At 23.9% G+C, this 52,572-nt stretch overlaps 2 protein-coding genes across 5 annotated transcripts; one reads left to right on the top strand and one right to left on the bottom strand.

Annotated features, from left to right (window-relative positions):
* Positions 1–22,024: 22,024 nt before the first annotated feature.
* Positions 22,025–36,466, bottom strand: LOC129615580 (protein 5NUC-like). 4 transcript variants are annotated; one of them, XM_055530839.1, is made up of 9 exons: positions 35,988–36,466; positions 35,860–35,898; positions 24,765–24,838; positions 24,506–24,671; positions 24,277–24,427; positions 23,967–24,220; positions 23,634–23,910; positions 23,239–23,548; positions 22,026–23,160 (listed from the first exon to the last, which is right to left on the bottom strand). In XM_055530839.1, exons 3-9 carry the CDS (start codon positions 24,820–24,822, stop codon positions 22,616–22,618), a joined length of 1,761 nt encoding a protein of 586 aa, XP_055386814.1. In that variant the 5' UTR covers positions 24,823–24,838; positions 35,860–35,898; positions 35,988–36,466; the 3' UTR covers positions 22,026–22,615. The 4 variants fall into 4 exon arrangements, with proteins under 4 accessions (XP_055386815.1, XP_055386816.1, XP_055386814.1 ...); XM_055530840.1 differs by lacking the exons at positions 35,860–35,898; positions 35,988–36,466 and adding an exon at positions 26,988–27,081 and having other exon boundaries at positions 22,025–23,160; XM_055530841.1 differs by lacking the exons at positions 35,860–35,898; positions 35,988–36,466 and adding an exon at positions 24,988–25,007 and having other exon boundaries at positions 22,025–23,160.
* A 3,861-nt stretch (positions 36,467–40,327) lies between these two features.
* LOC129615629 (protein PALS1-like) lies at positions 40,328–51,981 on the top strand. Its single transcript, XM_055530943.1, has 2 exons — positions 40,328–40,708; positions 48,092–51,981. Exon 2 carries the CDS (start codon positions 48,487–48,489, stop codon positions 51,172–51,174), a length of 2,688 nt encoding a protein of 895 aa, XP_055386918.1. The 5' UTR covers positions 40,328–40,708; positions 48,092–48,486; the 3' UTR covers positions 51,175–51,981.
* The last annotated feature ends 591 nt before the right edge of the window (positions 51,982–52,572 follow it).

Genomic DNA, 52,572 nt, shown 5'->3' with positions numbered 1-52,572 from the left:
TTTTATTTTATTATTATTATTGTTTTCTTTTTTGCTTTTTATTGTTTTTATGTTTATATTTCTTGTAATTGCACCTGGAAATTGGCCTTGACTTTGATGATTGAACTTTTTTTTTATATTTTTATTTCTGTTTTTTATTTTTCTTTTTGTACATTTAATATAAGTATGATGTATGTATATGTGACTATATAAAATGGTGTAGAAAAAGAGGTGGATTACCTGATTTTGAAAATTCCTATGTTTACAAGATGTTATATTTTTTTTATTGTAGGTATATAGGTATATATATATATACATATGTATATATATATAATTTTTGTTTAATGTAACATATATGTGCGTGGATACTTACATCAATACTTTTTTATAACACAACATTTGTATACGTAACGTAAATAGGAGCATATGAAGTATTTAATTATAAGTACATATTATATATATGTATATATGTGTATAAATACCTATTTAGTTAGCTTGTGGCAACAAAATAATGTTATATACTTATTATTATCATGCTATATATGTGTATGTATGTATGTATTATGTGAAAAAGTTCAATTCAAAAAGTGTGGCTATGATTATTTTAAAATTATATAAATTAAGTGTGTATGTCGGATTTTTGACCTTTATGATAATAGATTATTATGAAAAATAATGACATTGATGAAAAATAAACTTGACGCGCACCGTAGGATATAATGTTGATGTTTGAAATTTTTTTTTTTCTTTTTCAGAATTATTTCTAAAAAAACTAATATTCATTAATTAATTTTTAATATAAAAAGTAAAAAATGGAATCGGTATATAATTTACGAATTTTTAACATACATATAGCAAGTTAACTCTTACAGAAAAAATGTAGTTTTTCTAATAAGTATACAAAAATTGAAATTGAAATGAAAGTTTCAAAGGATGTGAAACTAAGCTAATGAATTGAAATTTCAACATTGATTTTAAATTTTTAATTTTAAAGAATTTTATTTAAATTTTTTATGCTTACGTGAAATGTAATACTTTGAACAGCAATACTATCCAGAACAAGCAGTACACAGTCACCAATAGTATTCAGAGAATGTGTCTGAACCCGCCAAGCAAAAGGAATAAAATAGATGCAATACATAGAATTAAAAACCAGCAAGGCAGAAGGTGCTAATGGCATCCCAGCAGAGGTGCTAAAAATATGTTAAGCCCCGATATAATTACAGACATAATGTACCTAATAATCAATAGAATATAGCAAACAAAATAATTATTATCGTGCTGCTGGAAAAATGACGTAATAATAAAGGTACCAAAAAGGGGAGACTTAGCAAAATGCAAGAACTGAGGAAATACAATAAAACTAAACGCAGCTATAAAGACACCCGCGCTTATAATACAATAAGTATATATAAAACAGTCCAGAATCGAAAGTAAAATAGAAGGAGAGGAATGGGCGTAATTCAAGAGGGGTCGCAGCTGCATCGTCTAGTCTAACTAGTCTAACACACTTAAAATAATCGCAGAACAGTTAGGCGAATAGAATTCACCACTGTATATCACTTTCGTGGATTTCAAAAGGTCTTTGATACAATCAACAGAGAGGTTCCTTAGCAAATAAAGGCATTCCAAACGAAATAATCAACAAAACACGTCGGAGGTAAAGGGGTTTCAAAAGGGCCAATTAAGCAATTCAATAAAATTGGAATTCGAAATTAGACAAAGATGTCCTTTCTCGCCTGTTGAATGTGGTGTCAGGTAATGTCAGAAGAGGAGTAAAAACTACTGTCGAGCCTGGAATATGTAAACGATATAGCCCATCTTAGCCACCCACACAAAGACATTCAGGTCTAACTACACGATCTGGAGTAAATTGCCCTTCTCTACACAGAAATAAAAGATGCCACTGATTTTGCTACTTAGGCAGTATAATAACTACGGGTGGAGGTGCTAAAAAGACTTGGAGAACCGTATAAAACCCGCCAGAAATATGTTTAAAAGATTCTGGCAGGTCTAGAGACAATGCCATTTGGCACAAAAGTACGGATATTCAACATATGCGTAAAAACGGTTCTCTTATATAAATATTCTTTATAATAGTTCTTGTGCCGTAATGTGTATAGATATATTTAGATTAAAGACTCCTCATGCAATTTCAGACTTATACTTTTCAAATTAAGTAATATATTCTGACACATTTTAGTTAATCTTAATATATCAGGTTTTAAATAATACGAGTATAATATTTGTATACAAACAGTGTATCAATATGCAAAATATGTTAAACATCACAATATGCATGCTCATATAAAATTGATCTCGAGGAATTCGGATATATTCTTCAGAATGTTAGCATATGATATCAATATATATTATTTCAATTCAGGTTAAATTCAATTTAAGAGCAAAGCCACAATTTTCTTTTGACTTTTTGGCTAAAAGATCAGTTTGAAATTTGATATTGAATTTTTGTTTCTCTTTTTAAAATTTTGTGTGCACACAAAATATTCGGGCTTACAATATTTTTGTTGTTTAATTTTTTTTTTGTTTTAATTAAAAATGCCATGATCCTGTTGATCCCAAAATCCTTGAAATATTATTTTTTTAATATTCCCGTCTTCTTTTTCTTTTTTGTTTTAAATTTCTGAATTTCTAATTTACGGCATTTGAACAAAAATGTAGATAGTGTGTGAAAACTTTTTTTTTTTCTTTTTTGTAATAATATGAAAAATGTGAAAAGTTTTAATTTAAAAATTTTTTTATTTAAATTGGATTATTATGAATTTGAAAATTCGTTTTTAGCGAAAGCGTATTGCACAAGATTATTAGAATGTAATGTCAAATTTTTAAGACGCTTTATACTTTAAATTAACATGTCTAGAAAAATATAAATTTTATTCTTATAATAGAATTCAATTTAAAGCACACTCAAACTGATATCCCACTAAAAATAGTTGATTAAAGCTGCATACTCATGGAGAAGTGCATTTCCGTCCAAAATTCGACATGCAAAATATGGGCCCTCATACAGTGCAAAATGGTCGAAAACAGAAAAAGTGTGTACTATTTTGTCCATATTCTGGCCTACCGTCGAACTGTTCGTTCCACTGTAGACAGACCAACTAACGATAAACATAAATATTTTATTTAACCTTTTGTGTATTGCAAGTTCATATATTGTTGTTTTGGTGTTTTCTTTTTTTTTTTTTACTTCTTGTGTGTAATTTTTGTTAATTTTTGTCCGACCTAGTGATATTGATCCTAAATTTATAAATATTTCCAAGAAATTTAAGTTATTTTTTGTTATTTCAGTTTGTTTTTTTTCTTTTTATAATTTTTGTATTTTTTTTTGTTTAGTTTTTTGTAACTTTATTGTTTGAAAAGTGATCCTCCAAGATGTTCCTCAAGTGTTGAAGCAGATTAAAGATTTTTGTATCTATATAAAATATATGGAAATCTAAATACGAACACAAAAATAAAAACGAGAATAGAAATTAAAATAAGGCTAAGTTGAAAACTAAGAACTAAAAAAAAAATTAAAAAAAAAGAATTTGCAAACGCCGCGTTTCAAATAACCAATATAAGAGAATAAAAATGAAAACCAAAAATATAAAAACAAATTTAAACTGGTTTGAAATAAAAGGAATTTCATTTTTGTTTATAGCTCTAATCCTGGAACTTTTATTATACCTTAGCAGGACTTTGATGTTTTTTTTTTTTTGTAATTCTTTATTTTATTTGCTGTTCTCTTTTACATTTTCATTTTGATGATCCATGATTGTACCACCAACAGTTAATCAGATTCTTATTTGTAGACAGAACCAGATGGATACTTTGTAAAACATCACGTATTAAGAAAAAAAAAAATTTTTTTTTTTTGTATTCTAAAAACCTTAAAAAAGAAAAAGAGTAAAGAAAAAGTTCTAAAGGAATTGTGGAGGTCGACATCAACTGAATCGAACAAGAAAAATAAAAAAAATAAAATGAAATGATTTAAAATTTTTTTTTCTAAAGTTAAAAAATCTTCAGACTGATTTGTTGATTTTATTTTGGTATGTTGATGCTTGTTATTATTTCGTGTATATACGAGTATGTTTATGTTTTCGGCGTTTTTCTAAATTCATTTTATTGAAATTTTGTAATTCTTTTAAATTTTTTTTTAAGATTTTAATATTTTCGTTGATTTTTTCTTATTTTTTAACTTTGAATTTATAAATCTTTAAAATACCTATTGTTCAAAACTATATATAAGAATCAACTGTAGCAGACTGCGAAATCAATAATTTAGAAATTGATTTTGAATTATGTCATCAAGTATATTAGACTTTATTATTTGAAGTTCGTCATTTTGAAAAAAATATTAAAAAGTTTCAGTTTATTATAGTTATGCACATTATAATGAAATTTATTTCTAGAAAAGGAAAAAGGAGATTATAAAGATGCGCAAGTTAATTCTTTTATATATGGTTAAAAAATTTTCCAATTCATAAGATAAGCAGGCATTTTTAATTCAACTTATGCAAAAACTTAAGAAGTTATAATCAGAGATCAAGTATAAGTTACTCGTTTTTTTTTTTTTGGAAAATGGTTATAGACCGTTTTTCATAATACAAGGGATGACGATACTTTTATATTTGAAAAAGGTCATGTCGGAAGTCATTTTATCATAATGCAATTTGATTTACTGAATTTTTCGGTCCCAAAACAGCTCTATTTATATTTGATTTAGGAAAATCAATAAAATTCACTGTCGGATTCCTACAAGGAATACTTTAATAATTGCAACGTTCAAATGTACAACTTAATAGGTCTATAACACTCTTAACTACATAAGCATCATTTGAAAAAAGCACCAAATTGTAAAGTTCAAATTGCAAACTTTTGATTATTTTATGAAAAATTTTTATAAAAAAATTAATTTTAATTAAAAGTTTAATTGAACCTTTTTAACATGTTATGCATTTAAATTTCTATTACAATTTTTTTAAAATTCTCTTTTGGGTTTCTTTTTATTTTAAATACGATAGCCATTGATTGAATAAATTTCTTTTACAAATCACACAATCGAATATATTCCGCTAGTTTACCTGTCTATATATTCACTTAATTATTAATAAAATTTTGATCTGATAAGTATCCCATTAAAAAAAACATAGAAGCATTAGAAATAATTTCTTCTTTTTTTTTTAATAATATTTAAAAATAGAATTAATTTTATGTTAAATTCTAAATTGTATAGAATTTCATTGGGTTTTTCATTAGTCATAATTGATACATACATACATAATATAAGAATATTTCAGAAGAAATTTATATCAACACACAAACAAATGTGCATTAAACTTTATCTATTTTTATAAAATAGTAAGAATTTTCTCTTACATTGTGTTAAGACCCAGTCACAAACTTATAACAATGTTAGGGAGTGTGGAGTCTTTAAAATCACTTTAATACCTTTTAGAATATATTAACTATTTTTAAATTGTACATATATAAAATATAAAAATATCCGCAAAATATATTAATAAATTTTGTAATTTAAAATTAATAAAACAAAAAAAAAATAATAATAAATAATTAAATTAAAAACTAATAACTCTGGAATATTGCCATTAAATTATGTTCTTCCGAAGCGGAAACACCTTTCTTTTTCTAGATATTTTATTATTATTATTTTTTTCATTCATAATAATTTTATAAAAATACTCGTATTCATTCATTCTATTCCATCTCTAATATTATAAGATAAGTACTTAAGAACGCATAATGCAAGGTAACATTTTTTTTTTTTTTTTTGTAATTCTTACGAGAAATGATTAGAATTTTAATTTGAATTTATGATTCGTTACTATTCTAAACTGCGCGATTAAAGTTAAAAATTATTATTGAAGAATATTGTAAAAAAAAAATATTGAATTAGAAATTCAGAGAAGAATGAAGAATTTAAATTATGACAAAAAAAAATAAGCACTTTAAGATTCAATGAAATTGAAGTATGGAATGAAATTGGATACGCGCACTTGTAATCAAAAAAATTTCTTATTAAAAATTAAAGCATGTGCATATTAATTTTATACATACATATGTATACTCGTATACTATTTTTGAACAAAAAATTATTATGAAATTCATGATCAGATCGTATGCATGCAGTGTATACATGCTGTTTAAATAATATAGCTATCTAGAATTAATTATGCTCATAAATATGACAATATTACTAAGTATATACATTTATAAAATGATTAAAATTCAAAATTCAAAGAATTTAACTTCAATCAATCAAATTTGGAAAAACTTGAAATTTATATACGTACATACATATATATATAGATAGATTTATTATAAAAATGATTCTTACAGGAATTAATTAAGTTTATTAATAATATTATTAATTTTATATAAAATATTTTTATGGCAAATTACATTATAGAGTTTTGCGGTAGACTGAATTAATAATGAGATAAATAAAAAATTTTATATTTAAAGTATATATGCACTTACAGATGTGAAAATGTATATGTATATGTATGTAGATTTATCATACACAAAACGCTGAAAGATTATAGGCTTGCCATCATAATTTTAAGGATATTTTAAGATTTTCATCTAATACAGAAGTGGAAATTTTACTATAACAAACTATGTAACCTAAACAATTATAATAAAGCTAATGCATATAATAAATAATGATTCAACCATATGAAACATTACTTTTACTGGCAATAATACAGCGGTAATACATTTTCAATAAAATGAAATTGGTGTGTTGATTGAAAATATGTAGATGTGTATGCGCGAAATTTTCCCCATCAATATTTTAAGCCAACAATATATGGTATTAAACTGTGCGTGCTAATTAATATAAACCCTTCAGTACACTTAGAAATTAAAAAGCGGTTAGTCGGGCTGGTAGATGTTTCTTTAGCGATCAGGGTCCTGTTTCAGTTTGGCGAAGACAATGATCGACTTTCAATAACTTTGTACGGAAAGAGACAAAGGTGATTGATAAAACTCAAAAAATATTTATTATTCGCTCCAAATTAGTGTGATGAGAATTGGACGTTCGGAATTGGTACGCTCACAAAATAAATTTTTTTTTCATGGGGTCTAGCTGAAAAAGTTGCTCTCGAAGACGGAAGGCACAGTTTGCAGGCTTTGCCTGAAAGAGGACAATGGAGCACTGTGTGAGTGTAAGGCGTTTGCTCACTTCAGACTTAGACGTTTTAGTAAAGTTTTTTACTTCCGTGATCGATGATCCAGCACCTTAAAATGACTATTTAATACTGTTTGACAGATTATGTTTACTTTAGTAAAGGTATTGCTCTAAATTTATTATGGGTTTTAATACGACTTCCCATATAATATGGTGAACAACATAAAATTCTATTATCAAGGGGAAATATGTATGTACATTATATCTATAAACATTTTCTTTTTTAAATTATTAACCTGCATTAGATTTTCGAATAAAATTTTTAAAAAAAAACTACTAAATATGATTTTATTTTAGTACCTTCAACTCAAGAAGAAATTCTGAGGGTTTATTATATAATATGTTTTAAATGAAAATAAAAATATAACAATTTTCCTTAGCGCAATTAATTTTATTATTAATTTGTTGTCTATCTTTTTGATATCATTAGGCTTCAGGTTGTATAGACATGAAATTATTTTATGTTTTTTATTGGCAATGGTGAGTAGTTAAAAATTTTAAACAGAAAATTTTATAAACGTGATTTGTTTTTTATTTATTTTGTTATTTTTTTTATTTTTGCTCCTCATCTGTTTAGAAATCAATAGTGGCAAGAAATAAATAAAAAAAATAATTTTATTAGAACATAATTTAAAAATTATTTTTGTAAATTTTTTGTGCATTTTTTTTTTTTTTTTTAGAGAAAAATTGCGTCTTTTTACCTGCATACTTACCTATCAGAAATTTTCGAAAAAAAAAAGTGCTAAAAAAATAATTTTCTTCATGCCAGAAAATATGAGAAGACAAGAACGAAAAAAAAAACGAGAAGAAATGAAAATATTTTTATTTTTTTCATTTTGGTGTAAAAAAAAAGGCAGTCAAAGAAACCACTTAAATTGAAAATTTTCGCAATGTTGATTCGATAGGTTGCTGTTTTCTTCCTTGGTTCTTCTTTATTTTTTTCGTTTAACTTTTTTTTTTTTATAATAACTTGATAAATGCCTCGAAGATGATAATGTCTTCTCAAAAAAATAAGAAAAAAAACTTAAAAACGAAGAAAAATTAAAGAATTTTCAAGCATCACGAAATTTCATTTTTATTTGAAAAACTTCATTTTATTTATTTTTAGTTTTCAGTTTTTTTTTTCTTCAGTTTCATTTTTTATTCGTGAATGCAGTCAGTTTTGCTTGAGGGCAGCTGCCTTCAAATGAAAATAAAAGACGATTTTTTCTTCTCATTTTTCCTTTATTTTGTTTATTGTTTTGGTTTTGTGTTTGATGGAACATAAGAGATTATTATTAATATAAAATATAAAACACCTTAAAAACGTCAGAAAAAAGATTTTTTTTTAGTAGATCTTGTCATCTCTAAGTAATCTGGTCACCTCTAATAAAATGCTGTTAAGTGTTTGATTTTTCATTTATGCGACGCATAAAATCTTTTGTGATCCTCATCCCCGTCTACATCAGCCCTATACTTAGGCTTTTGACAATGTGCAACACTGCAACCACATTAAGATGCGAAACTTTGGACGAGATCACGAAAACCCTCCCAAAATATCTCAACTGCAGTCGATCCACAACAGAAACCCCACTATTTTATAAGCAAAGACTCTTTTAAGCAAAGATTTTAGATCTCGACAAATGAACCATCGTGAGACAATGTTCAGCGAGTACACCTACTATTAAATTCAATACTTGATGGTCCAACGTAGCCAGTTTGTGCCCCCCACGATTTTGAAGGAAGCATATTTTGTTTGAAGTAATTTCTTCTGACTTTGCAAGATTTAATTTCACTACTGCGTATTATGGGAATGGTGTTGTATATGTATATTGCAAATGAAATATGAAGTTCATAATGTTCCTTAAAAATTATTTTTCTTTTATAATTTCACATAAACAAATTAAACTTTATATACTTAAAATTATAAATTTACGTTTACTGTGAAAATAAAATGAAAAATTTCTTTCCAATGTAAAAATTATAAACACACATAGTATATTAGTAGTTGTACATATACATGTAGTATATATACGCGCTTGTATAATTATATAAGGTTCTTTTGAAACATGCATTAAAAAAATAACAAAAAACATAATATAGCTAGTTATGTTTTATTGACATGAAGAAGGTAATGGATACGAACCACTTTCTGTTTCTTTATTTGGATAATGCTTTATTTCTCATATATATCATCATACGTCTCAATAACTTGTTAGAATAGAATAGTCAATTTTCGTTTTTCTGAAAATGCGGTTATCTATATAAAGTCGTTTATTATCGTCTGAATCCTTAGAATATATTATATGTACACGAAATTTAGAATATATTGTATTAAATTTCACAGCCAAGCTCTAATATATTCATCTATGTTTGTATATAGACCAAGAATAGATGAAAGATTTTTTAATTCGTGTGTCTAATAAAAAATAGAGATTATGAATATAATAATGATATATATATAGGAATGCATGGCATGAAATGAATTCTAAAGCCTGTGAAAATATAGAAATAATATTTGCAACGTCCAAATTTATATACAAATATAAATATGTGTAAATACATAGAAAAAAGAAGATGATAAATTGGAAATTAAAATAACACATTTCATATAAACCAAGATTAGAGGCACAAAATGAACAAAAACAAAGCTAAACTTGAAGAATAACTAATTAATTAAGTGACATTGCAATTCGTATATGTTGATTAAAAGGACATGCAAGGCGTTTTGAAGGTGAGAATTTTTTTTTTTTATTTGAGAAAGAAAATAAAAAAATTCAATGAATTCTTTGTGTTTTAGAAAAAAGGAAAATTAAATTGAAATTTTTGTGAATTTGTTTTTCAATTCAGAAGAAGCAAGTTTCCATAATGTAGAGAAATTTTTTGTATTTAAATATTTGATTTAGATAAATATTTTCTAGACGGTAAGTTGTAGAAATTTGGATTTTTAACGGATTTTAAATATAATAAGTAATTTATTTCTGTTAGAAGAGAATTTTTTCCACCTCTATCCCCTCTATTTGAATTTATATTTCCGAAACTATTATCTTCTTTACTATCTTAAACCTTAAACTTCCAAAACTGCAAGCTTTTCCGAATTTTTATAAAATTCTCTGTGCGTGCTTAATAAATAAAATAAAAAAAGCGGAAACCTAACCGTATATTTCATGTATAAAAAGTATACCTTTTTATTTTTAATTAATTTTTAAATTTTATTTGTTCGTCATCCTAAACGTATGCAATAACTTAAAATAATTTGGTACTTTTAAGAAAACTAAAAAAATTATTTTCACTTGTTCCAGTAAAAAGTGCTGCTTTACAAGCCATTAGTTTGATCGAAATTTATTTAATTTAATTTTTTTTTTTAGATTCTTATAGATGAAGAACATTACTCTAATATTTTTCATGAATATTTCAAAAGTAAGGAATAAAAACAGTTCAATTTGTTTAAGAGATAAAAATCAAAGCAATGTAATGCAAACCAATTTCTTCTTCCTCTACAAGAAAACGTTTTATACTTTATAAATTTTTCCAGCCCTCATTCAAATTAGCTTTAGTATACATATTTGTTTTGTTTTTCGTTGTTTCTTTAATCTATGTCCCTTTCTTCATCTCCTTTGAATGATTTATTGAATTCTTAAATGAGAAAAAAAAAATACACACAAAAAAGAGAAAAAACTAAACTAATTTTGTTGTTGTTTTCAGTGTTCTCAATGCATTTTCAATTCTTTTAATGATTACCTTAATAATCGTCTCATAACTGAGAGTCATGAAATTAAAAGGCGAATTAAAGAACCAAAAACAAAAATACATACTTACTTATTACATTATTATTATATTTGTATGTTTATTTTACTTTTAATTGAAAACGTGCAAAAGAATTCTGCTCGCACTACACTTTACCATTAAATTATTACCTTATGATGAATAATATTATATGTGTGTATACTCATATAAGAGTGTCATGAAGAGCCCATAGGGGATGTAAAAAAAATAGCGTGTTGTATGTTTTTTTTTTATTTTATTCTCCTCTGTTTTTTACTATGTTTTGGCTATTTTAGGCTCTTTAATATCTTTCATATACATATATGATGATAATGTAAGATAGTGTGTTTGTATATATTGGATAAAAGAAGAGAAATGTTGGTGCGAGGAAGTCAATTGTCAACTTCATATCACCACCACGCAATGACTCATGACATGAAAAAAAAAATAAATAATTTTTGTATTACGGAAAGCAACAAAATATGAAACTGCAAAATTCAACACGCTTGGATCAGTACAACTCTTTTATACACAGTATGGATGAATGAATAGAATAGTGTTGTGTAGATGAAGAAATGATGAATTTATTTTCATCGTTAAACGTCTTGAAGTTTTAAATTCTTCTTTATTTGTTTTTTTTTTAGTTTTATTTTATTTTAATTTGGAAGGCATATTCGAAAACGTTTTTCGATTTTTAAACGCTTAATATTTTTTTTTTAATTTTACTTTATTTTTTAGTTTTTTTTTTTACTATTTAATATTTAATAATAAATCATAATTGGATGATGATTATGATCATGTTCATTAAAATATGAGCGAATATTTTTAAGTTACAGTAGAGAATTGAAAAAAGGAAATCGGTATGAAGTCAGAAAAAATTTGAAAATTAAAGACTAGTGCACGTGGATTTCTACAACCACGCACATGAGTATCTCATACATATATGTACATATATAAATTATGAGAAGCTTTGACATAATTAATAGTTGTTGACTTTGAAATATAACCGTAGGTCAGAAGGGAAAAAAAAATTTAAAAAACAATAATATTTTAAAATCTTATGTTATCAATAATAAATTTTTAATTAAATTTTCGACTTAACTCTTTAATACCATTAGAACTAAATATATTTTTAAGAGACTTTTTTTTTACTCATTTTCGTGAAGTTACTCACATTCTTATATTGTCCTCTTGATTCTTGCAACACAATTAATAGAAATTATTGAATTTATTGTCAAAAACAAATTATATGTGATATATTGAAGGTGTATTGCTTTTTTAAGGAACAACAACTCCAGTATCCCATATTCCTATAAAATATTCCTTACATACATATATGTACCTATGTATATAAAACATTTCAATTTTATGTTTCTTTTAGCTGAGAAAACTCTGATTATCTATATACGGAAGCAAAATCAGGGTATTGGGACACCCTATAATTTGGCGGAACACAGTTTGTGCGGATTCTTAATTCAACAATATACCATGATCATATATAAAATGTAAGTAACGAATTTTGAATTATTTTATAACTATACACTCATATAACAGTTTATTTTACTATGACACAACAATTTAAATGTAAAGTAAAATTTTTATGCCATGAGACATAATCAATTTTTTTTTATTTTTTTTTCTTTATTGCTGTTGTATTCGGCGCGTTCAATTTACGTGCGTTGTTTAAAATTATTTTCTGTTTTTTTTTTTTTTTTTGTTAATTTTCTATTTTTGATTTTTTAAATGCACAATTTCAATTTTAATTACAAATTTTCTCCTTCTATGGTTATTTTTTATTTCCATTTTTAAAAAACAAAATTTCATATATGAGAAAAAAAAAAAAGAACAAAATCCAATTTATAAAAGGTACAACGAAAACAGAAATTGGTAACGGATATTTCAAATTGAATAAATAAATTCAATTATTTTAAAAATGTATAAATATGTATGTATCTATGTATATATTAATGTATGCAATTGTAAATATATTATGTACTTGTACATAATTATATTTATGCTACTTTAATAAATTCTCTTTAGAATATTATTGAAAATTTTCAATAAATACAAAGTATAATAGAGGAAATAAATTAGCCTATGGGATTAAATCTCTTTTATATTTTCATTATAAAATAAAACTCTTTTAATATTAAATAATAATATTAAATAAAAAAAAATACAATAAAATAAAAAATAAATTGGTTTATAAACTGTTATACATAGTTGCAAAATATTCTAAATGCACACTTTAAAACAAAAATCCACAAAGCCAGTAAAAAGATGATCCTTAAAGAAATGTAGTCGATCAAACATAGTGATTTTTAAAATAGCACATTTCCCTTTCTAAAATTTAAAAAATAATGAAAATATTTAATTGATATATGTATTTTTAAATTTTGCATAAATTTCGGAGACGTCTCTGAATAATAATTTAAAAAATTCGTACATCGGTTTCAAGTGTTGATAATGAGACAATTACTGTTACGTACATTTGTTGATTATGAGACAATTACTGTGACGTACATTTGTTTGAAGAGCTACATACATTGCAGTTGGCTTATGACGTAAAAAGTTTGTTTTAGAGAAATTGTTTACTTTCCCTGCAATCTATTCACTTACAAAATTATGGTTTTCTATTTTCAAAAATAAATTTTTGAAACAAATCAAGGGACAGACAAACAAACAGGAATTTTTTCAATAATTTTTTATAAATGTTCTAAAAATACAACAAATCAATAAAATGTACTTATCTATCTCTTTAAGTGAAATGAAATGCAATGATGGTACCCCCAATGTAATAAGTTTTGAGTTTTTATTTATTTCATCAAATTTAATGATGCAATTTAGTATAATTTTATAATAAGAGTTTTTTTTTTCATAGACTGCAATAATCATCCATTATGTTTTAATATTTTAAATAAATTTAAGAAAAAATGAACGCTCAATCGAATCCAATGCCTGCTCTTTAGATTTCCTTAACATAAAAATACTTAGTATTAACAAAATAGTTGTGTCTTTAAAATTGAAAATTATATAAGTAGTTTAGGTTTTTGTTTTATTAAAAGTTTTTATGGTCAATTTAATTTGATTTATAAAAGAAGTTCTTTATATTACGCATTGAAAGAAATATTGAAATTTTGTATATTTACTATTATATTTAATATTAATGCTTAATAAATTTAAAATGAACAATTTATGAATTTTATGAATGGCAATATTGCACTTGTATACGGGCAGTCGGTAAATTTGTAAAAGAGAAATTTTAAGAAAAACTAATTTGTAATAAATAACATTCTAAATTAATTTTTTTTTTTCATACTCCATTTTCTCCATACTGAAGATGTTGAATATAATTTTGTCCGATTTTTTTTTTTCGCGAATATATCTAAAAAGGCAAAACTCCATTTTCCTATATTTTTGTTTAACAAATTTCATGTTTCTATATAAGTTATCCACTATTGTGAAAACGTCGTCAACATATCTCATAACTCTAGGCTTCAGAAATTCTCCGTTCATCTTGTTTTCCAATTTCGACATAAATAATTCGGCAATAAATAGTGAAAGTGAGTTGCCAATCGATACTGCCCACATTTCTCTGTACATCTGGTTGCTAAATTCAAACTTATTCTCTTCCATGCAAAGCTTTACTAATTTGTGGCATTCTTTTACTTTATTCTTCCAATTAACTTTTCCTGACCGTGTGTATAACCACACCTTTATATATGTTAATGCCTCATTTAGTGGAACATAGGAAAAAGCTCGAACTAAATATTTAACATAATTAATCAGATCCCGTTTTTAAATTTTTTGTTCTTTTTATAAATTTCTCTCGTATTTTTGATAAAACTCAAGCTAAAATCCATTTCTTCAAATTTTTTGAAAAGCCATTTAGCGATTTTGTATGTTGGGGTCCTATTAGCTGAACTGTTCTTCTTTCTTGTGAATTATTGGCAAACATACCTATTTCTGGACCGAAGGGTTCGGCATCTTTTTCGGCTTCTCTCCAAATTAATAGTTAATATTTTTGTGTAAATCTAATTTTTTTCAAAAATTTTGTTTACTTATGTAAATCCCCGTTGTAGGCAACTATAAGACGAACTAAACGTATAATCAAAAACAAGAATGTTAGAGCATTATTGTTAAGAATGAATATGCATAATGTGGTAATTCGAAACCAACAATAAATGTTTTGAATTATGAGATTGTATAACCTGTAACTTTCATATGTTAAATCAATTTAATTTAATCCTTATAAAAATATAGAAAACAAAATTAAAATAAATGCAATTTTTAGCCTTTAAAAAAAACTTAGATTTTTTTAAAAAAGCATTTTGTTTATTTTTTCTTTTCTATTTTTATAAATCATAAGAAACGCGACTTCCCATTGATTTTTTTTTTGCATTATTTTGTTCACATAAATTTTTTAATATTCTATGAATATTTTATGAATCGCTTTTCTCGAATAGAAAATTATAAATTAGATGGCAATGTACTGGAATTTTCATTTACTTCTCTTAAAGAATGTTCAATATACAGGAATCTATATAAGAATACATAACCAAATGTAATAAATATGTAAGGGATATTATAATATATAAAAAACTAACATTTTTATTGCAAACAAGACGCCATATAACAAAGTAATATAAGAATTTATTAAAAGAAGATTATGCAATTGATCTAAAGAATTATGTTCTATCGAATGTACCATATACACAAAGGTTATCATAATATATGAATGTAAAATGCACAAGCCAAGGAAGGTATCATATGATTTTGATCGCAATGACAGTGAGATTCAAATCCGGTAAAATATTTGTAATTTTTATTGTAAATTAAAATCTGTATACAATAAAAATTCTTAACGTAAAGGGCAAGTCAAATACCTATAGGTAACTATACATATTACGTCGATGCAAATAATGATGGTCCCTATAAATCATTTGATTACACTTGGTGCGCATATGAATTAGAAGAAAAAAAAAATTAATAACTTCATTTTTAATATTTAAATAACAATGAAATAAATTTATTTTATTTATTATATTAAGTTGGGATTTTAAAGAAATTTTAATTTATTTATTAAGTAAAATTTATTAGAAAATTTTATTAAAGAAATTAATGGAAGACTATTAGATTATTGCAATATTAAAAACATGACAGTATTGTAGTAAAAATTAGAAACGATGAGTTATAGACCTCGACCTATGCGGCATTCTAATTTATTATTTAATATTGAAAGGGTATAAACATTATTTTGTTAAACATCTAAATATAATTTTGTTACAGGTGGTGGATAATAGGTTTAAGTAAAATCTTGAAAACGTACCAGGGAAATTAATTTCTAATAAATTGTTTGTAAAGTAGCACATTTTCTACAAAACCAGTAATGTCTGCGTAAATCTTTTATTTTCCGAAATTCTGTACGTTTTCCATTCATTTAAGAGGAAAATTATGTTAAAAATAAAAAGCTAATCGAAATAACGGTTCATTGTAACGGTCATTTGGTCTAAGTGAATTTCATCTACGACATTTTTTCTATTCAAATTCAAAATTTGTTTTCATTTTTCATACAATATAGTGATTTGAATAAAGAAATTTTCGGAAATTTCATTTTATTACTTTTTTCAGTAATAATTTTGTGGTTGAAAAACAAAAACTGCTCAAGTCAATTTTTATAGCTTTCAATTTTATTTTGAATTCGAATTCTCAAAACTTAAATTTAATTCGTTGATCTTGTTCTACTTTACCAAATATAATTTATATATTTAAGAATTTTATTTTCCTTAACACCACAGAATTCTCGAAAAAAGGTAGCTAAAGAATAATGAACTTAAAATTTTTTAAAAGCTATTTTTGAAGTTTCTATATCATATAAAGTCATAATTAATTAAAAATGTTTGAGAATAACAAAAAAAGGCGAAAACTCGAAATGAATGAACGAGAACAATTCCACAATGAAAATTCAATAAATTATAAATTGTAATTTTTATATTGAATTTGAATTGATCTAGATAAAAAGTTATTGTGAACGAAATTCACAATGATTTTAATAAAATTAATGATTGCCAATAAAACACTTCTATTATTTTTTAAATCTATATAGACCCAAGTTATATATTTTGAAAATTTTCTATTCCTTCTATATATAAATTATTTTAATTCTTTGATCTCTGCATAATCTTATTTTAGTTAAAAAAATGTCGTTCCCATTTTATTATCATGATTCTTTTTTGTTTTATTTTAAGAAAAATTTTACTTACTTACAGGTCAATTTATTGTCAAAATGGTCAAGAAAACTTTTTCATCATCATTTCTAAATAAAACTCATTGACAAGTTCATTAAACTTGTAGTAAACTTGCGTTAGTCAAAAAAAAAAAATAACAAATTTTATATAGCGCGATTGTCCGAAATTGAATGTTAAAAAAAAAAATCTTGTATAACAAAAAATTTGCGTTTTTTTTAAGAACTTTTTTTTTCTGTAATTTTTTAATTGCTTTAAGCAAATTATATTTTTTTTTTCTTTCATTTTCATTTTAAAAGATTTATTAATGATGACTTTAAATTTCGATGGTTTGCTTAAAAAAATTTTTAGATAAAATGAAAATAAAAAAAAAATTTTTAAATTATGAGTTCCTTGTCTCTTTTATTTTATTTCTATGTAAGTATGTACAATTTTTAGTAGAATGAATGACAGATCAAAAGTTAATAGTTCCCGCCGTCTTGGCAAACTAAAATCTAAACGAAACTGAATTAAAAATATTTTTTTTTTGTTAATATATTTTGACTGACTGCTTTTAATTTCTAATTTTATTTTTTAAATTTTCGTTATTACGGTTCCTGTATCACATTGTTTTCATTAAATAATCCGATTTAAATGTCTAGGTTAAAGAGGGATAATTATAAAAAGTTACAAATGTTCACACAATTTTCTTTATAGAGAATGTGATGTTTTTTAAGTAGATAAATTAAACCTTTGAATAGATGTTGGGATGTGGTCATGTTTTTTGTATAAGATAATAATTTTAGCTTAAGTTAAGAATTTGATAAAAATTGCCATTTTATTTATAAAAGAGCGTCGTGTTTAGTTTGAAATGTTTTTTGCTTTGTTTTGAAGTTTAATTTGTCAAATATTATCAGTTTTATTGTTTTAAATATCAGAATATTTTTTGTTTTGGTTTAAAATTTTTTACTTATAATTTTTTACTTTTTGTTTTGGTTTAAAAATTGTTTTACTTGTATTGTTCGTCTACTGGAATTTTTATTCAAAAATTTTCATAAGATTTTAATTCAAATAAGTATTTTTTTTCGCAGAAGAATTTATTTTAATTAATTTTTGTAAAAATAAACAAAGTTTTTGAATGAACAGTTTTAAAACTTAAAATGCTTACTTCAATTTGATGGTAATTTTGTTCATATATTTTTAATTTTTAATTTGTACTCACTTATAATTTTTGTTTTTGAGTTTAAATTTTAAACCTGTTTTAACATAAAGCTTTATTGAAGCTATTTTAATTATTTTGAGAATAAGGTGTAGTTTTATGGTACAGATACATAAGTTTGTTATTAAATTCACCAATTTATGAAAAGAACCTTTTAAACTCTGTTAAAATTGGCATTTATATAGTCGTTCCTTAATAAAACATATGTACTCGTATATATTCTTATTTCTGCAAAATGCTCTGTTTAGAGAACATTTTATTTATAAGGTTATGATTGCATATATATGTAAGTATAAACTCCGAATTAATAAGGGTTTCCAAAAAGTATTAAAAGAATAGTGTGTAAGATATTTAGTTCATTAATTCACATTATTTAAATTATGAACCAAAAATTAACTTTTTCAGCAAAATAAATTCTTGGTGGGAGACAAATGTTTCTAAAATTTAAAAAAAAAAAAATAACAAAATGATAAAACAATTAAAAAATTTTTTGATATGTTGTTTATAATAAAACTAGTTTCGAATTGAAATAATTATTTTTAAAATTGTTTCTTCGAATACAATTAGAAATAAATTATTTTATGTACATGTAATAAAATTGTATGACTCATTGTAATTAAATTAAAAAAAATTCTAATCATAATATTTCTGTCGTCACCGTTTTTATGTTTGAGTCTTATAAATTTAATAAACAAAAAAATTCTCTATTATAGTTAATCTGATTGTTCCCTTTTATTTTTTCAATTTTTATTAAATTTTATTAAAACTTAATCACTTAGATTTTTTACTGGCTTTTTTCCTAATGGTTTAAGACTCTACATGAAATAGACATTATTTTTATTATCGATGATATACAGTCTAATTACGAAGGGCCTCATCATGTAATTAAATAAATTGATGATGTTGTTTTTCTTCTGTTCCTGACCACATCGTCCATTTTTCATTCTTTCAGTATCAAAAAAAAAATAGCATTAATAATAATAATGTGTAATAATAAATTAAATAAGTAATATTTCCTAAATTAAGTGTAAAAACTTACATTTTTACATTTTCTATTTATGTATTTTATTATATATGTACATAGTAAGAAATATTTCAGGAAAATAGGTAAAATATCGGAATTTATGATATACAGTTCTCCCCGGTTAATTGAACCGAGAAAAGTTGCACACTTTTTGTATCAATTAAGCGGGTAAATCAATTAAAAAAATCCCGTTTAATTGAACAATTGGTGCAATAAAACGAATTTTTTTAACTGAATCGTTTACGCATGAAAACGAATACTCGCTATTGAAGATCAGGCGCAAAAACGAATTTGATCCTGCTACTGCATAAAATTAATAAAAACAATAGGAAGCATATCCTATTACATATACTTATCAAAATATCCTAGGTAAAAAGCTATATTTAAAATAGGGGATACACTAATGAAATACTAAAACTCAAATTTTTCTTTATTTCAAAATTTAAAAACTTAAATTTTTCATCATTTTAAATCCATCTAAGTAATGTAACTGTGAATTCAAATTCAAAATATGTAAACCATAATATTTTTATATCACATAACATAACAAAAATTAAAAATAAATATTTCATATCAAAAATAAAAACAAATTATTCCATATGTTAATTTTATAATTTTTCAATAAATTTAAAAACTTAAATGTTTCTTTACTTCAAAATTTTAAAACTTAAATTTTTCTTTATTTTAAATCCATCTAAGTAATGTAACTATGAATTCAAATTCAAAATATTTAAATCATAATATTTTTATATCACATAACATAACAAAAATTCAGGTCAATAAACAGGGGGATTTTTCACAGTTTTTATAAGGTAATACCAAAAAAAGAGATTCATTTAAGCGAGTTGTTCAATTAAACGGGACTCAATTAAACGATGTTATTCATGTGTATTTTAATAGGGATTTAAAGTTGCCTTAGTTTTTCGTTCAATAAAAGGGGAAAATCAATTAAGCGTGGTGCATTTAACCGGGGAGAACTGTATCTAATTGTGGATCAGGAATGTTTAATAATGCGTTTAATAATTAAATTTTAATTTTGCAAGTTGTAAAATATTAATGAAATAGAATAGAATTTATTAAATTTTACAATTAAAATTAGTTTAAATCTATATTTTGAAGGTTTTTTTTAAGTAATTTAACAATTTTTTCAAAATTGTTTTTAAAATCACAAAAAAAAAAATTTGTGGTGAAAATTAAAATTAATATTCACCATTCAAAATGAACATTCACATCTAACTCCTAAATAAAATTTTAACAATGTATGAAATGAAGTGAGAAATGAAAAAAGACATATTCATAAATTCTATATTTCATTATTTTTTTTTAAATTAACTATTGAAAATATAGTTATTATTATGTAAAAACTTAATTCAATAGATCCTCGGTGAATAAATCTATTCTATTAAGAATTTAATTTGATGTTGAATAAAATAAAATTCTAGTTTAAATTTCAAAATCACTTTCGCGACATCTGTCGTCAAATACTTCGTTCAAACGAAAATCAAGGCTTAAAGAAAAAAATTAAATTTCTACCACTGTCAACTCTTATATACAACATTCAAGTTTGACAATCAGCTGTCATATAAATTTTGTTTACAAGTGCTTTTCTTTCAGCAAATAAAGAAATAAAACTTTGATATGTAAAATTATAAGGCATAAAGACAAAAATAATTAAATTTATTTTAAATTGATAACAAATACAAGTAGTGACAACAAAATTTGTCTACTCTATAAAATACAAAATGGATAAACTAAATGAATTTTTGAAATAAATCTATAAATGATGAAAAAGGAAATATATGGCTGTGAGAAAAAACATCAATTCTAAATTAAGAATGAAAATACATAATAATAAATTCCTTACAATTCTTATAAGAAGATTTTTCAAAATGTCTAAAAAAATATCAAAAAAAAATATCACTTTACCAGATATTCTAGTCAATTCAAAATACGCTTGAAAAAAGAAAAAAATAAAACAAATCAATTATGAAAGAGGCCTTGAAAAAAATAAGATAAGTATGCAATAAAGGAATTAATAAACACAACAGTAATTAGGATAATCCACCTATACCTATACCCCACTTCCGAATCAGTAAAACCAGTTTAAATAATTTACAGGTAAAAATTTACATAATTCATATAAAACATTCTATGTAACATTAGTTTAAATATTTCATAATTTTAGGAAGAATTATATTTTTTGACACAATAGGTATGTATGTAAAAAATAGCATGTGGGATTAAAATAGAAAATATTTGTGTTAATAAAATAAAAATTAAATAAAATATTAAATTGATGTCTGTTTCAATCTTTTCTATAAATCTATCCTTTTCTTCTATTATGTGTTTTATTTTTTGAAATATAAAAATTTTAAAAATAAATTCTCCATTGAAATATTGATTTTTGTTATTTTGAGTAGGTAATTTATTTTAGTGTATGTATGTACTAAAATTTCCTAAATTACTTGATTATATTATTGTAGTTGCTTTTATTTTCAGCTCCTAGATTTTAATGTACTTTCAGTTTTAAGTTAAGCTTATTTGGTGTAAAATAAAATACCTACTTTCGGGTAAGTTTCGATTAAATGGCTCATGTTTTATTGAAATTGATGTAATTTTCGTCTTGATTTGGATAGTCTTACTAATTGCGATATTTTACTATTATATTATTAATTTTCAAACTCTCTGTGTATTTCATATCATATAAATTACATTCACCTTTTATAATTTTTTATCATAACGAGTTCAGCGGTTGTTTCGTATTAATTAAAACTATAGGAATAATATAACGAAAGAATAATATTATTAAGTTCGAATGAAAATAAATTTCTTTAATATTAGGTACCAATTGTTGCATTTCTTGTTTTAGGACAAAAGGACTTCATTTAAGACCTGATTGTTAAATTTGCTGAGTTAAATAAACTTCATCAACGCTGCTTTTTTTCAATTCCTTATAATTTTAAATTGGCAATTTTGATGCATGTTACAAATTTTAATTAAAAAGTGCGCAATATTTTAATTTATTAAGTACCAAAAAGCTTTAATCATACTATACAAATATTTATTAAAATTTTACAAAAAAAGTAACTTTTAATTTTCTACTTATTTTAGATATATTTTTAGTTTTGTAGTCTTTTTATTTTGGAAAATATTTAAAATTTATAAAAAAAAAACAAAATTCTAAAATAAAATGTTACTATTACTATAATTTAAAAAAATAATTTAGAACATAAACTAATAACTAATAAAATTATTGACACACATATGCTGGAGCCAGCTCCCGTTGCTTGAATAACAATTCTATCTTCTATACCAGGATATACTGGTGTTTTATCTTTAATATATTCAACTAAAAATTCGTAATCGGTTAATGGTAACAATTCTCTAGTTGCATCTGTAAAATCAAATCCATCACCACCACCAGCCAAAAATTCAGACATTATCACACCATAATATGCATCATCATTTAAATCAAAATAAGTTGGAACTGAACAATCAGCACATAAAACTTGAACATCCTTTAAACGTTCACCTTCTTTTTTTCTCATATCATATACAACTTTAAGGCCAGACATTTGAAGGAAACCACCATTTGAATCTTTATCCCATACATCGGCGGAATGTTGAAGAGCTCTTCTTAAAGTTGAACCTTTCATTGTTACTTTTTCCATGCTAGTTCTAAATGGCATTGTCGTAAGAATATCACTTAAAGTAATACTACCGTCAGGTCGTTTTTCAATTGGAGCCCGAATCCCTAAAAAATATAAAAGTTTTTTTTAATTTACATGATTAAAAAACCAAGAAAAAAAATCAATATTTAATTTTTTAATACCTCCGCCTTGTATCAAACCGATAGCGGCATCGGTCCATGTGGAATTAAGTGATGTTTGATTTAATTCTCTGACTCTTATAAAAACCAAGGAATCTGCTATTAAATTTCCTAAATTACATTCTTCTTTACGACAAACATCTCCACCACCTTCGAGTGGTACTTTTGTATATCCAACTATTTGTGTTTCTAAAGCAGTTATAAGTGGTCTGTAAACTTCCAACAATTCTAAAACATCTGAGTCTTCTGGAATAGTGGCATTCAATAATATTGGCTTACCATTCCAGTTTACTAAGTTTCCAGTCTTATCAAACTATTAACAAAATAAATATCAATATGTACATAATTTATATAAGTATGTATATTGTAATTTTAAATGTTGTTTTTTTATTACTTACTTCAACTTCGATTTTGCCTAAATATTTGGTATATGCATAAGCTTGTACAACAGGAACTTCTTTTCCTCTACTATTTTTAACTAGTGTTGGATACATTCCTTCAGGAATCTCATTACTTGGTGGTCTCCCTGTATAAAGAAAAGTATGACTATGACCCCCAATCACTATATCAACATCAGGGCATTTTTTTGCGATTTCTTGATCTTTTTGATATCCAGAATGTCCAAGAGCGATAATTATATTAATACCACTTTCTCTAAGTGATCTTGCTTCTTCACTAAAAATGTGTGTAAATCTGTGTAAAACTTTTATTTAAAATAAAATTTATTTTACTTTATTGCTTCAATCTCATCAGTCAATTCAACACTACAATCTTTTGTTATGTTTTTAGTATCTGGAGTAAGATAACCTATAACACCAACTCTTGTTCCTGCTATATCAAATACAGTTGAATTTTTAAGCCATTCTGAATTCTCTAATGATGTGTTTTCTACTTTAATATTTGCTGTTAGAACTGGGAATTCAACTTCATTTAAAAATTCTGCTAGATTTTCAGTACCTTCATCAAATTCATGATTTCCTAATGACTAAAAATATAGAATATTTAAGTTTTATCTAAATATAGAAATATATATGTACATACAATGGCATCCGGTGACAAAATGTTTAGAAATGCAGCTGTAATATTGTCCCGATATATTGTAAACCATGGCGTTCCTGTATAAGTATCACCTGCATTCAAATATAAAACGGGGAGACCACCATTTTCACTTTCATTGCGATACTTGCGAACTCTTAATAGTAAAAAAAAAATTTTTTTTTATTTTTAAATAGTTTTTAGTAATATAAGGAAATATAGGAATTTAACTTACTCATGTGCTACTCTTGCAAATCCGCCGTAACATTCGTTGCTATTTGCGTCTTCTGGCGAACATCTTGTCGCATATTTACTAACTTGTTCAAATCGAGCATGCATATCGTTATTGTGTAAAATTATAAACTTAAAAGTATTTTCATTTTCTAGTTCTTTAACAGTAGCTAAAAATAAAAGAAAGAGAATAATTTTAAAAACAGTACAAAATGCAGATGGTAGTTTATTAAATATGAAGTAAGTTATAGTTAATTACAAACCCGCTATTATATTTGTGATAAAAATTCCGAGGATGATTAGTACTTTTGAAGAAATCATATTTTTAAAATTTAATCTGAAAAGAAAAATTTAAGTCAATAAAATTTTAATTGGAACTGTAGATGTACATATACAAATACAATAATTTTGTAAATGGCAAAGTAATAATTATCTTTAAGTAATTAAAGTTAAATTAGAATAAATCAAGCAGGTAAATATTATTACAAAATGATTTTATAGTAATTGTCAGGGGATCTCACTTCAAACTATTGAAAATTTTATTTAAAACTATTCAAAAACTTTAACTATGTAAATGAAATACATACTTATTATTCATTAGGGAAAAATTAAATAAATATTGCATTAAATCATTAATTCCATGTTAAAAACTAAACGGCATGATTTGAATTCTAATTAATATGAAAATTAATCAGTGGCAAGACGGGAAAACTTCTTAAGTTAATTTTATATTTATATGTTGCAGATAAATTTAAAATTTCCCGAATTTTCAACAAATTATTTTTCAGAAAATCATATGGTAATTAAAAATATTCACCATAACTGTAGTTTTATTAGAAGGTTCGAGAGTTATAGTTAGAGAACATACTGTCCACTCATTTCAAAATTTTCGAGAACCGAGGAAAAAAAATTTTGTTGTTTTAAAATTTAATTAAATTTTAACTCTTGTTTTTTAATCATTAACTTTTGCGGAAATTTCTTTCAAATGAAAAATAAATTGAATTTAAATATTAATTTGATTTTCAACTATAAAAGGTGAAATGATAAACATCGCGCATAAAATTTTTATTTCTCAAATTTGATTTACGTAGACGTAGAGTATATATGCTAATATGCCAATCTATTTGTCTAACAGACACCTCGTGCATTAATGAACACTTTAAAAAAATTGGTACGTAGGCGTGTAAAAAATTAACTGTGTATACAACAATGTAGGTTTTATTGTTCTATTTCTTTCACGTTTCATATAGTATGCTCATATAAATAAAATGTTTTATGACAACTATATGAACTTTTTATTATTTTAAATTAAATTTTCAATGTGATTATACTTAAATGTTTATAACATGCAATTTAGTGCGTTTATTCATTAATATGTGATTGTTGTATGTAAAATGTATGTATATCTACTTTAAGTATTAGAATGGCTTAGTACTTAAAATTCTTATCAATTATGCAAACATTTACATTAATTAGCATTTAATCTTACATTTTATTTTATCTTTTTTTTTCATTGTTTTAAAATTCTTAACATGTAGTTCAAATACCTACTACAATGTGTTGCTCAATGCAAGACTATTTTGGTTATATATATATACATATAATACTTGAATTGATTTTGCAAAATAAATTTTTATGCAACATTTGATCTCAACATATAAAAAATATTAAGGAAAAATAGCATGACATACATGTTTCATTTCTACAGAAACCTTATTTAAAGTAAATTAAAAAATAAAATAGAACTCCAATAGTTAAAAAAAATAGCCTTAAATTGTTCTCATTCCCTATGTGAAAATTGTTTTATGGAATAAAAAGGTTTTTCGCTGTTGTTTTTGGAGAAAGGACGATTGAATATAATAACTATTCTGACTTCAAGATTGTAGCAAAACAGTGTTAAAAGACAATACAGTTTACCAGTTATAATTATTAGTTGTATAATATTGCAGTATTACTGGAGTAGAGTAATACTACAATTTTGAAATCACTAATATTTGTTTCGACTGCAAGAACATTGAAACTAATCTATATTATTCTTTACTCAACAAATGCAATTATATTAATTTAAATCTCAGTTACTTATTGTTATATTATAAGTTTTTTGTTTTAAAAACAGATGAGAAATTTTTAAAAAACTACAATTCTAAATAACTTGTAAAATAAAGTAGGAGTACACAAAGGCCCAATAGCAATAAATTTAAAACTAAAATTTCCTCATATGTAAAATTAATAAAAATATATTGTAAATTATTACAATTTAAATTAAAGCTAAGTAAAGAAACTAAAACATTTATAGCTATAGAGTAAAGAATTTAATTTCCAAACTAGAATCCAAAATTAATTTACACCTCTTGATTTTACGCCACCAAATTTTTAACAAAATTTCCAAATCTTATAATTTTTATTGTCAGATTTATGTTTGTCCAAAATCTGCACGATTTTAATTTTTTTTTTTTTTTAAATTAAAAAATAAAATTTCAACTTACATTTACATAAAATAATAAAAATTATTTAATTAACTGCAAAACTTAAATAATTAATTTTTTTTTTTCAAAATTAATGAAACAATTTAATTTTCTATATTGTAAAAAATGGCAATAAAAAATTAACACGTTATGATAAATGAGTTGTAAAAATAAAAAAAACAAGAATAATTTAAAATAAAAAATTTAAAATAAAAAATTTTTTAAGCGAAAACGTTTCGTATGGAATGAAATTTCAAAACTGCTGGGCTTTTAAGCTTTATTTATTTTATATTATCTGTTTGTTACCTTTATATATATTTGTTTAAATATTTTTTTTTAATTCTTTTTATAACAAAAAATAAAACATTTTAATTCTATAAATAATAAAAGTAAAATAAAAAAATTATCTTTACTGAGGTGTTTTTTTTTTCATATTTGACATTAAAATAATTTTTTTTTTCTTTTGTTTAAAAATTTTTAATAAACTCATATTTTTTTTTTTAATTTTAATAATCAATTCAACTAATATTTTAGTAAAATAAAAATTATTTTTTTTTATGTATAAATATTTTAAGTATTTAATATTAATTGAGCGTGCAAAGTGTATTGAGCTGAACAAATATTTTTTAAAATTGTAAAATTAAAGAACTGCCAGATAAGATTGAAATAAAATCGATAAAGTTAAAATAACTAGTGTTAAATATGAGAACTTCGGTTCCAGATTCATCATTAAATAGATATTTGAAAAAATTTAAAATAAAAAAAAATAAGTCATAAATTACATATACTTTGGCATAGCAATTACAAATAGAGAGAATTTAAAACAATATACCTACATACGTAAAAATATAAAGGTTCGAAATACGAGTATAGCATAAAAATAGAAAATTATAGAATTAGTTTTGCATAAATTGCAAATAAGCATTTTTTACATTAATAATTTATACATTTATAATTTTATATGCAAATAAATTTAAGAATTTGAAAAATTGACAATAATTGATTCACAATTAGCGAATAAATAAACTGCTAATTTAGCATTAAACCATAACATCTGGCAATCATTAAAAATATTATAGCACATTAGCAAAAACAACAGTAATTATATGTGTATAATGTATTTTCAGCAACAATTATTATGTGTATGGATGTATTTTCAATAAAGCAATCAGGTACCTGAAACTGAAAATTAATGTGAGTTTTTACAATTTTTAATATAAAATGTGACGTTTTTTAGCACTTTTCCAAAAAATTTTTTGAAAAAAGTGCTTATTAGTTTCACTCTGTCCGTCCGTCCGTCCGTCCGTCCGTCCGTGGACACTTTTTTTGTTTACAAAACTTCTACACCCTTTAAGATAGAAAGCTGAAATTTCATACGTACATAGATCTTCACTAGAAACTTATCTCCGTAGAACAAAATTTTTACCTATCTCCCCCCCTCTAGAAGTTATACCCCCCCAAAACCCTAAAAATGGCCTTTTTTAAATATTTGTTGCAATGAAACCATAAGCATTTTTGAAATTTTGCGAACGCAGAAAGGCAGTGAGTTGCTTCCCCTAGCGCGATATACTATAGATAAACTTTAGAAAAACAAAATGGCCGTTCAAATTTACCGTTATCTAAAGTCCTTTTTTTCCAAATTTTTGATGTCATTTTTCTTCTAGACCCCAGACTGTAGAAGCTTGAAATTTTAGGAGCTTTTAGACATTAACAAATAGTTCATTTTGTTAGAAGAAAATTTTTTTCCATCTCCCCCCCTCTCAAGTTATCACCTCTTGAAATTCGTAAAATTTGAATTTTTGACACCTTATATTTCCGAAACCGCAAGCTTTTCCAAATTTTTATAAACGCAAAAAGCTAACGGTAAATTCCATGAAATTAAAAAATATAATTATTTTTCTTAACTCACACAATTAACCCTTAAAATCGAGCATTATGTTAACCCCTTTTTATATTAATTTTTGCTTTATTTCAAAGACTGCATATATGCGTCATCCTAAATATATGCAATTCTAGAAATAGTTTTGTATATGAATGAAAATAATTTTAATAGTTTCATAGGTATACATAGACTGTATTTAAAAGCAGAATTTTCACTTGTTGAAGGGAAAAGTGCTACAATACAAACCATTGGTTTGACCCAACTTTATTTTTTTTGGATCTACAATTCTCGAAAGGAATTATACATAAATTGGTATAGGCATCCTGTAATATCATAATGAATTAAGTTTGTCATTAACGAATTAAGAGAAATAGTCAATCGGTTTCGCTTTCAAAGATTTTCTAAATAGAGAAATAAAAAAATATTGTAAATTCAATTGTCATGTTGATACGCTATACAGGTAGATTTATATGTATGTATGTATATAATATTATAAAATATCAAATTGTTATGTGAGTTATGATTTTTTTTTTTGATAAACAAAATTTAATTCAAATAAATAACTTCAATATATACATGTAGAAAAATTAAATAATGATCGTAATAGAAAATTTATAACACAATTTTCTTTTAAGTGAAAAATAAATTGCGCTAAAAATAAATCATTGTTTCTAACTTGAACACGTTGTGCTTTCTATTTTTTTTCTTAGATTGCTTTCGTCTTATTATTTTCATGTAGGGTTGGTAATTTTGTCAATTTGAATATAATTAATATATAAAAACAAACATGAAATAAATTGCGGACAATATTTTATTTGTTTAAGATCAAATAGACTTTATATATTTTTTTTTGTATAAAAGGTCTAGCTATTTATAGAAATTTACCTTCAATATTTGATTAAGATTTAGATAAGAAGAAGAAGAAAGAAACTTGATATTTTATTAATTAAAATTTGTATTCATTATATTGAAATTAAAATTTATAGTTCATTAAAAAACTAAATTCAAGTTCAAGTAAAATCATAGTGTTTTCACACGTCCTTAAAATTTGTTTGACAACATTAAAAAAAACCAAGGCTAAAAAGGACTAAAAATTTACCCTAATGCAATATTATTTTTATAATTGAAATAAAAAAAAAATTATGATTAATGGGAAATTATTTTTTTCACAATTGCTCGAAGTCTCTCATTGAATTTTGTAACTATCGCTTTCTCTCTTTTGCTGAAATAATTATTGTCATGTTTGTATATTATGCTGTTTTCTAAAAGGTATTCGTGATTAAGAACTTTTCATACAATTTCTTTGTTATGCTTTGTTTTCTTGGTACTAACAAATATCATGCCGGATTATATACATACATACTCCCACATACATAATCAGTGATAGTAGCATATAAGTAATTATTATTATTATTATTATTAGTAGCATATAAGTAATAGTATATATTATTATTATTAAAGCGCGCTTTTATTTCAATTTTATTTTTCTGCCTCATTTTATGTTTTGCTATGTATATTCTTCAGTTTTTTTTTACAATTATAATACATTATTATTGCTCAAACAAATCAGGTAATAGCATTCACTTCAATTAACATTATAATAGCACTATATAAACGCGTTTATATTATATATAGAGATTAATATTATTGAAGACTCAATGAGAGCGATTTTGGCATAACAGTAATTATAAAAGAACACAATACGTTAATAGTTTGTTATGTGCAGTATTATAGCTATTATTTTCAAATTTTTCGGACTACCTACATATACGATAATAATATTAATTGATAACACAAGATCAATTGAGTTCTTTATTCTATTAGATTTTCAGAAATATTATAAATATTTGTCAACACTATATAGAATATCTACATAATATAGTTTCTCACCTACATACGTGTTGATTCATGAATGAATGTGGTAATGAATTTAATAAATATTATTGCGGCGATCATGCGGTCTCTGTAATATTAGTTCATTAATTTGCTGACAAAAGTCTAATTAAATTCAATAAAAATATTTTTTTATATTTGAAAATTTTTACAGTAAACTGTGAAGAAATTTGTTTTTTATTGAAGTGTTTAAAAGTTTATTTGAAATATAAAAGGTAATTGTTATGCATTGGGGAAATGAAATTTTTTTTTATTAATTTTTACTTGCTGTTTTTTCTTTCATGTGTTTCGTTTTTTTTTTTTCTTGTTGCCCTATGAGAAAATTTTTTAAATTGATTTAAAGATTTATTTTGAAAAGTTCATTGAAATTTTCGAATGAATCGTTTATATTTAGTATTCGCATTATTGATGTTAAGACGGGCGATAAAAATAAATCTACAAAAAAAAACACAAAATTTAGAGTAAAGAAAAAAATTTAGAAATATTTGGAAGCTTTCTTAATTTATAAATTTTCGCATTTAATCAAATTTAAAACAATAATATAAATAATAATGAAATTTTTGATTTGTTACAAACGAAATTTATTTAATCAAAATTTTAACACGTTTAAAAGGGGGGCTCGTCCGTTTATTTATGTATATGAAATTATTCGAATCGCGTGATTATCCAATTTTTTTTTTTATTTAATAAAATTATACACGCGTATATGCATATACTCATATATATACGTATATATTTTATGCTTGTATAATATAGATGAGTAGAGCATATTATGTAGAATTATATTATAAGTGTAGTATGTATGTATGTATACACATACATGTAGTATGCATACACCTAAATATGACATATAAAATAAATGGCCGCATGGTAATAAGGTGGCAAATAAATCTTATGTCTCTGAAATAAATAAAATAATTTATTTTTATTATACATACATATTTCTATGACATGTAGATATTTAAATTTTACGATTTCATAAAAATTTTGTTAAACATAAATTAAAAATTAAAACTTTGAATATGATTGACCGTTTTTCAAAATTTTATCGGAACAGCACCTTGATTTACTTGTAATGAAACATATAAGTGCATAATTTTGTTTAATATTTTTAGCATTAAATAATCCTTTGACAGTATGAAGAACTTTGATCAGAGGGGTTTTTTTTCACTAACTTGTTGAGATTTGTAACGGATTCTAATTCCATATAGTTTAAGTTTTTGTGTAAAGATGTTCACTGAGTATTCACCATGTAGTTAATTTCTCTCTACTTATAATAAGATCCATATCATTAATAAAAAATTACTAGATACTTTCCTAAATTATAATCACGAAAAATTGTAAACTGATTGGATTGGGTAAACTTTTTTGCTAAAAATTGTCAATGACGCAAATGAATTTTCTCGATTTAATTAATCTAACATGTTGTGTCAAACATATTTTTTGTACTGTTGTATAATAATATTTATCTTTCGACATTAAGTGTTTTTGAATTGTTCTAAAACAATTTTTGTACTCTCTCTAAAATAAAATAATTTTTAGATCTCGTAAAACTTTTGAAGTAAATAAATATATTTAATTGTATAAATACTTTCAAAAACTGTTATGCATAGGTTCTATGCATGTAAGTAATTTTGACTTCTGATATTGCATGCTTTATATTTTTATGGAATTTTTTGATTTCTAAATCAAAATAAAGCTTTATTCTATTTGGCATTGATTGATTGAATTTTTGTTTTTCAAATAAAATTGATCGGATTCATTATTATTTTATTTCATTTTAATAAAGCACCAATTAAATTTTGCTTAAATTGCAAATAAGTTTTAATAATGTGTAAATAATTTATATTTACTCCTTACACAGAAAATTTTTGCTGATTATAAAATTAAGAATTGTTTACGATATTTTATTTATTTTGATATTTTCTAAATTGCAAAAAGTGTGTCAAGTTTTTTTTTTCGCTAAAAAAACTAATTAATACCAAAAATTATGCATACATATCATTATTTAAGTGCATTTTATAAGGTGCAGGGTAAAACAATTATGGCCCGCAGTGTTTATTTTTTTATTTAAAATTTAATAAATTATAAATTTTAAATACAATGTTGATTCATTCAACTTTTTTTGTATCTATTACAAATTTTATTTTGTATTAATATTTCAAATTTATTAAAATATTCACGTGATATATAATATCGGAAACAAAAAAAATTATTCATGCCTGCCTGTTCCGAAAATTACTTGTACTATTAAAAAAGAATTTTTAATGCAAATTATTATTTATTTAAATTTCATCAACTTAAATAATATTATGTTATGAAATAAACTTTATTCTTGTTGACAACAATATTATGAAAAGATTGCAATTATACAATTTTTAAACTTTGAATTTAACAGATTAACAATTTAATTAAAAATATGAGGGAAAATCCAATTTATTAATTATATATACACATATATTCATACATGTATATAATATTAACTTAATATACACATAAAAATTTTATGTTTACTTGTTTATTCAGCTGTTTTAACATTTTTTCTATTGCATACTAAAATCGTAGTGAATACCTATAATTATAATGTTTTTATAAACAGTCATAATTATTTTAAAATATTTAAAAAATTTGATAAACAACTAAAAAAAAAAATTGAACTATTTTCAGTATAAGTAAAATTACTTTTAATTTTTCATGTTAAATTATAGGTAACTATCGATTTAATTATTTAATTTGATTTTGTGAAATTGTATGTCGTAAATTTAAAACTATTACGCTATTATGGTGTAATTTGGAAAATTTTGAAAACTAACTTGGTTATCATTTTCGATTAACTATTATCAATTTTTTTTTACAAAGGTATTGATGTTGCGAATTAAAATGAAAAAATAACCGGTACAAGATGACGTACTTGTATTTCATTTACTAAAAATCCTATACGTTTACCTTAATATACCAAAATTATTATTTCTCATAAAGAAATAGCTCAGTTCAATCTCTTTTAAGATTCTAGATTTAATTTTAATATCATAAAACACAAGCAAGTTTGCATATGAACGTCATCTGTGTTGAGTACTCGTACTATCCATAATCAAAATCAATTGATCAAATATCCATAAACAAAAAAAAAATAAAAACAAAAACTTGTTTGCCAACAATATTTATGCTAATTTTTTTTAAATAAAATATTTTATTAAAATTGTTTTAAAATTTTTTTTTTGTGTTTTTTAAATGATTCATAATTTTTTATGTGTATGTACATATGTATATACATAATATTGATATTAAATATAAGATATTGGTACTCGTAAAATACAGATGTGGCAAAAATTTTATGGCGAAACTTAGAGTTTCTCCACTCTTATACGACAACGATTATTAAATGAATACTAATTAGGGAATTTTGTATGTCAATATCAAAAATTTGGTAAAATTTTTAATTAAATTTGTTGTTGAACAGGTCTTGTTGTTGTGGCAAGTATTTATTACGTTGTTAAAGTGTAATTACTTTCGTAACAGCAATTACTTTCGTAATGCATTAACCGACTTAGTATGATTATTGCCTGTTATCAATTCAAGTATATTTTTTTCTAATAATAAACAGTGCATGTATTTTATATACTTAGATGATAATTTTTTAAATGTATTCGCTTTCTTTATTTCAAAATCTTTGATTTCGGATTAATTTTAATTTAATTGAATTAAAAATTAAGGAATACTGTAAAAGTTTCGTTTAAGAGAGAGAAAAAAATTATTAATATAGGTTTTAAAATTTTTAAAATTGGCTGCCGGCAATATCAAATTTTCTTCAGAAACTTCTTTGAAATATAGTTATAAGGGAAATCTTTATTTTGTATCGAAACTGTGAAAAATCTGTTGAAATGGAGCTGTCTTGTATTAGGATTTACTCAGATTCATCTTTACCTGTATATACGAACTCGATATACTCAGTCATATACTAAAACTCGATTTTGTTCAATTAAATACAGAATTGTTATAATTACATTCCTAATTTTTCTTTTTTAAATTTAATCAAAATTTATAGTCTTACATTTTGATCTTTATTATTAATAAAAACTATAAAATTAAATATTGTAATAAAATTTAAAATGTAATTAATTTTAATAATAAATATATATATGTATGTAAAGGTATACATTTAATGTTGTCATTCAAATAAAGCTTTTTGAATTGGATGATCGCAATCTTTTTATAAATTTAATTAATTAATATTCGGTAGGAATCCCCTTCTTATTAAATGTACTTATTGGCACAAAATTAATTGTAATTATATGACAAATAATTATTACTAAAAATGTTATTTTGGGATTTTTATTGCATACATAATGTTTAACAAAAATGTTATATAGAATTTATAATTAAATTAATTTTAAATATGTATTTCAAATTTATTAATTGACACAGCAATGATATGTTGTCTGTTGAAAATTAAAAATGAATTAAAAGTAGGTATACTTATATTTAATAATTATTCAATTTATATAAGTTGTTGAATTTGACAAGAAAAATTTAATAATAACTTAATACGTGGAATACAATAAAGATGAATCGAATAATATTAAGAACAAAACCTCATTGATATGAAAATTTCATATAGGTTTTGTTATAATTGTAATGTTGAATGTAAAATATTGAAGGTATTGCATCAAATAATTTATTTGTAAAAATTATAAATTTTATTAAGACCTGGAATCCAATTAGATCTCAATTAGAATACCAGTAATCTATATATATATTATAAATTTAACTGAAAAATATACATACATATGTTATATATATTAGAGAATTTTGTTAAGGACTGGAACCAAATCGATATATTTACATACATATTTAAAATTAATTTATATTTTAAATTTTTAATCTATATCACAAAAGCTCATCCGATTAAAGTATTCTAAAGGCACCATATATACAACATCACAATATAATAAATTCATTCACATCAACTCTATATAATTAATCTTCCTTGTACGAGTATATACCAGTAATCTATATATGATTAAAAATTCTTATCATCTAATTCAAATTGATTTATTGACAGTATTAAGACAATATTAATATCTGATATAGTAAATTACGTTTTCTTTTTCAACTTACCTTTGTAACTTATCAGGTAATTTGAATTATGTATATTTTCTAAAAACAATAAAAAAGCTTTTTACTTTTTACTTATAACCCTATGTAAATTTCTTATTATTTAATTTGTAAATTTTATTTTGACATACTCTTTAAAAAAATTTTAAATAACTTTAAAATCTTAATTTTCAAATATCACAATTCAATCTTTCCGATATTTAATGACTAACAATTTAATTACTTATGTATATAAAGAGGCTCTTTGCCAAAAAAAAAAAAATTAACAAATTAAAACGATTATTGCCTTTAAAAAACAAAAAATTATTGCGGCAAAAAAAAATTAATTTTTAAATTAAAAATAATTTTTTAATTAACTGTTCTTATTTTTTGTAAAAGCTGAATCAATAATAAATGTTATTATATTTATTTTATATTGCAACAAATAAAAAATTAATCCCACAATTTATAAAACGAAATTTGAAAGACACGCTAATTATGTAAAAAAAAAAATAAAAAAGTAAAAACAATTAAAATAAGAAATAAAAATTGCACATGGGAAAAAAATTTTTTTGGCGTAAACTTTTTTATATTTTTCGAACAATCCGCTCGAATGTTTAACTTTTTACTTCCAAAATACTACTAATTTTTACAGTCAATCTGTTTTGAACTTTGCTGTATAAACGAAAACGATTAGATGGCACAGCTCTTTAATATAAGATCGTGTACATTAAATGTGTGAATAAATGTGATTAACTATATATGTATACATATACATAAATATACTATACCGTTGAATATTGCTGATTTATTCAAAATAGTGTTGCCGATTTTATTTATTAAATATGATCAGAATTTTTTATTTTATTTTCATCGCTTGATTTTGTGATCTTATATTTTGAAAGTGGATATTTAAATAATAAAAGTGATGAAATTTATAAAACACATTCTATTTTAAAATTTTACACAAATGAAATTATGTTATTCATTTGTTGCCAGACTATTGTCATTTTATAAAAATAAGAATATCTCCTAATCAATAGATATTTTATAGTTTAAATCCCAAATCATTCAATTTTTAATTTTTGTTTTTGAATTTTCTGTAAATTTAAAATTAATTGTTTTTTAAATAAATATTTAAATTTTACATCACTTTGATTTATGATGATTAGCTATTTATTTTTTTTTATTTTTCTTAATTTTTTTAATTAGCGCATTAGTGGCCTGCTTCTAAAAATGGCATTTCAAGTAAATTACGATTGAAATGTTAAATATTTAAAGGGCAAAAATAGATTTATGTCAAAATAGAGTGAAAAGAGGAGTAAACTAAGTATTTTGAAAATATAGAAAAATACTTTAGGCCATTACAGCTCCAACATATTGAACATACAAACTCATTTTTGCAAAAATGTTAGCTAGGCTACTAATTCGCTAAGCGCATCATATATATGAAGTTTATTATTTTTATTTTCATTATTAATATTATACAATAGATTAGAATACAATAGAATATGTATTAATATGTATATGTGCGTATAGGTTCCTATAATACCAATAAGGTGCAGGAATATTTTTAATTTTGAATTATTTACTTATTTTTATAAAAAAAATTGGAAATTGAATATTGTTATATATATACATTTATTGATCCTACATATAATATAATAGAGTTGCTCATAATTAATGAAAATTTCATACTCATAAAATTTTTTTTTTCCAATTAATAAACGGTAACACTGAAACTATTTTATACTTAATATCATCATATTTTCTCTTTTGAAAGTTAAGTCAGACAAAAAACAAAAATAAAAAATTTAATGATGATCTTAGAGAAAAAAACAAGATGAAAAAAAAATAAAATGAAAATGGTTAGAAGAATTGAAGATTTAAGCTGAACCCATTAATCAATAACCGCTTTTAGCTGTTAAATTCAAAATTTAATTCTTTAATTATCTACACTGATTTCCATATTGTAAATTCATATACTTAGTAATTGTACATGAATTTTGTGTATCACTAAATATTATTCAACAAAAACTGGTAATTTAGTCTTTATTGCTTGCCAAATTTGTGCTTAAAATGTCATCCGTATGATGCTTACGCATAGAATCAGACGTAATAAAAAAGATTGGGAAAACCGCAACCGGAGATCCAAAAAAATTCTTATTTTTTCTTTTGTGATATTTTACTCTTCTTCTCTCTTCTTTTTGTAAAATACCAGAATTTTTTTTTATTTCAATTTTCTTCATTTTTATCATATCTCCTTTGACAATCTTTTGTTTTAAATTTTAATACATATACCTACCTCGAATAATTTATAAAAATTGCTAATACTTTAAAAACTTTACCGTTACATCAATAACAATTTTTAAAATTGCATATATTTAGGAGAACGTAAATGAGAAAATCTTTTTTGAAGGATTTTTTTTTTAAATCAAAGGGAAATTTTTTTTTCTATAATCTTTTTGTAATATTATTTCCTAATTAACAATGTTAATAAAAATCTATTAAGATTTCATCAGGATACCTACAATAAATTCAATAAAAAATAATAAAAAGAAAATAATTGTAAAAATTGTGTAAGTGATTAGTTATTGTTAATTATAATTTGCAAAGTGATTCATCGAATCCTACAAATACATTTTTACTTTTTCTTATTTTTTGTTTATGAATAGATTTTTAATAAGGATATTATTGTCTAGACAAAATTATTTCCTTGTCTGCCATCCTTAATCACACGTGAGTCGTATACAACGCAATTAATCAATAAAGAAAATTTCTTAGAATATATTTTGAAAAAAGTATTTTTTTTTAGCCTTTGTTTTTTTTAAGAAGTTATAATTGAAGGTAGATTATGGTGTTTTCAAAAATTGTGAAATTGAAACGCAAAAAATAGATTCTAGAAAAATTTTACAAACTGTATTTTTGCAAATGCTCGGATCAATGACAAATATTTATTGCCATAATATCTGTTCTCTTTCTGAGGGACACCCCGATTACTCTTGATCAAACCCTAAGTTTCTGATAAAATCTTGAAGTGTACATTTACCACTTTGATGAATTCGAGCAATTTGTATGTATGGCTCTGCAAATAGTAATTAAGATGCCTGGGGTATTTCATGCAAGTGAGAAATCAACATTTACGCAGAAACTAAAACTTAAAAGATGCATTCTACAATCAAAAGATGTATATTCTAGCACAGAATATTGTTATTTGAAAAATAAGACAAAAAAATTTAGTTAAATATTTGATTGTTACTTTCGACCTCATATTAAAAGAAGAATTGTAAACCTCTGCACACATGCATAGGGCATTTTTGACAAATTTTAATATTATCAAGTAGTGCTAGTGATTCTTGTTCTATAACCACATTCCCATACTGCAATTTTAAAGCAAAGTAATATTTTTCGAAAAATTTTACAATTTGAAAACATTAATTAAGATTTTTTCAACGTAAACTTACCTTAATAACACTAAAAGTTCATTGTTAAAATAATGGTGAATGCATTTTCTGTATTATTCTTAATAACTACAATATACATAAATTTTTTGATTATTTTAAATGAATATAAACAATAACACTAGTTGACTAATACAATATTTCCATTTAAATATATATATGTATGTATATATGTATAAAATATATTTTAATAAATATAAACGCAGAGACAAAAAAAAATTAGGTTCTCAGACCTTTAGTGCATATTATTTATAATGGTTCAACAGTTATTTGTGATGCACTTTAATACAACATTCAAATTTACTTGTTTATATTTTATTGTGTGTGTGTGTAATAAAAAAAAAATAAAAGCAAAAAGAAAAAAACAAAAAAACTGTGCACAGGTATTAAAATAATAAAAGATTTTCACCTGTAATTGTAAACCAATACTTGTATTTTAAATAAATGAGTAACAAAAATAAAAAAAAAAAATCAGAAAGAGAGAGGAAGAGAATAAGAAACAGAAAAAAAAGAGAATATTATGAAAATTAACGTTTAATTTTGTAGAGATTGAAAAGTAAAGAAAAATAACGTTTTGTTTTTAAAGCCGTGTTTTTTGTTTGTTTTTTTTTGTTTTTTTTTACTGATTTTGTGTAAATATACGAGTATGTTCGTTGTTCATCAATGTGTGGTTTTTGAATGGCGGTACACAGATTGTGTGGTGGTAATTGTTGGAGATTTTCTGGTCGTCGTACGTTGCTCATCACAGGTTAATTTTTATTTTTATGTTTTTAACTTTTCTTTAGTAGTATTGTTCACTTGTTTAATGTGGTAAGTTCGAAATTTCCAAGTTTTTAAAAGTTCGGAACTATTTTATTAGTTTTTTTTTTCTGAAATATTTTTTTGTGTTTTTTTTTTTTTTTTGCTGTTATTTTTTACATTCAATAATTTAATTAAGAAGAAAAAAAAATTTTTTTTTTTTTTTTGGAAGTTACAAAAATTGTGATATTTTAATTATTTGCAAATATTTAAAAGAATTTTCTTAAAAAAGAATAAATAATATATAAAAAAAAAAAGATTCCATAAAAATAATGAAAATTATTTGAAGAAATAAAAAAAAGCAAAAATAAAATTAATTAGTGCAGAAAATTTAAGGAAGTTTTTGTTGTTCTTTTAAAAATTAATTGAATTGCGTTTTTCTTAATATTCAATATACATACATACATACATACATATACATTATGTATTAAGACGTTCAATAATTTAGTTTCCAATGGATTTGATCGAAAAAGAAGAAAAACGAAAAAAAAGAAACGAAAATTTTAAAAAAAGAATTGTGTAAAAATTTTTTTATTGGGATGGAGTGAAAAAAAAACAAAACAAATCAAATATGGATTAAAAAGTTCTTAATGAGCAATTAAAAAAAAAAGTATGTAAGTTGAAATATAATTTATTAAATTAAGTTAAATTTAAGTTTTAAAAAATATTTTATTCCCTAATTTTTAAGAGAAATATCAAGCAATTTTTAAGAAAATTAAACGGAAGAGAAATTAAACGGAAATTATTAACTTAATTTTGTTATCTTTGATATGAAAACTGGAGTTTTTGACATGTAGAAAAATTCAAATATTGGCCTGCAATTATGCTAAATGACTTGAATTTTTTCCATCTACTTATTTTTTAGAGAAAATATTAAATTTTAATTTTATATTGTTCCCCAAAAACAATACAAAAATATGGTTGTAATTGTATGTAAGCGACTCTTTTCTTTTAATATTAGCGCATTGCAATAACATTTAATTATTGATTTGTGTTCTACTAGTTAACTACTTATATAGTTATTTTTCTAATTCTATGTGTTTGTTTTGACAAAACTAATTAATTTGATATTTTTAGTATTTTGTCGTTCCTTATTTATTTTCCTGCAACTAAAAATTTTACGTGTATTACATCCCATTTTGTGTGATTTTTATTACATAAACTCTGTATTGATAATAGTATGTTAGTTTAGTAATAAATTCTATTAAACGTATAATTCTTTATTTTATATACATACATACATTATATTTTGTTTATATATTATACATTCACTTTAATATTAAATATTAAAGTTATATGGTAAATAAAAATTTTATTTTGTATGAAACGTTAATCTTACCAATGATATTCATTTGTACTACTTTAGTAAAATATTTTTTCATATTTCTATTTCCTATACATCAAATTATATAATATAAAATATGGCAAGTACTTTAAAATGAATGAAATCCTTAAATTTTAGTTGAAAAAAGTTATAAACTATCGAGTTTACATAAATTTATAGAATCGAATGGATGTAATAAGAAACGATAAAAACAAAAAAGAAAAAAAAAAGGTCAAGACCCTTAAACAGACTAAAAGAGAGCAAATGTAAAACAAAAAAAAAAAGTAAACTAGGTATGCAATATTATTTTTGTACATAATTATTTTATGTTTTTCTTTAAAGAAAATTGGATATAATTAATAAAAAATCAATTTGGATTTGAATTAAAATAAAATTATATACAAATAATAATAAAAGAGGCAAATAAAAACTTCACAACATGGTGTACATATTTGATGGCCTTCTAGAAATTGTATTATTTAGTATTTTGTTATAAAAATTTATTTTCATTTATAAGAGGTTTAAGTACAACAGTTTTTTATGGAATGTCAGCAAAAAATTTTAATATCAATGCAGTTATGTGTACATTAATAGTCACATATGTATATATATGTATATAATTATTTTTTTTCAAATTCAGTACATACATAAATTTATATACGAAAATAGCTATAAGTCTTATTTCAAAAGCATTGCTATCTATTGTATATATTTTACATAACTGAATGAAATTATTTTCTATAAAATTTGCAAAAAAAAAAAAAAAAAATAAGAATATTTTTGCGCCTTTTAAGTTTTTGTTTTTTAACGCATATTTGTAGAAGTAAACTGATTCCACTTTTTATGGAAATTAAAATAATGGTATTTTAGAATTCTTCACAACATTTTCTCGCTTTCTTCAAATTGTTTTTAGACAACTTATTCAAAATTATTACTAAATTAATTTTAAAAGATATTTTATGTGATTAAACTATTACTTAAATTTTGTTTTCTTATTAACGCAATAAGCAATATAAGTAATTTTATTTTCAATATTGTACTAAATTATAATCATTTGCAAATTATTAACTTTTTTTAAATTATCGCTATATTTTTTAAGCTCTTTGTAATGTTTATACTTAATAGAAATAATAATTTTAAATTAATCTTGATTTGTATAATTTAGTTATTTGTCTTTTCTATAAAGCGAAAAATTGTTATGTAAATCACTTACATGTAAAGTCAATTTAATTATATAATATTTATTACCTAAGAGTAATTTTAAATAAGTTAAGAATAGAATTTCCATTCATTTTTTCTATACGACAAATCACTGTAATTATATAAATAATTGTAAAAGAACGGAGAACCATGGGAAGTAATCAAGAAAATTGCCTTAATTAATGCTTTAATAGTTAAAATTATTTATAAAACGTAACTTTCCAAAGTATAGTGATTCTTTTTTTTTTTTGAATTACCATATTCATTATGGACCTAGATATGAAAGAAATTATTTTTTAAAAAGTTCAAATGTCAAATTTTATTTGTTTTGCTAAACCATCTTAAAAATTCGCTGAACTGAGCGCATTTGAAAACCAAAAAAAAAAAATTTAATCCACCTTTTTTTTTCTCTTATACATATACATATATACCATTTAAGATTTGTCAATTTTTAATTAAAAACAAAAATTCTTTAATAGTGTAAACATTGCAAAATAATAACAAATTGCTGATGTCATTAAAACCGATAAATAGTAATAATAATTATATTCATATATTTCATAATATAAATATTATATCGGTATATTATACATGCATACGTACATACGAGTATAGGGTTATGAATATGAATATTTATATAAGTGTTATACAAGAATCAAACATTAATTATAAAAGATAATTATAAAAATTTTGTATGTTCATAAAATAAGAGTGATGGTGTTTAATTAATAATAGTGTACACTTTATATTGTATATAGATGCAAATGTATACATTGTGTATATAAAACGAATTTATGTAATAAAAATTGAACGCGTATAACAAAATTAGAAAATAAAGTTAAATTATAAAAGTTTATGTTTTCATACCAAACATTAAAAAAAAATATTTTTCATCTTCATTTTTATTAAGTAAAATCAATCGTTTTCGAATATTAAAGTTTAGTAATTTGGTGGAATTCCGATTTAATGAATAATTTCAAAAAAAAAATACCTAAACGTAGATTGCGAATGAAATATTCTTTTCGAATGAAAAATTCCTCAGTTATACTGATATACGTAAAAATTTTTGTTTATTATGTAAGTATGTCTGTATGTAATTTTATATTTTTTAAATTTTGATTTTATGTTTAAAGAATTTTGATAATTTTATTTTTTTTTTTGTTAATTTTTTTTTAGCTTACCTTTTATCTACATTATTTTGTACTTACATACATATACACTTCATTAAATGAATTTTATATTTGCACACGTTCAGATGATTGTGTACAAATATAAGTACAAAATTGTATATACATACAATCATACTTATTTTCATATATTGAGTAATTGAATTGTTGATAAAATAACATTGATAATTATCTTTGTTTTGTTTTAGATATACATAGATTCATACATACTTATAGATACTTATAGATTTCGTGCTTAGAAATTCAAAAAAAAAAAAAAATAACTAAAATTTTTAATTTAAAAAAATAGTTTTATGAATATTTTCTGTGTATATGCATATGGTTATGTTTATAAATATGTGTAACTTTTATATTGCTTTCCGAATGAAAATAATAAATGAAAATCATACAAACTATTTTTATAACATTGTTTTTTTTTTTGTTTTTATAATTATTATTTAACTTTAAATTCAATTTAATATGCATAAATTTTGTAAATAATTATAAATGAATTATAATTTTAATATTTTAATAATTAAATACAAAATTAAGAATTCAAGTATAGCTATTACTATACTTAGAAATTCGCTATGACGAGTAGGAAGAGGAGACGTTGGTTTATTTTCTGTGCTCATGTCCAGCTTTGGCATGAAGAAAGCGGAGGCTCTTTGGACCGCATTTCTTTTTCCAAATTATGGACCTGCCGAATGTAAATGCAAGGAACCTAAATCGATTTATAAAGGACTTGAGCTGGTTCACGTGAGGATGGAGACATGGAGATCCTCTGATTGTATGATGGCCGCGACAACCTAATTAGGTTTAGGTTGACCTATGAAATTTAAGAGCAATTTTAATATTTTAAATTTGCATATTAATAAGATATAAATTATATAAAATAATTAACGTATGTATAAGTATATATGAGCTAAAGGAATTTAAATTGTAATTTTATATAGGTTTACGTTAATATTTTTGTATTAATATTAGATTACATTCAATTTAAATATTAGAATAATATTTTTGAATATAGTTAATCATACATTTAGTTTTCATTAATAATTCATAACAGTTGTAAACTGTTTTGTAGTATAAGTTGGTTGGTTAGCGATTCCATTGCAATTCTAGAATTCACATTGCAATGTAGAATATTCTCAGCAAATACGCATATTTTTTTCTCTTTGTTGGGCAAAAGCAAAACAAAAAAAAGTATTTGTGTAATAAAACAATTGCCAATTTATTCCCTCCCGTATTTTGTTTCGCGCAAAACTCGAGAAAATACTTGATGGCCAAATTTATATTTTTGATCATTTGGTAGTTTTATCTCCTATGAAAGAACCATTACTAAGGATATACTCTTAAAATTTTTTGAATCAAATCTAATACAAAAAATTTCTCTTTAATTTTTTTAAATTTTATATTTTCATTTAATTTGCATTTAGATGAACTGTATTCTTTACCTAGTATAGTTATTCCTTTAATTTTCAACTGTTTGTCTTCAAATGAAAATGACGTACCGCAGGCTTCCAGAACCAGTTCCACAATATAGAAATATGGCAGAACTTAGAGATCCATAATTTCTGAAAAATATAAAATCTTTTTACTAAATCAACATGAATATTTTTTTCCAGGAATTCGGTTAATCATGAGCTGCTTACATAATTTTTAATTTCAGTCTATAATTTTATCGATTTTTAGTCTTTTTTATATTGTATTTATTTATACTACATAAATACCAAAATGGCATCGAATTACTTTTAAAATTATATCGATGTTTTCAAAATAAAAATATACGATACTTTTATATTATAAATATTTACATTTCATCAACAGATAACAAAAAGGAATTTAAAAATTTTTTGCACATTCAAATTTGGTTTTTTATTGGATCTCTTTTACGTGATTTTTATTTCGATAAAATTTGTTAATAAAACTTATTGAAGTAAATATTTAAACTTTAAAATAACTTTTTATTTTTTTTTTGAGCAGAGAAACTGCTTTTTTTAATTAGTATCTTGAATTATACTCCAAACGAATTCTACAATTGAAATTGAAAGTAAATTAATTAACTTTTCTTTTTTGTTAATAAAATTCGTTTGAGTACTTTATTAATTTATTTTTGCGTGTATATATAAAAAAATTTAAATATACGTAGATAACTTACAATGGCAATAATGATCTTAATATTGTGAAAATTATAGCTTTCTCGAATAACTTCTTAACAATTTTTCCTATAAATATGCAATTTTAAAAAAAAAAATTCAATTTTTGATCGACAAATACAATGTTTTTATTAAACATACCTATGCATGTACTAGCTAACATATTCTGCGTTGAGATCTTTACCCCACATGATTATATGTACCAATATTTTTATTCATATTTAAAGATTTCGGTGACCTTAAAAACTAATCTATTTGACCATTGGTGCAGTGGTTATGGCACCGGTCCTTTATCCGAAGGGTCTCGGGTTCAAACCCCGGTCAGGTCACTATAAAAATTATATTCAATATTATTATAACTTAATATACAATACTAATAAATATTATACAAGTAATTTTCAAATATTCATAATATTCGATATTAAAAAAAAACTGAGAAAAATAAACAGTAAATATTAATAACCTCAAATAATTGTAATATAAATAAAACTACGGCCAGGCTAGTCACCTACCTAGTTAACTGTATGACGCTATGAAACTAGTGCATGATATCATCCTATGCTCCTTCTAGGAGTGAATAAGGGAAAAAAAAAAAGACTAATCTATTAAATATCAGTTACAAAAAATCTGCATGTTAGAACTAATCTGCATTGAACTATATTTAACAAATTTTTTTTCGAATACCTATTTTGAGACCTAAGGTCCAACAGCAATGGTTTAGATATTGCCTTGACCTTTCCAACATTACCCCGTTTATGACCATATTTGTCTTTCATAACAATATTTATATGCAGACCCATGTAATCCCGGATGAACGCATTCGGCTTTTAATTAACAAGTCGACAGGAAAGTAAAAACTTTCTCGCTAATGTTTTAAACTACCTTCATGGTAATCGGATGAATAATTTGTTAGTGAAGGGTGATCACATCACATTTTCTGAATTAGCCTATAAAGAGAATTGTAGCTTTATCTTTTTAACTGTACCGAAAATATATTTGTTTCTTTGCCAAAATCGAAGTTCAAAGCGTTTCTTTGTCAAAATCCAAGTTATTCTATTAATTTTAAGTATTGAAATACGGTATATATTAGACGCACAAGTCAATGATTTTGAATATTTTTTTAATATTCATTTTTACTCCAACCCAACAAAATGACAGTAAAATTTTTGTATGATTTTAGGAAAAAAACCTCATTTATTTATACTTTTGTTCGCATATATATACATATGTATATGTATATATATAAACATCCGTCCGTGCTTTCTACGCCCTTTTTTATTTAACGTTTTTACTAAATAACAAAACCATTAATATATTTAAAATAATATTTACAATTTGATATGGTGCAATGAATTTAATGTTTTTCAAACTAATTTTCATCTTAAATTTGTGTTCTTGCATTTGTATGTACATGCATACCTATACAAAACATAAAATACATAAATTCTATAATATTATTTATAAATTAAAAAAAAAAACTAGAAAATTTACTTAGTTAAATTCTTTGTAATGGGGGACATACCAGAGAAATAATATAACAAAAATAAAAAAATAAGAATATTAAAAACCAAAAATGACACGACACCTAATCTCATTTTATTGCGAGATGACTTTTCTTCTCTTTCTCTGTCATTTTATAATTCATACATACACAGCACTTGTCTACAAATAGTGTAAGTATATGTGTGTTTCTGATCTTCACTTACAGTTGTGATTGTATCTTACAAATAACATAAAATGTACATACAAGCTCAGTTTATTATTAACTGACAAAAAACAAAATTTACCCATATACTAATCTTACTGTTACCTTTTTCTGTTTACATACAGGTACATAATGTGCATTGACATCCAATATGTTATAAGTCAAAAATTATTTATAATTATGTTTTGAAATACTCAAACTTTTGTTTAAAAAAAATTTTTTTTTTTTTTAAACGTACAACTATAATAACAATGATTAGTTAATTTATCTGTGTATTTCTGTTTTTATCAAAATTTACTGGTTTTCTCTCTTTTTTTTTTTTAATAATTATGTCTCTGTCGCATGGGCGCGACTTAATTATAAAATTAAAAATATATATACAAAATATATAAGTATAGAAAATAATGTTTATTTTTAATTTTTTTCTTCTTCTCTATTTTTAGTGCAAACACATACACATACAACCGAAACAATATCACAGATTAAAAAAAAAAAAGGAATACATCAAAATAAATTTATAGAAAGTCGTATATATGGTATTTGTAAAAAGAGATTCGTTATTATTATATTTTCATTATTATTATTATTTTAAACGAATGGTCGAACTGAATGAAAGTTATAACAAGTTTTAAATACCAAGGGTAACCAACGATAGTGAAACTATATAAATGTTATTTATGACAGTTACGTATGCACCCCACGTTTTTAATTCAAACAGGTATAAAACAGGTACCTCGATTATATCAACGAACCGTGACTCAAAATAATATATGTACGTATAATAAATAATTTGTTTTCAAAAAATTTTAACTACCATCAAAATAAAAATATTAATCGCATGGAAATCCTCGTAAACGATAATAAATCACAACAACAGAAATCAAGAAGATCATCAAAATCAAGCTTAGGTATGATAGGCGGAGATGATCTTAAACCTTGCCTGCCTGATGATTACATAAATAGCCATAATTTTTTTCAAAGAACTGAAGAAATCGATAAAGAAATGTTAACAATGCTTTCAAATAATCAAGATATTGGACCACATAGAGAAATGGCTGTTGATTGTCCAGATTCATTTATAGCAAGTAATAAAGGCCCTCCGAGATATCCACCGCCGCGTCCTCCCCAGCAACAACAGTTACATTCACAATCCCAACAACAAATGAATCAAATACACCATACAAATAATCTTAATTATAATCAAACAAATAATAACGATTTATCAAAACCAGTTCCACCGCCCAGAGATCATTTACGTATGGAAAAAGATGGTAGAATGGTTAATCGTGCACCAGCACCCCAAGTACCAGATCGTAAAATTTTAAATAATCAGCAACAACCAATTGGACAAACAATTGATCAACCAACAATAGAACAATTGGATAGTATTAAAAAATATCAGGAGCAGTTACGTCGAAGACGTGAGGAAGAAGAGAGAATATCGCAACAAAATGAATTTTTGCAATCAAGTTTGAGAGGCTCAAAAAAGTTACGAGCTCTTTTGAAAGACAGTATAACTTCTTCTACAACAGCTGAATCACAGCATCAAACAGCAAATGAATTTATTGGGGTTGATAACGATGCATTTACTGATGATGAAGGTATTCAAAAAAAATTTACTGATTATGGTGAATTTGTTGCTGCACTAGAACGGCTTCAATCACAGCTTACTAAAAAAAATATGGCTTCATTAGCCGGCATCGTTACAACAGCACAGACTTTACTTTTAGATTCTGGTTTAGCTCATGCTTTATCTGTCCGCCAAGCAGTATTAGAACGTCGAAAGCCCTGTATAGCCAATCCCGTTAGTGCCAATGCTCAATCCCTAACAAAAGATGTAGTTGAATTATTAAGTCAGTCAAATTCAACAGCTGCCATTGAATTGGGTAATTTATTAATAAGTCATGAAATGGAAGGACTATTATCAGCACATGATAAAATAGCTTCTAACACTGAGTTTGGTGGTCAACTACCAAATGGAAATTACAAAAACTCAGCTGAAACCTTAAGTAATCAAACACAAAAAGAACACCAAATATCTAATCAACAAAATCAACCTCTACCAGCAATCCCATCACCTACTAAGAATTCTTCTTTAGCTGCCAATTCATCACGTATGATTAATAATAACATTTTAAAACGATCTGACAATCAGCAATTAAGCTCGCCATTCGGTATTTTAAGTGATGGTTCTAAAGATCATATACGGATTATTCAAATCGAAAAATCTGCCGAACCTTTAGGTGCCACAGTTCGTAACGAAGGTGAAGCCGTAGTTATTGGTCGAATAATTCGGGGTGGAGCAGCTGAAAAATCTGGCTTATTGCATGAAGGTGACGAAGTACTAGAAGTAAATGGTATTGAAATGCGTGGTAAGACAGTCAACGATGTTTGTACGTTACTCAGTTCAATGACTGGAACGTTGACGTTTTTAATAGTACCAGCTGGGATGATAGTACAGGCAGGGACAGGCCGTGAATCTGCAATATTACACGTTCGAGCGCATTTCGATTATGATCCAGAAGATGATTTATATATTCCATGTCGTGAATTAGGTATTAGTTTTCAGAAAGGCGACGTTTTACACGTAGTATCCCGCGAAGACCCAAATTGGTGGCAGGCGTATCGTGAAGGTGAAGAAGACCAAACTCTGGCCGGTTTAATACCGAGTCAATCTTTTCAATATCAAAGAGAAACATTCAAATTGGCAATTGCTGAAGAAGCTGGCTTATCAAGGCCAAAAAATAAGGACAAAGCTGCAACATTATTATGTGCACGAAAAGGGCGAAAGAAGAAAAACAAAGCAACATCGGAAGCTGGTTATCCATTATATGCTACAACAGCTCACGATGAGCAAGATGTCGAAGAAATACTCACATATGAAGAAGTGGGATTATACTATCCTCGTGCCACACATAAACGTCCAATTGTATTGATAGGGCCACCAAATATTGGAAGACATGAACTTGCTCAAAGGTTAATGTCAGATTTAGATCGTTTTTCTGCAGCTGTGCCGCATACTTCACGAATGCGTCGTGATGGTGAAATTGCAGGACAAGATTATCATTTTATAACAAGAGCTCAATTTGAGGCTGATATTTTAGCAAGAAGATTTGTTGAACATGGAGAATATGAAAAAGCGTATTATGGAACATCACTCGAAGCAATACGTACTGTGGTATCTAATGGTAAAATATGCGTTTTAAATTTACATCCACAAAGTTTAAAATTATTAAGAGCATCCGACTTAAAACCATATGTTGTTTTTGTTGCACCACCAAGCTTAGAAAAATTACGTCAAATGAAATTACGGAATGGTGAACCGGTAAAAGAAGAAAATTTAAGAGAAATTATTGCAACCGCACGTGATATGGAAGCTCGATGGGGTCATTTATTTGATATGATTATAATTAATAATGATACAGAAAGAGCTTATCATGAACTTTTAGCTGAAATAAATTCTTTAGAACGTGAACCACAATGGGTTCCTGCTAGTTGGATACGTTCAAATAAAAGAGATGAATAATTAAAATACATATAAAATAGGAAATAAATGGCAGGCGCAGGGAATTGATTTAACAATAATAACTCAAAGAAAAAAGAAAGAGGAAAAAAAATTACAAAATATAAAAATAAGGGTAATTCATGCATTGATTTAAATTAGTTTTGTAATTTAGAAAAATTTTTGCAAATGTAAGGAAAATTTTTTGAAAAAATAACAATAGCTATTATTTTATACATTATATACATTAATAATTTATTATAGAGAGTTCATTGGAGTTAATTTGTTTTACTTATAAAATATAGGTGAAGTTCATAATTTGAATGATTTGTACTTAATAATATGTGTATTTGATTTGTTTTTCATTACATTCCAATACATTTAAATAAATAAATTGTAAAATGTTACCAGCTATTATGAATTATCTTTATTAGTGATGTATAAGTTTAAAACGAAAAAATTATATAATTTTCAAATAGATTTATGAACAACAACAAAAAAAATGAGTGCTATAATAATTTTTTTTTTTAATGCTTAAAATATGAAAAATTAAAAAAATTTTTTTTTTCCTACATATTAATAGGTAAAACTGTTATTCATCTATCGTTCTTCCATATAACTCAATATTCGAATACCCTTAAAAATATTACATACATACTTACTTATATATATTTTTTCTAATGTTAATTAAATTTATAGAAAGATAGTCAGCAAAGCTATTATTGTTATAGTAATTAAGTACTACATATATTATTATTCGATATCTCAAAAAAAAAAAAAAAATGAAAGTGGAACTTTAAGTATATATTTAGATTTAATATATAAGAAAAAGCAATAATTCAATTTTTAGTTAATAAAATTATTAAAAATTGTTAAAACAAACAAAAAAAAAATATAAAATAAAATTAAAAAATTTAATTAAAAGATCCTGAAATATTTGAAACATATAGTAGTCACAATTATTATTATTATATAAAATATAACAGTTATATTATTATTATATAAATATTTGTACTTATACATATATAATACTATATTTATATTTATATATAAATGAATATGTTCGTATATCAAATAAGTAAATAAGAATTTAAATTAGTAAAAATAAAATAAAAAGATAAAAATATAAATCATATATTATAAATGAAAAATTCGTATATAATAAAAAATTATAATAAATAATAATAATAATAAAATAGTAATTAAAAAATTAAAAAACAAAAAACAAAGTTATAAAAAAATGAAAGCAATTTTTAGGTAATCCAAAAATAAAGAAATTAAAAATATTTTATTACAAAATAAAATAATCAATTATTATTGAATTTTGTACTTAATATAAAATATTATGTATATGTTATGTATATGAATTATAAAGAATGAAAACATAAGAAAAAAAAAAATATATATATATATGTTTATTAT

This window comes from Condylostylus longicornis, unplaced genomic scaffold (genome assembly GCF_029603195.1).
Source record: "Condylostylus longicornis isolate FDR11 unplaced genomic scaffold, ASM2960319v2 ptg000137l, whole genome shotgun sequence".
NCBI lineage: Eukaryota > Metazoa > Arthropoda > Insecta > Diptera > Dolichopodidae > Condylostylus > Condylostylus longicornis.
Note: the sequence above shows the minus strand (reverse complement) of the source record. Positions and strands in the feature narration are given on the sequence as shown.

Bases quoted from the DNA above. Each gene is read 5' to 3' on its own strand.
- LOC129615580 (XM_055530838.1), bottom strand. From the start codon at position 24,822: ATGATTTCTTCAAAAGTACTAATCATCCTCGGAATTTTTATCACAAAT. The intron at 23,911-23,966 runs GTAAAATAAATT...ACACATTTTTAG, and splicing joins GATGAGATTGAAGCAATAAA to TGAAGAAGCAAGATCACTTA. The intron at 23,161-23,238 runs GTATTAAAAAAT...TATATTTTTTAG, and splicing joins CGGTTTGATACAAGGCGGAG to GGATTCGGGCTCCAATTGAA.
- LOC129615629 (XM_055530943.1), top strand. From the start codon at position 48,487: ATGGAAATCCTCGTAAACGATAATAAATCACAACAACAGAAATCAAGA.